The sequence below is a fragment of the Alexandromys fortis genome, unplaced genomic scaffold (genome assembly GCF_014885135.2).
Source record: "Alexandromys fortis isolate MF-2015 unplaced genomic scaffold, M_Fortis_MF-2015_v1.1 scaffold_152, whole genome shotgun sequence".
In the NCBI taxonomy this organism is placed as follows: domain Eukaryota; kingdom Metazoa; phylum Chordata; class Mammalia; order Rodentia; family Cricetidae; genus Alexandromys; species Alexandromys fortis.
Genome location: NW_026068045.1, coordinates 3,749,876 through 3,818,966, shown reverse-complemented (window position 1 = coordinate 3,818,966; position 69,091 = coordinate 3,749,876). Strand labels below are relative to the sequence as shown.

Genomic DNA, 69,091 nt, shown 5'->3' with positions numbered 1-69,091 from the left:
TCTCTCTCTCTCTCTCTCTCTCTCTCTCTCTCTCTCTCTCTCTCTCTCTCTCTCTCTCTTTCTCTCTCTCTCTCTCTTTATCGTGTGTGTACATATTCATAGTTGTACATGTGTGTACAGTGTCTATAAGTTGACATCAACTGTCCTCCTCACTATTTCTCTTCCTGACCATGAGTGTTGAGCACTGACTGAGCCCAGGAGCAACATTCTCGCTGTAACATTTTCTCTCTCTCCCCTCTCTCTCTCTCTCTCTCTCTCTCTCTCTCTCTCTCTCTCTCTCTCTCTCTCTCTTCTCTCACTCTTTCTTCTCTCTCTTTCTCTCTCTGATTATAGGCTGCAAACTAAGGGGGTTTTATTGGCATGTGTAATTATTATAGCTGTGTTAATTATATAATGGTGATTATGTAAGATACTGTATTTGTGTGCATGCGGGGCCAGAGGACAGCTTCAGGCTCTGTCCCTCCTCGAGCATGGTGCGCTTTTGTTTCTGTTCTTTTCCAGCACTCAGGCCTTGCTGGTTAGACTAGGCGGGCTGGCCATCAAACCCTGGGGGTTTGCCTCCATCCACCTCCCCAGCACTCGGGTTACAGGAGTACCGCCATGTGCTCTCACGAGATTACCAGCTTTTTACACAGGTGCTGAGACTCAGTGAGACTCAAACTCGGGTTCTTGGACTTGCACAGCACTTTACCACTAATGGTAAATCCCAAGATGTCAATTTCAACTTATTTTTTGTGCTTTTTTTCCCTTTTTGAATTATAAAAGTGACTCATCCTCATCACAGGAAAGGAAATGTGAGCGCCATTATGATTTATCCTTTCTTTGGTACTATTTCTTCCTTCCTTTTTTATTTTTTAGCAAACCATACATGCATATGCCCTTTTTTAAAGTTAAGTAATTTAGATGTTTATACTACAAAAGTCGCCCTGTCCTCACTGCAGTCCCTCTCCTGGTGATGGCCACTTTAGTGACTTCCCTTTCCCTTACTCTGCATATGCCGCCACTTTGGCAAGGAAGCTTATGCTTCTGTTTATTTAACTGACAATGAGGGCATTATCACTAACTCTCTGAAATGAAAGACCCTTCTCTCCTTGTCTCCCTCCTGAGTTTAGGGAATACAGTGCCGGCGGACGCAGTGTCAGCAGACACAGCATCAGAGGATACAGTGTTAGTGGACACAGCGTCAGTGGATACAGTGTTAATGGATACAGTGTTAGTGGACACAGTGTCAGTGGATACAGTGTCAGTGGACACAGTGTCAGTGGATACAGTGTTAGTGGATACAGTGTTAGTGGATACAGTGTTAGTGGACACAGTGTTAGTAGACACAGTGTTAGTGGATACAGTGTTAGTGGACACAATGTTAATGGATACAGTGCTATTCTTTCAGCTTCCTCTTAGCAACCTCTTTGACTATTTTTTAAGACAAATTTTTATTTTGTGTATAAGGGTGCTTTACCTGTATGTATGTATATGTACCATTTGCATGTGTGGTGCCTGCGGAGACCAGAAAAGGGAATCGGGTATCTTGGGAGCAGCGTTACGATGCTGGGACCAAATTCAGGTTCTCTGAAAGAGCAAGACAGTGCTCTCAACTGATGAGCCATCTTTCCATGCCCATCTTTGTGATTCAAGGGTCCTGTGTGTTTCAGACTGTCCCTGTGTGCTCCTGACTTCCTCCAGCTTCCATACACCTCTCTCCACTCACTTCCATCAGACCTCTGTCCTTACATCTTCAGGCAAATCAGCGCACACACTCGGACCCACCATTGCAGTTTCAGGCTTTGTTTTAGGTTTATTATATGCATATGAAACCCAAACCTCCATCTATGAGGCGGTGGAGCTACAAACTGTAGCATCATTACTACTTGCCACACAGCCAGAAATCACACAGGTGGCTCTTCACTCCTTGTCCAGGGACCTAGGATCTCAACCGCAGAGCTTTCACAGCTTAAGCAAAATGAATACTTTTTCCCTTCATTTTGCTATAAACTAATATCTATGCCCCCCACCTCCAAGTTCCTTATGTCAAAGCTTAGTCCCCAACATTACTGGGCAGTTAGGCTGTGCAGGTACAGACCCTATGACTGGATCCCGCTATGTAAGAACACATCCATAACGGCCTCTTCCAGACATGGACTCAACACAGCTGTGGTCGCCTGGTCAAGACCTGCACATGACTAGACTCTTCAGCATTTCACCATGGGTTAGAGAGTGATCCAACGATGCCCCTCCCTGAGGGATTTCTTGTCAGTTAACAGCTATTACAGTAGACGGTATCCATTTTCTTCATTGGTGTAGCCAAAAGGGTGTCTGTCCTCTAGCAAATACACTTGCTCTCTGGCAAGAACTCTAAGCTCAGTTAGTCACTAAATAAATAAATAAATAAATAAATATAAGAGGGGGACTTGCTGGAAGAGGGGTTCAGTAGGAGAGGAAGAGAGGTGAGAGAGAGGATTACATAAGTATGTCAAACTATCAAACAATGCTTAAAAGTTTTGAAGGCGGCCATCTAAGAACCAAGAAACATGCCCTCACCAAACACTGAATCTGCTGGTCCTTTGACCTTAAACTTCCCAGCTTCCAGCATGGGGTAGTCACCAAGTCTAAGGTACTTAGTTGTCACCGTCTGGTAAACTAAAACCATTAAGACACTGAATGTCATCTGTCCGAGAGCATGTTGCCAGTGTGCTTTTTTTCCTGGGCTGTGACTTCCCAGTTGCCGTCTCCTCTGGTTTCCAGTTGCCTTGTGGAGTTTCTCTTCTAAGCAAAAAAGCCTGTTGGGTTAACATCACTAGGTGATGAAAAGCTATATATATTCAATTTGCAATGCAAGGGTGCACATACCACTATGTAACCCAGCTTTCTGTGCAATGATCTCCACAAAAATCATTTCCTGAGCACACACCCCACCCTGCCCCGCCGCCCCTGCCTCTCTGAAGACACAGTATTCAGGCTCCTGAATGCTCCTTCCTTTTCTAAGGTCAGTGGTTATTCTGTGAGTTCTTTTCTTCCTCCTCTTTCACACTAGGAATAGTCCTCATACTGTGGTGAGTTTATCACCTTAGGAATAAAAGACCAGGTTCATCTGCAGCTCTGACTGGCCTGCTTCCGGTCACATGTCCACCTCTTTCAACAGTCACTGTTTCCAGGGTGACCTCATCCACAAGAACTAGATTAAAGGCTTAAAGCAAAGAACCCTCTGACACGTCGATTCTGAGGAGTTAGTCGGTGTTTGTGTGACTTAGTCAGAGGACTCCACTTCCTCCGAACATTTCAGAGGGTGTCACCTACGGGATGGTCACTGGCCAGCCTCCTTTTCCCTCATGTCCTCGACCTTGTCTCACTGGAATTCTCCCAGGGTTCCAAACCTGCCCGGTAACCACACCCTCTCATGCTAGTCTCCCAGGTCTTGTCCTTCACCCCTGTGAGCTAAGCCACACTGCAATCACGGCCCTGTAAGAGCCTCCTGCGGTTCAGAGCTTTGGAGGACTGCACACAAGAGGCTCATGGCACGAAGAGACAAGGCCATGCAGGTCCGTAGTCACACAGCCACACTGTGGTAAGTAGGTATGAGATTTTGAAGCACCGCTAGGAGCCCATGGAAACAAGAAAGACAGTTGCCCTGGAAATGAGGGGCACAACAGCAGAAAGGCAAGAGGGTGCAAGGACCAACTGGCCTCCCAACCCTCCTCTGGGCACTCGGGACTTACAGCCCCTTTGTAACTACCCCCAGTCCTGCTGGACTCACCAGCTTCACGCACCTGGCCTCCTCCACTAGCTCCGTGAACAGTCAGGCAAGGGAGGTAGGGGCTTTATTGCCAGAGAAGCCAGAGACATGAATCAGCTCCCCTGAGCCCAGGCCAGGCCCTATGACAGTGGGCCTGGGATGAAAGCTGGCCCTGAGGGAGGATGGGGGGGGGCGACAGACTTAACCTCAGAGTGTACAGAGGCTGGTCACCAGGACCCTCTCCAGGCCTGAGGCTGAGTGGAAGGCCCACACAGACAGAGGAAGAGCTGACATGCAGAGAACAGGCTGGGGCCCATATTCAGGGAAGCCTGGACAGGGCTCAGCTTCAGCTGACTTCTCCAGCAGCCAGTCCACCAGGAGCCTGACACCAGCTTCTCCTCACTCCAGGACCCACCTCCCAGCCACTCTCTTTCCTGCTGGCACATCTAGCCCTGGCCTTCAACGATGCTGACACTGTGACACAAAGTGTCCCCTGAGACATTATTTCAAATGGACTAGCCCTGTGTAGCAGTTTCTGCCACTGTCTGAGTTTTCCAGATGAGGCGACTCGCAAAGAAAACAAGAACATTTACCAAGAGCACAGAGCTAGCGAGACAGCGGGGGTTCAAGCCCAAGTCTCTGAGTCTGCCCCAGGGGGCAGGCATCCAGAGCTGAGCCCTAGCTGCCCCCTTGCCAGCCTTCTCTCCTCCTACTAACCTCATTTCTCACCCAGGAAGGCCCCTGGAGGAAACAACCCTGAGACCTCCCAATGGTAATTCCATCCGTTCACTCATTCTCCAGACCTCAATGCCACTGGAAGCTAAATATTTTCACTGCTTCCATTTCAGTGGAGGGTAAAGGAAATACATTTCTAAGCTTTCTAGAGGGGCTTTTGGTCCTCTATGAGGAATTTTCTAGGCAGGAGGTTAGCCCCAAAGCAAACAATAAACCTATCCTCCCCTCAAGAAAAAGACATTCTGGGATTGTTCAGATAGAGAGAGAGAGTTGTGTGTTTCGAGGACGGCATTCGTTTCCACCCCACCCCCACAGAGGAGGAGAGCAGGCACTATCCCGCAGACCAAGTGAGAGGCTCACAAGAGAACCTCTCAACTGACTTGAACTGGGACATGTAAGGGGAAAATACAGGAAATAGTTCCTGAGTAGTGTGTAAAACATCTCTGAAAATGAGAGGTTGCCTGCCCGAAGCCAATGAGGAGAAATGGCCGTACAGGAGTCAGCTGCACTGCCATGTGATGTCGGAAGCAATTTTTGAAACCCCAGGGTCAGATAAAGATTTCCTAAAGGGTGCCAGGCATTTGGGAGGCAGAGACAGGAGAATCTCTGTGAGTTCGAGGCCAGCCTGGTTACAAAGTGAGTTCCAGGACAGCCAGGACTGTTACACAGAGAAACTCTGTCTTGAAAAACAAAAACAAACAAGCAAACAAAAACTCCCTGAAAAATAGGGCCTACCTATAGGACAACTTAACCACAGCAGAGTCTGTGTGGAGATGTCTACTGGATTCTGGTGGGGACTGTCACAAGGGGTCAGTGAAAGAGGTGTCCTCTCCACTGAGAGGCCGTGAGTAAGAGAACTGGATAAGCCCTCAGCAGTCAGCCACCTTGAGGATTTTAAGGGTGACAGTCAGAAAACCTGGAATGGCTTGTGTCTCCACTCCCCTACCTAGAAGAGCAAGTGGACACATAGTGATGGGGGCAGAAGGCTGAGAGTGAAGAGGCTTCCCACGTGCCCCTCCCCATTGCAGGGCAGGCCGGGCTGGAGCAGCAGAAGCCCTGAGACTGGAGCTGGAATGAGGACCTTCAGACAGACTTCCCGCCACCTGGAGTCATGACCTCAGAGACGCTAAAACGACTATGGGGCCAGCCATTATTTCATCCAGGGTAAGGAATGATGGCTGGAAGGCTACTGTGTGAAGAGGTTTCCTCTGCGTTTGCTCCTCATTAGTCAGGGGTCGTGACTCACAGGCACCTGCTCTACCTGACTCGGGAACACAGCAATGAATACAGCATTCAGGACTGAGGCCCCAGGTATCCACGAGACGATGACTCACAGGCACCGCTGCCCCGTGACCCCAGTCTCAGAGACACACCCTGGTGGCTAGTTTCACAAGCTTCACCTTTTGGGCTCATCCTCCGGGATGTTCATGATCGTGTTTCTACCTAAAAGCCCCCTCCCATAGGCTCTCCTTCCTTGAGTCCTTTACCCCACATCCCTCCTCAGTGTGAACAAAGATTTACTGAGCACCCACTATATGTCAGGACTTACACTAAATGAAGAGGAGGGTGAGAAATATCTCAGTCAGAATCAAGGGAGAGGTATGGAGGAAGAAGGGGGGACAGTACTGCGAACCAGGGTCAGACTGTTGCAGAGGAATGTATCAGGACAGCAGGAGAGACAGCGGAGAGCCCAGGACCAGAGATGTACTCAGTAGACGACATGTAGCTGGGTATAGAAGATTGGGAGAGTTGAAACATGACAGAAAGGCTGCATGCCTGAACCATGGAGGCGGGAAGGATGCAGGATCAGAAGAGGGCAGTCCCTAAGGCGGCATGAGCCGGGCTCCGTTGCCAGCAGCAGTGCAGCGTAGGCTGGGTTCTAGGGAGTGAGGTCGGCCGATGCCTGGGCTCCAGTTTAGTGCTCTTGTGGCTCCGTTTTCTCCTAAAACACCTGTTGCTACATTACAACAAATTGCAACAAAATTTTCTACATGAAAGATACACATTCTCCCATTAATATGCCACCAGCCTCCTCTTTGTAAAGTATTTGCACTGGCTTTATTACGTCCAGGTGCAGTTTTTACTTGTTTTCAACAGTTAATCTCTCGGAGGACTGCAATGCCTCTGCCTGCACCATCAGGCAAAAGGCACCTTGCCCATCCATCCCACCATGATAACTGACAGGGAAGATTTGGGGTTTTTTTGTTGGGGGGGTTTCGGGGTTGGGAGTATGTTTGGGAGTTTTTGTTTGGTTTATGTGTGTGCCCAGGAATATTTCTGCCCAACTGTAAACTTTGGCACGGGGGTGGGGGAGGAACAAGCTGCAGCAAATGAACCAGAAGAGGCAGAGACACAGCTGCCCAGGGCTTGCTGTGCAGACTCAGCACCCGGCCCCTGACCAAAGCCCATACAGGGATTGCATTATAGGATGAGTTTGGTTTGCAAAAACAAAAGCACATTCACTAGCACAGAAAAGCTTAGCTCAGCTCTTGGCTGTGGGAGCCGACATTCTGCTGTACCCAGTGACTTAGCCCTAAGAGGAGCTCACTGGTCTGGCCTCTGCTCCAGACAGCTGTTGTCCAAAGCTAGCTGGCCACTGGGCTCCCCCAGCAATCCCTTAGCTACCTAACCTCCTCTGCAGGACCACAATGAAGGGAATGGAATGGCCAGCAGGAGGCGCCAAAGGATGGGTAATGAGACACCTTCAGCCCATCAGCTTCCCCTGTCTTGTAGAAAAGAGGAAGGCAGCCTCCTCGCCTGTGAGGACCCTGTGGTCCATCATTGCTGCCCTCAGGCTCTGAGCTCAGATGGGGGTGCAAAGCAGAAAGGGGCGTCTTTTACCCAGGAGAGAAGCCACCCCTATGTTACAGATCTACAAGATGGACTGGCTGCTCAGACCTTTGTAATTAAAGCCCTGGAACCCTGCAGATCTAGAGCCCAACTGTCCTGCCAGTTCCCTGGATAGGCATTCATTTCCACCCCTGTGTTTGGCTGAACTTCCTTATGACTGTCACATAAGCCCTTTGGAAACCTAGTGACAGACACTAGTTCCTACCAACCCAAAGCTAAGCGCACGATCAAATAGCATCTGAAAGTCACAAGAGATTTGTTGCCACTCATCTGATGTCCCCCACAGTCTCAGAGCAAACTTCCTGTCCTTCTGGCTCTTATAATCTTTCCACCCTCTCTTCCGAAATGATCCCTAAACCTTAGGAGTTGTGTTGTAGATGTGAATCTGTTCCGACTGGGAAACCCTTTTTTTAGATGGGTTTCTCAATGGCCTGGGGCTTGTTAAGTAGGCTCAGGTGACGGGACAGGGAGTACCAGGGAATCCCTATGGCTTGTCACCTCCCCAGTTCTGGGATTCTAAACACTCACCACCACACCCGGCTTTTTTAGCGGGTTTTGGGGATCCCACCTGAGTGGTCCCCTCGCTCCACCTTGGAGTAGTTTATACTTGCCAAATTTGTAAATCAACAAGTAGTCAAGATTCAAACAGTTAGACATGAGTGTCCCTAAACTAACTCTGTGGCTCTGGGTTGCAGAAATGGCTTGTCAAAACAAAATGACAAACCAGGACTCCGCACAAGCCACAGAAGTGAGAGAGCCAACGATGCCTCCCGGAAGGCCACTGCTGCAGTGAAGCTGCTCCCGTTAATACCTTCTCCACACGCCCTCGGCGATTCAGAGACGCGCGGCCGGACACAGGCCCAAGTGTCCAGAAGGAAGGGGCACTGGCAAACACTGCGGAGCAGCAACAGCTCTTTCTGGCGATAAAATGGCAATTATACTTTCTTAGGAAGACTTGATGAGGAAACAAGAGTGCTGTCTTCCCGGTCGGGAGGACAGGCTGCAGTACAAGGGCAGAGGGAGCACCTCTCACCTGAGCAAGAGAAAGTAGTACATGGACTTCTTGCTTAGTTGAAGACGGAGGATTATTTTTTGCCTTCTATGTGATGTTTTATAGTATCTTTCTAATTTTTTTTTCAAAATGTATTAAGTATGTTGTTCCAGTCACTTAATAGGTTCTGGAAACTTCTACATAAAATACAAATATTCATCCATATATTACTACCATTTGAAATATAAAAATACAAGTGTTGACCTTTTGCCCAATATAACAGTCACTAAGGATGAGGCCTTCCAGGCTCGATCAGGTTTTCCATTGCTTTCTGTGGTGGAGAAAAAGGAATCAGGTGTTGTCAGGAAAAAAACAGAAAAGGAGCACTATGCAGGAGCTCCTGGTACAGTGGGCTCACAGCCCCACCTCGGCAAGAGGAGGCTGGCTCCACTCGGTTGTTGATTTTTGCTCTTATTATTTACAGCAAAAAGAAATGACAGCTAGTGACAGACGGAGTGGTCTCCTGCTCTGTGGGCCCTGTGGCTGACTCTTTGAACTGTTTCTGAATGACATTCTTCTGGGGACAACTTCTATTTGTGTTTACTCCTCTGCTACTCCATCCATCAGCTTTCTGTGTTGGTGTTGTGTTAACAAGGAATTCCAGGGTCCTATAAGGAAATGACTTTCCTCACCCTGGCTCCTAGTTCCACTTCAACCCTTCTGGTCTCAGACTCAGGCTTGGCCACTTCAGCCTGACAGTCACCAGAACCCTGGTAGCTTCTCTGCCAGTCACCAACCTGTATCTTTCTCCTCCGGAGAAGCAATGGCTGCTTAGCTCCCAGCTGCCTATGCCCCCCACCCATCCCAAGCTTTGAGGGATCTAACTGTGGAATAACACTGCTATTGTCTTTTGATCTACTCTAAGCACTTCCTAATAAGTATTTACCGAACTAACTAGTAACATGTTTACCACGCTAATAATAGTTATCATCATTAACTCCAGTGCAATGCTAAGGCCTGCAAAGGCATTCTTTCCTTTCAGTCTCAAAACATCTCTAACAGGAAGCTCTGTGCATCTCGGTTTAAAGATGACCGAACTAGGCTTGAGGACTCAGCCTCCACGCTGCTATGCCCATAGCTTAGGCAAAGTGAGGGTTTGGTATGGTTTGGTTGAAATCTGGGGTTGTTTGGTTTCTGTGGACTTGGTGTCCAAACGCTTTCTTTTTCTTTGTTTGCACGTGTTGAGGTAGTTTTGGTTGGTTTGGTTTGGTTTGGTTGAGACAGGGTCTCACTGTAGCCCTGTCTTGCCTGGAACTCACTGTGTCCATCCTGGCCTAGAACCCCTGCTAATTCTCCTACCTTGACTTCTGAGTGCGGGATGGCAGGCATGAGCACCACTCCAGGCTCCTCTTCTCCACCCTGGCTCTCGGGGCAGACAGCACAGAGCTCAGACTGGTGGGTACTTTATTGTTATTTCCCTTTAAATGGGATAAAAGTTGGAAAAGATGTCCATGAAGGATTTAAATGGGAGAGTTTTAAACTCTCAGTAGCACTGGGGTGCTAACTCTGGGGACTGCTAAACCCCAAAGGCTGGAGGCCTTCGGGTGCCAACACGGGTGTCATGCAGAGCAGCATCGCAATAACAGAAGCAGCAGGCCTCAAAGAAGGCTGGCGTCGAAGGTCTCCGGAGCGACGGGTCTCCAAAGCCCGTCTGGAAGTTTGGAACTGCCGAGCTCAGACGCCGGGTCTCAGAGAGTAAAAGCCGCTGCAGAGGGAATTCCCCTCTGGAGCCCACCACGTGACAAGAGTCTTGGCTGAGACAAGCGCAAGGCCCTCACCTGTGGCTGCGCATCAGATTGTGGAATCCGGCAAGCTTCCTGCCCAGGGCAGAAGCCTTGGATCCAAGGACCTTCAACTCTCTGTCCCTGGTGATTCTGGAAGGCACTTTTCCTTCTCCGATGAGCAAGCCAGCTATGATCCAGACCCTGAAGTCTGCAGTGAAGATCTCAGAAGCAAGCAGGAACATCTGAAGTCTGGCCAGGGCCAGAGGGCAGGCTTTGAAGTCTCCCTTCCCTTCTTCCTTGGTGGGCTCCTGCAGCACCTGGATGCGAAGAATCAGAGATGTGCCAGGTGGCCAGCTAGGCCTCGCAAGCTGCATATGGGTGGGCGAATAAGTGAAAAAAGTAGCTCCAATCAGAGAAGAGATGCCAAACCTGGGAAGGGAGGGGAAGCAACCTGAGCAGCCAAGGGCTGCCCAAAGTTCACCAAGAGGTCCACAGGTCTTTGTCTCTGAAGAGGCTGGCAAACTGTATGAAAGGCTCTGTTTCTGGTTGCTATGGTGATCTTGGAAGACTGCCTGCAACCTCCAAGCTTCTGGGTTCACTAGGGGATTTCACTCAGCAGGTGTTTTTTGTTTCATGGGACTTTTGTTTCTTTTTGCAGCTTCTGTGACAATACTAACACAGCAGAGCTAGGGGCTCCTTTGCCCTCCCAGTTTCGAAAGCTCTAGGCGCGTGGTTGCGGCACCTACATAACACTTGCGCCAAGCCTGGCAAGGACCACTGTGCTAGGGGAAGATGCCCCAAGGACGTGAGCTAACCAACCATTTCCATGTTTTGGCGGTGTGAGCCGAGGACCCCAGGCCTGGTGAGCTGTGCTTCTCAGCTCTACCCACAGACCAGACAGCTGGATTTTCCTGAGTCACAGAGAAACAGGTCTTCCCTCCTCTGCTCAGAAAAAATGGCAGCTGGACATGGTATTTGGAGATGGAGCCAAATGCCCTGTTAGTGGAGGCAGAATCGTACAGCATTAATGAGGTTGATCCTGGTAAGAAACTCACAGGAAACCAAGGGCCACAGTGTTGCCCGTGTTGCTACCTCACAGTGATGTGAAAAGCTATGCAATTTGCTTTCTGCGAGCAAGAAGGAGCTCACCCACGCCTGCATACGTCCCTGAACGAAAGAATTAAAATGCATCGGCACAAAACCTCTGTGAACACTCACATTTTGTCCTGCTTCCGTGATGTGCAATTCTTTCATGTAGAAATAACCCGATGCTCATCAGCTGCTGTTCATATCTACACCCTGTGTATGTACATATGACGGAGTACTAGCGTGTGCTGAGCCTAATATGCTGTGTGCTGCTGCAGAGGAGCTGAACATGGTGAAGCATCGTGAGCACTTCCTGGGTGCTCTCATTTGTCCGCAATACCCAGAGCCCACAGATGCAGAGACGGAAGTGTGTTAGGGGCTTCCAGAGGCCAGAGGGAAGGCCTGCCAATGGGCATCAGGTTCCTAAAGGGATTAAAATGATCTGAAATCAAATCATGGTAAAGGTTATAGAATGCCAAGCTTATTAACTCCTCTGAATTGGAGCTGGAGAGGGGCTCAGCAGGTGAGAGCAGAGAACACAGATTTGTTCCCAGCCCCCACATAGTAGCGCACAGTTACACATACAAGCGAAACACCAAAACACTTTTTTAAAATAGACCCCTAAATTAAACATTTGGGGGGAGCCTAGATTTAGGGGTGCTTTTTGAGGCAGTATCTCATTACCTGTCCTTGGGTGGCCTGACACTCACCGTGTAGCCTAGGCTGGCCTCTACTGTGCCCTGCTCCTCCCACTTCCCCTCGCAAGTGCTAGGGTTACAGGTGTGAGCCTCACACTCAGCGCTGAGCTACTGAGCACTTTTAAAGGGGTGGTTTGGTGGCAGGTGAGTAAAACCCGAAAACGGATATTTTTACAAAAAGAAAAGAGGAAAACTCGGCTCATATTCTCTTAGAAAGAAAACGGAGAAGATACTCCATGGCCATTGTGTGCACACTGAAAGGGGCCCACTGAGGCGTTTTGGCTTTGTTAAAAGAAGGGGCCAGAGAGATGGTTCCATGGGTAAAGGTGCCTGCACTCAAATTTAATGATCTGAGTTCAACCCTGGAACCACATGGCAGAAGGCAACAACTCTCAAAAGTTTCTCTCTTTCTCCCCCCCCCTCTCTCCTCTCCCCCTCCCTCCCTGCCTCCTTCTTTCTGTATTCCTCTCTGTCTCTCCTCTGTCTCTATGCGTGTCTCACACACATACACACACTCACACATACACAAAAATAAATAAGTATGTGATAGAAAAAGAAGCTATAATAGTGGATTGTGACATCTTGGCTTACTAATTCTTTTCCCTGAAGGAAATAACCCACAGGGAAAAGTGCATGGAGCAGGTGGAAGTCAGAGTGGACCTTCCTCTAGACAGTTCAAGAGGAAATCAGTAACAGCCTTCATTCAGGAAAGGAGAATTGGGACCAGTGTGCCAACCATCCTCCACTCGGGGTGTAGGCAAAACATCATGGGAAAGCCCCATGAGCCTTCACTCTAACACACCAGAGACAGCAGCTGGGATGAATGTGAGCAGGTGGCACTGACGGGAAGCACCGTGTGAGACCCTCCCCATCCGGCAGAAGAGGGTCTTGCTCGTGTCTTCCTCTGGAAGAAGGATGGGAGCAAAGGCCCTCAGCTTCACCACTCCTCCTTCTTCTGAGCACAGAAATGAGTTGCCCAGGCTCTGAAAGGGCACAGCTAGGTGTGGGCACTAAGGAGAACTCCTTGGACATGTCCCTGCAATGGCCAGTGGCTCCCAGGTCCCTCCGTGCTCCCAGTTCACCCACCATACCTTCAAGAAGAGCTCCACAGCAAGTTTCTCACCCACCCCCTTGTTATGCCAAATCCGCAAAGTCCCCCCAAAAGCCAACAAGGAGACTGAGTCCCGTATGTAAGAGCAAAGAGCCTTTATTTTAATCAAGTTTGCAAAATCTGTCTCTCCGCATGTCCAACATATTGGAATAAATGGAGAGCCCCGAGCTCAGTTAGAATTGGGTTTTATAGTAGTAAAGGTTGGGGTGAGGGGTTTCTAAGATTTAAGACCCCTGATTAGCTGACATTTGTCTAGGGATGTCCTGGTGAATGTGCGCTGGCAGGTGATCCTATCTACAGCGGTTGGAATGTTATACATTTCCTTTGAATGGTCTGTTCTTGAGTGGTGGTTGGGTAATCTCTGCTTGTGATTCTTTCTGCAACCAGGTATTGCTTCGGGGTAAACTACTGAGACTCAGGTCTCTTATTAAATTTATTGATGACCGAGTTCTACTCTGGCAGGTGATAAGTAAAGCAAAGAACTTCCTTTGGGTGACCTGACCATTCTTAGTTTATCATGGCTGGCTCTCACATTTCCCCCTTCACAAGCATCGATGACAGGACCCAATCTTGGGTCCTGCTTGCCTCTGGTTTTAAGAAGGCATGGAGCTACTTAAATTAACAAATCCACTAATTGACAACTCTGGACCTAGTATATTTACAGGCACTATAGGTAGTTATCTTGTCCCCCGTGCCAGGGAGTTTCCCCTTTCAACCTATTTTGGGCAGAGGGCATGGGATGGTGTGTTCTACTTTCTGCAACTACTTTAAGCTGACATTGTTGTTATCTTGGGCCTACCCAAGCAGGTTGAAAGGCTAGCCACAGGGGGGAGCATTTAGGCAATGGGGTACTCATCAGACTCCATTGAAGGGACAGGGAGTGTTCACATCAGCTGGACTGGTCCACACCAGCTTTCAGGAAGTTCAGGGTTCGCCACCATCCAGAGCAGGTTGGAGTCAGCAACTGATGCTAAGATGCATCTGCCAGACAAGTGGAAGCCTATTGAGATAAGTTTAAACCAGGAACAGAAGTTAAAATTTATTTAAAGAAAAACTCATATTGTATAAAAAGAGCAGATAACAAGTATCTGTAAACAGAAGGAATAGACTCATACCTTTGGGTCCTAGCAAAAACTTCAGATTTTTTAGAAACATATTTTTCTGCTGTCCAGAAAACCATGTATGGTTTGGACAGAGATGCCTTTGGCCCAATGAGAAACACCTTTAAGTTCATATTTAAATGGCAACCAGAATAGGTCTAAAATGAGTTTGTGACCCACACAGTAAGTAGTCATTGCTCTATTAGCTTATTAGAACTACCATGGTGGTGGTGGTAGGGGGAGAAATTAGAAGCATTTTTTTTATATCTTACGTCATTTTTAAACCCTCAAAGCTTAAGAACTTTCATCTGGATAACTTTTGCTGCTAAACTGACATTATAACTGCCCTAGCCATTAATACTATCAGAGATCTCAGAAGAATAAATAAAGTGTATCTGAGTACAAACCAAATTGTTTCTGAATCTATTAAAAATGACAGGGACCAGAGTCCATATACAGTTAGTCATACCCAGNTGTAGACCAGGCTGGTCTCGAACTCACAGAGATCCGCCTGCCTCTGCCTCCCGAGTGCTGGGATTAAAGGCGTGCGCCACCACCGCCCGGCTATCTTACGTCATTTTTAAACCCTCAAAGCTTAAGAACTTTCATCTGGATAACTTTTACTGCTAAACTGACATTATAACTGCCCTAGCCATTAATACTATCAGAGATCGCAGAAGAATAAATAAAATGTATCTGAGTACAAACCAAATTGTTTCTGAATCTATTAAAAATGACAGGGACCAGAGTCCATATACAGTTAGTCATACCCAGGTCTCCATGGCACTGGAGGCAGAAATATCCAGAACAGCAGTCTTACTGTCTCAGCCAGGGCCACAAGGTGAACTTTTTCTTTTTCTGTGGAATTGGACATGGAAAAGACTGGCCATATTTTGTCTAGGCAAAAGTGGTGCAGTCAATGCTCCAGGGTCCTGCTGTTTGTCCACAGTCTGGACCAGACCCAGGCAGCTGGTGTTGCACTGGGGGTCATCTCGCCCAGTGGTCAGCGTCATCATAATCCAGGTGGAGACCTCATGGTGTCTCATGATCTTCTCTGGAGACCTTGGGTTACTGCTAAGATCTCGGAGTCTCTGTCTAATATAATAAGCTTTTTAGTCATTATTTTAAATGCCATATTCTGCAGATCTCTGAAGTATGAGGGCTGCCTAGGTATGTCTGATTAGACAAACTTTGTTTTTCTATCACTTGCTTTAAGTTTGACTTTGAAAACATATACAGGGAACTAAATAAGGTTTATTCCTGTAACTAATCATATTGGTACTTTAAGGATGATTGACTAACTTGTATTTTTTAAAAGTCTATAATAAGTTAGTAGCTTTCACAAGACTAGAACTCCACACTCTGTAATGACTTTGAATTAAAGCTAATAAAGAAACTGAATTAGTCATTCCGAGGGTAAACACAGAACAAGTTTGTATCTAGCTGTTAATGCTGTCTCCTGCAAAGGAAAGAACAGGTCCCAGGGTGAAATGGGAACAGGAGGGTGTCTAAGAACTAGCAATGCCCTAGGGTAAACTGAGACTCAGGTCTACCTTCCTGCTGATCTATAGAACCCATCCTGGCAGGTGTGTACCAAGTTGACCTGAGAACTCTGTCCTGGGCCCAACATTTCCTCCTCTTCACAAATACCGATGACGCCGGTACCTCCCCAAGGTCTACCTAGGAGCGGTGGGACCATCTGGCTTCTGGGGGGGGGGGGGTTGTAGATATCTATCAGACTGGCCTTGAACTCACAGTAAAATCCAGAATGGCCTCACAGTTGTAGGAGTCCTCCTGCCTCTACCTCTTGAATACTGAGACTACAAGCTTGTGCCACCACACCAGACTCTGCATGCTTCCTAAGGTAAGTATAAGTACTGTTTTGAGAAGCACCACGATTCATCTGTTAACTCTCTTGTTGCAGAGCCCTAGCCTGCTTCATGGTTTTCCACTGAAAGCAATTAATAATTTCACTGAAGTATTGATATATTTGCATCTTTAAGGAATGATGCTTTTATTTCGATGATATGGATCCCAGGAGTGAAGTTGCTGGGTGCTGGGCACATGTATATTTAATTAAAGTAGCTCTTGCTGTAGTCCTTTCCCGCACAGTAATAGCCGTTCAGGCCGCCATTAGCAGTCAATGAGAGCAGCCTTTCCTGGCACCTCTGGCTTCTCTACGCAGCAGCTTCCTCTTAAAAAGCTTGACACTCTAATGGAGTTTGAAAGTCCAGTTTCCAGGCGGAGGGTGAGGAAAAGCTTGGGAGGACTTTCAAAAGGTGGGACCTTGAAGGCGGTGACAACAAGGACGTCTGGAGCCTGAGGAGGGTAGGCTGAGGCAAGTTCTACCAGCTGCTGGTGAGACCCTCCATAACCTTAGTGGACTGCAGGGGAATGGGGGCAGGAAGAAGGCAGGAGCACCAGCAAAGAGCATTTGGAGGTTTCGCTGGACACAAGCCAAGAATGGCAGGGCTTGGGGGGCTTGGCTCCTGGGACAGTGGACCGCTAGCGGTGGCAGTGACCTTGGGATTATCCTAGAAACCCAGAGCAGGTTGTGCACCGGGACAAACTTGATGAGGGCCAAATAAATAAATAAATATTTTAAACCCCAAGGTTTTCACTTTAGGGTCCAGCTCAGTAGTGGAATGCTTGCCTAACACACACACACACACACACACACACACACACACACACACACGGGAAATAGAGAATCTAGTCATCGATGGGAATATCCTCTTAAAGGGAATATTGAGGCCCCGCCCCCTCCTCTTCTTTTTCACATCTAAATCATGAGGCAAGTGGTTTCCCCACATGCTCCCATTACAGTTCACCCTCTTCTCACAGGCCCAGAAGCAATAGGGCCAACCTACCGTGGATCTAAGTCTTCAAAACTGAGAACTAAAAGAAACCTCTCTTCTTAAGTTGACTGTCTCACTTCTTTTGTTATAGTAATGAAAAGCTAATACAAGTTCTTATAAATTAGATTGGATAACATATCATTCAAAGGTACTGAAGATATTCCTTTAAAATGGAGAGATAAGTCAGGCATGGTAGCACACACCTTTAATTCGAGCACTTGAAAGGCAGAGACAGACAGATCTCTTGAGTTTGAGGCCAGCCTGGTCTACAGAACTAGTTCCAAGATAGCCAGGGCTACACAGAGAAACACTCTCTCAAAAAAACAAACAAAAAAGAGAGATAAATCATGTCCATGTATTTGAAGAATCAATATTCTCCAAAATTTGCTCTACAGAATCAATGCAATGCCAATCAAAATTCTAACATCCCACACTGAAATATATATTTTTTCATATTTATTTACTTAGGGAGGGTGTTTGGGTTTTGTTTGGTTTGCTTTGGTTTGGTTTTGAGACAAGGTCTCCCTGCATAGCCTCAGATAGACTGGAACTCACAGAGATCTGCCTGCCTCTTCCTTCTGAGTACTAGATTAAGGGGCTGTGCCACCACACCTGGCTTACCCATTTTTGTATTATGTGTATTGGTGTTTTTCTGGCATGTGTGTGAGTGCACCACATGCATGCAGTGCTCACAGAGGCCAGAAGATGGCGTCATCTCCTCCTGGAATTGGAGCTTCAGGCCTTTGTGAGCCACCATGTAGTACTGGGCACAGAACCCAAGCTCACCGTAAGAATGGCAAGCACTCTTAACCATCTCTCCAGTCCCCTAAAGTGTATATCTTAAAGTAGAGGCCAATAATAGATAAAATATCCTGCAAAGGAAGAACAAGTGGGAGATTTGCTTTAGCAGATCTCAAAGATTACTGTAAGGTATGCCAGGATGTGTTGTGTTGGCATTGAAATAGATCAGTTGACAAAAAGGAAAAGAAAGTCAGAAAGAGCCATACTGTGACACTGTGAAATGTCTATATTTTCTTCCTCTCCTTCCAGGCACACGGCTTCTAGAACCCTCAGAATCTACAGAGTGATAAGGAAGTTTTTGTATATGTACAGGCTAGTTTTATGTCAACTTGACACAAGCTAGAGTCATCTGAGAGGAGGGAACCTCAACTGAGAAAATAACCCCCATAAGACTGAGCTATAGCCAGAAATTGGTGATGAAGGTCTTTAATACCAATACTCAGGAGGCAGAGGCAGGCAGATCTCTGTGAGTTCAAGGCCAGCCTGGTCTACTGAATGAGTTCCATGGTGGCCAGTGTGGTTGCACAGAGAAACCCTATCTCAAAAGAGGGGAATTTTCTAAATTAGTGACTGATGGGGGTAGGGCCCAGTCCTGGGCTGGTGGTCCTGGGTTCTATAAGAAAGCAGGCTGTGTAAGTCATGATGAGCAAGCCAGGAGGCAGCATCCTTCCATGGCCTCTGCATCAGCTCCTGCCTTCAGGTTCCTGCACTGTTTGCATTCTTGCCCTGGCTTCCTTCAGTAGCGGACTATAATGTGTAAGATAAGCCAAATAAACCTTCTCCTGCCCAACTTGCTTTTGGTCATGATGTTTCATCTGAGCAATAGTAACCCTCACTAGACCCAGATGTTAGATGATTGACACTTTCACCCCCACCTGCCACCTTCCAGGTCTGTAGGCAAACTTTGTCTGTGGCTAGGGATGTAATCATTCGTGCTTCCTAATGAAGCTCCCACAAATAAACTAAAAAGATCAGGCTCAAGCCAGGTATAGTGACATGTACCTGTAATCCCAACACTTAGAAGGGAAAGGGAGGGGCATCAAGGATTAAACCTCAACTACATAGCCAAGCTAAGGGCTCTGGGGCTACATGAGACTCTAAATAAAATAAAATAAATGAGAGGGCTCAGATGGCTGAATGTATAGAGAATCTGTGAGCGTGGGGCACCCAAGGAGGGCAGGAGTGTGCCTTCCTTCTCCTTACAGGCCTGGCATCCGCATCTTTTCCATCTGGCTGTTGCTCTGCTTCTTTTTTATATCCCTAGTGAACAGTACATAAATTCTGTCGCTCTGGCTCTTTGAGCCACTCGAACAAATTAACCAAACTCTGTATCTGCTACAGTCTTTCTCTCTTTTAGAGATTTAAGTTTATTTTTTAATCAGATGTGTTTATTTGTTGGAGGAAAAATATGTGCAATTGAGTGCATGTGCATGCAGTGGCCAGAAGGGGGCATCAGATCCCTGGGCCCTGGAGCTTGGGCTGGTGCGAGCTGCTCCCTGCCGGTGCTGGGAACCCAGTCCCAGGCCTCTGCTGTGCATCTCTCCGAGCCTGTTTCTCTTTTTTATTATATTACGTTTATTTATTTCTGTGTGCACATGCCTGTGTGCACTCTCCTTCCACCACGTAGATCCTAGGAATTTAATGCAGGTCAGCGGGCTAGACAGCAAATGCCTTTACCCACTGAGGCACCTCAGCCAAATAAATGTGTGTTTCTTAACCTGGGCGTTTTGTGTTGCAATATTTATATTTTAAGTGTCATCTATAAGATGTTTGCATATTAAATGTAGAACATTTAAAAGAAAGATATGAGAAAAAATAGTGAACTTGAATCTGGAAGCAGCAGAGAAAGGCGGGAATGAGCTGGCCTGTAGTCAGGAGAGCTCAGCCCCTCCCAGAACTCTTGTGGTCCTGCCGCTCTGTCCTTACATTCAAATAAGGTTAGTAACACACACTACACACAGTTCTGGAGATGGGACCACAGCCGGTAGAGTGACACCTTGTACAAACGCGAGCATTGTAGGACACCAACACTGTGGGAATTGCCGCGGCTTTCCTGCTGGTCTCAGCCATGCTTGGACCGATAATGCGGCCCAAGTCAGTCTCAGCCCAAACTCCAACCTGGGGGCAGCCCAGTTTGTGGAAACAGATGCTGCCGTTCCTGCTTCAAGGGCGTAGGGATGACTAGATTATGGCATTACTGCCACATCGGAAGGGGAAGGAAAGAACAGAGCCTTGGCCACTGGAAGGGGGTAGCAGGGCCACTCCCTCTGACCAACCTTCAGGAGTCTTGGGGCATCTGTGAGTCCCCCGCTCCAGCCCCTTCCTAGGAACCGAGACCATGTTCAAGGGCCAACTTGAAATCATCTGGACAAATAAAAGTAGTCGGTCTAGGCTGGGCAGTGTGGCGCGCGCCTTTAATCCCAGCACTCAGGAGGCAGAGGCAAGAGATACTCTATGAGTTCAAAGCCAGCCTGGTCTACAGATCTAGTTCTGGGACAGGCTCCGAAGCTACGGCAAAACCCTGTCTCGGGAAAAAAAAATAAAAAATTTAAAAAATTAAAAATTAAGAAAAAAACAAGAAAAAGAAAGTAGTCTACATCTGACCACACCCAATTCTACGCCCCGCCTGCCGCACTCACCAAAATTTCCCGCGTAAATACCTCTTCACTTCTCATTTTCAAACTATATTCCCAACACAGACAAAATTTTATTATTTGTTTTATTTCACTTTGTTTTGTTTTGTTTAAGCTCCTCCCCCTTTTTTCATTAATACTGGATCTCACTATGCAGCCCTGACTGGCCTGCTATTCGCTCTGTAGACCAGGCCAGCCCTGAACTCAACAGCAATTCATCTGTCTCTGGCTTTAAAGAGGTGCGCCACCACACCAGGGAGGCGAAGTCTTACTTAGCAGAAGGACTCTGCACCTTCTGTTTCTCTTCAGCTTTGACACGCACACACACACACACACACACACACACACACAGCCTGTTGGCCTCCTGAGGAACCAAGCATCTTCCACCACCAGCCTCTGAACCCCGAGACAACTCCTCCTCCAGGGGCCTCGCTGGCTGCTGGCTGTCTCAGACTTCTAACCTGGGAAGGAATCTGAAGAAACAGCCTCGGATTCCCGTTTTTACAGAAACTGTCTCTTCCTTGACTTGCTTGTAACAAATGTGCCTCGAATGAAATCGAATTGGTTGATAGAAGCTAAAGCATGCTCCCACCTTGGTGTTCCCTGAATAACTAATTCTGTCTCCCCTGGAACAGCCCAGTCTTGCTAAGCTTTGGCTCCCATCCCCAGCCTCATCTCCCTTGCTTCTTCCTCAGGAGCTCAAATACCAACTAGATTTTTCTCCCGCTCCCCACTAAACTCATTTTCCCCTTTTCTGGATGCCCCCTTCCCAGCCTCAACCCCGAATCGGTTTCCCTATCTGCAACCTGTTCTCTCTCCACAAGAGGGCGATCACTCCGCACCCCAAAGAGTCAACAACTGGGTGTGGGCGAAGACGTAAGGCGTACTTTTCCAGAGCCACCAAATAGAGCCAACAGTGTAGGGCGAGCTCTGCCCTGGGACCCTCAAACTGCCTAACAGTGCGGTGAGACCAAGAGGCTACTAGAGAAGGGAGGTTTTCAAGAAATGTCACTGAATGCAAGGAAAGTCCACTTAATGCCGTACGGTTGACTGGAGAAGGCTGGTGATAAGAAGAGAAACTGTCTATGGTCTCCACATGAAGTCAAGATCTTTTTCCCTCAAATTTTGGCCAAGGTGTTGGTTGCCCAACTTGGATTAAGCCTTGTGGGGAGGAATATCAGCAAATACTGTCTCTGTGACACCAGGACACATCACAGATTTCCCCTCCTATGATTTAAGTCTTAATGTACACAGTAGACAATAGCTCTGACAGGAATTGAGGGCTCAGCTGGGTTCCAGGGGAGTGGCCCCATGAGTCATTCTGCAGGGACAGGCTGGGTCAATATTGGCAGAAAGGCCTGAAGCTGCATCTGGCATGTCTAAGGACCCCAACTCTGCCCTGTTTGTGAGCACCCCGTGAGTCACACGTCCATGGAGCTGCCAGCTCCTCGGGTCACCACCCAACAAAAAGGGCCCTGTAAGTGAAAGTAGGGACAGACTCCTAAAGTGTGCCTCGCCTCCAACTGAAACACAGGCAGTCTGCAGAAAACTCAGTCATCCTGTGTCCTTGGTCACCCCTCACTCATAGACACCACACAAACGCACAGTGAAAAGGTGGATTGCCTAGCGTCAGGGCCCATCTAAGACTTCCCCACTCACCACACCCGACCAAAGCATGTCTTCCAGGACCCGACTGGGAGCATTGTTGTCCTGCTTCTAGTGGTCCCTAACTCCATGCCACACCCCAGATCCTCTCTTCTGGAAATGATTGAGCCTTTGTTTAAGGTGGCTTTGCCTAGAGGGGCCATCTTTTCAGTGCCCATAGAGGCTCCTAGTGAGCTAACAAGCCTTCTCCGGGTAGGTCATTAACTGTGACTAAGCTGGCCCATGGTGAGCCCCCATCAGCAAGCCAGGAAGCAGCTAGAAATCAGTGGGGAGCCAGAACACACGAGTAGACATAAGAAAAACAAATATTTATTGTACAATTACCCACCACTGAATTTGATTGAGATAGGCCTCCAGAGGGCATCTCTGCCTTCCCATTTTATTTGAGAGCTTCATTGTAAATCATAGCCAAGGCCCCCAGGAAGGTGACGTACTCCTGGAAGTTTACTTCCTGGTCCTTGTTGCGGTCCAGGTCATCCATCAGCCTTGCGATCTCAGCATCCTGCAGCTTCTAATACATTAGAAGGAGAAGTCCATGTTCAGTGGTGGGCCGCGCCCTAGGCTCCTTACCCTTCCCTGGAAGCCCTTGCTCAGGCAAGTGTTTCTGTTCTTAGTCACCAAACTTGTGTTTACCTCAACCTACTTCTCCTCAGCCCCTGCTCCTCCCTCAGGGGATAGAACAGCAGGCTGGGATCATGCAGGCTTCTCTCCTAGGGAAGTAAGACAGGAACTGTGTGCAAAGGCCACTAGCATGGACGGAGGTGAGAGGAGGGACCCGGGCAAGGGTTACTCACAGAGCCGATGGTGAGCTCCTTCTGGATGAGCTCCTTCAGCTCCTTCTTGCTCAAGGTTTGCTTGTCGCCTTCCTTGCCAGAGTACTTGTGGAAGATGGCCACGAGCAGGCCAATGGCCTGATCCAGGGGGCATGCCATAATTGACCACTGGGCTAGAAGCTGTTTGAAACAGGAGCTAGTCAGTACCGCTGCTAGCAAAGACTTCTCTCACCATCCTGTAAGCCCGGTGACTACCTAACTACCTGCCTGAACCAGCTAGCCTCAGGCCAACACAGGTGGCAGCCTAGCGCAACTGGGGCTTAGGGGTGCCAGGGTGGAACCGGCTTTGAGGTGTCTGAACACTGTCCTCCAGCGCTTCCAGGAGAGCTGGAGAATATGACCGAGCAGAGGAAGGGATGGAGGATGCCTCTGGGGCCACACACTGCGATGACAATGACACACCCAGGACAAACCCTCCCGCACCCCAGAAGAGCAGTGTCGGGGAGCCGCCCCAATGGGATGCCTTAGCCTCGGGGGTTTCCTGGCTTTTCCTGGTTTTCCCTGGCTCCCTCATACTCGACAGACTTAGATCCCAGTGCAGACCACCCGCGGAGCCCGTAGTGGCTGACTATGGCCGGAAGTGGCTTGACACCCAGCCCAGGAGCATGCCGACCCTAGAAGGACCTAGGGCTACCCCAGAGAGAGCTCACCGCACCGTAGACAGCGAAAAGCCAAAGGAGTGGCCGAGGGGGATGGACTGTGTCGCGGTCCGGCTGGCCTTATAGCGGCCAGCATCCGGGAGGCGCGCCCAAGGAGTGCCGACCCGCCCCGAGCCCCACCCTGCGCCTGAGGCCAGCAGAACACACCCCCAGTCCCCCTCAGTTTTCCACGCCTCTGCCCGGACTGGGAGCGGCCTGAGGGAGCCTAGTGACCCTGTTCCAAGAGACCAGCGCAAACCGGAGACTTCGAGTTTTTCCTAATTTCCATAGTTCAGTTTGCCCTTCTGGCACGTGACGTGTGACTCTGGCATGTATGCTGGGCTTTCTGCCAGCCAGAGCACAATGCGTCCCTAAAGTTAGCATCAGTGTGAGGGGGAGTGGGAACCTCACTGCGGCTGTCGCCCTCTAGTGACACGGTCAGCTCCAGGTGAAGGAGGGGGACGCAGCCAGTGGTCTGCTAGACTAAGACGTCTTTCTCAAAGTCATGCGGACAGCTAAGGTGGATACCCTAGACCAGTGGTTCTTAACCTTCCTAATGCTGCGACCCTTTAATGCAGTTCCTCATTTTATGGTGACCTCTCTCAATCATAAAATTATTTTCGCTGCTGCTTCATAACTGTAATTTTGCTACTGTTATGAATTGTAATGTAAATATTTGTGTTTTCTGATAGTCTAAGGGGATATAGTTCAATAGGTTGATCCCACGAGACAGAATTTTGAGCCAACTTGGGCTCAGAAAAAGGGGAGGAACACAGCAAAGGATTTCGGACACCATCCCCCACCACCAATTAATTTCTGTCTAACACTTCCTCTTGCTCACTGCCGGGAATGTCATCCTTAGAGCAGCTTAGGCATTGATGTGCACACAATGGAGCCAAGCCCAGCGAGCGTGCTTAGCTACTCATGTTAAGTGAAAAGTTTTTGAACCTTTTTTTTTCTGAAGACAAGTCTTGAAAAGAGGAAGTTGGGCGAGGGGGGGATTAGCCACCTGAAGTCACTCAGAGGGAAGGGTGCTAAGTCCCTGCCTCCTCTTTTACTAGGGCTGCCAGCGAGGCCTCCCCAAACGCAACCCGCTGGCTCATCACTGAGCTGCTCTAACAGCCGCCAACCGGCACTGACCATCGCTCTGGCCTCCTCGCTCCCTAAGTGCTTTTTCTCATCGCTTCCTCTGCATCTTTGCTGCCTGGGGAAGCACGCGATTGCCTGGGCCAGCTTTGTCGTTTGATACTGCAGAACAAGGCCAGGACAAGGACCGTCCGTGGAGTGGGGTGAAAGCCCACCAACACACACACACACACACACACACACACACACACACACACACACACACACGTAAATGCCACCTGTATGTGACCCGAGGCTGAATGGCTCAAAATTTCTGTTCTCCCCTGCCTCCGCCAATGGAAACAAATCACTTCAAGACCAACACATGGAAAGGGGGAAAGGCTTTATTTCTCTACTGGAAGAATCCATCTGTGAGGAAGGGAAGGGCCAGGGTATCAGAGGGGCAGTTAAAGAGGCTGCAGGGGCAGAGCAAGGGACTGCAGGTGAGGACAGGGAAGAGCCTGGTTACTTGTCCTCTAGGAAGAAGTCATTGTAGGCCATGCACAGCGTGGTGAGGAACACGGAGTACTCCTTGAAGTCGATCTCCTGGTCACTGTTCTTGTCCAGGCTCTTCATCAGGTTATCGATGCTGCTCTCCTTCATCTTCTGCAAGGGTCCAGGGGGCGGAGACTGCTCAGCGGCTCCACCCCACCCCACACCCTTACCACAGGACCTGACACCAATGGGGGCAGCGCCTGAGTGCTGATTCCAAAGGAGGCTGAATGGCTCCCTACCTAGCCTTTGCCCCTGGGACATGCTCCCGTCCACAGAAATTAGAATCATAATTCATACCAATACCTACTAAAAACAGCTTGAGTCCTGGCTCCCTACCCCTGAGCCTCATCCAAGTCCCAGGCTTAGCCTGCCCGTATTGTAAGGCCAAGCTGGGAAAGAACCCAGACATCACTAGATTCTTCTCTGTAGATCAGTACACTGGAGCTGAAAAGCCAGCACGTCCCCAGCCCCAGCCTGGCACCAGATGTCCTCTCAGTTTGGTCCCTGTACCTTGTATGCTCTAGTTTAAGGCAGAGCCTTAGGGTGGAGCAAGGAAATGGAAGTGGGCAGACCCTGCTCTCTCTCCTTTTGCTGCAGTTCCAGGTCTCCCTGGGATACCGGATGTTGATACCCAGGATGCTGGAAACTGCCTCTCTGTAACATGATCCTGGTCCCCAGAGTAGGCTCCTCCCCCGGGGCCCTGCCCCCCAGTAATTAGCACCTGATGGACCAGCGGCCCTTCCTTCTACCTTCATTCAATCCAGGATAGCTGAGCGGTTTCTGGTATTGAATATGTATATGCCAGGCCAGGCATGGTGGCACTCAGGCAGCAGAGGCAGGTGGATCTCTGAGAGATGGAGATGTGACCAGCCTGGTCACAAACAGCAGAATGAGTTCCAGGAGAGCAAAGGCTACACAGAGAAACCTTATCTCAAAAAGAAAAGAAAATGTATATGCCATGGTAATCTTCACATGCCTTGGGGAAGCCACAAACAGGCATAGGGGATGTGGCACCTGCTTCATTCCTGCCCAGGAACCTTTTCCATAGGGAACAATGGGATTGGTGCAGGGACCTGGCCTGGAACTTCAGCTCAGCCTCAATGGACAAGTTCTCAACATATTGAACCTCAGTTACTCTATCTCATAGACCTTCAGATTAGCCAGCCACCACTCCTATCATGTCCGTGGAATTGGAATCAACGCTCTCTCCTTCCTACCCCATGTTCGTAAATTAACCTGTTAGTTGACTTGACAATATCACTTAAGACCTTGGCTGTGTCAGGCAGATTCGAGATTCGAGAAGGATCCCTATCCTTGAATTGTGCACAGCCAAACCTGGCACCCCACATCTCTCAGAGCCTCAAGATCCCTAACACAGGCTATGGAAGCCATGGTCAAATCTCCTCTACCTGATCGCAAAGCCTCGTCCAGGCAGTTGTGTGCCCCAGGTTCACTCTTTTGCCTGTTTTCCATCAGAAAGGGTTAGAGCCTCGGTAGCAGAGATGCCCACCTCTTCCTCTGCCTCGGCCCTTACTTAGGCTGGAGTGCCCTGCAGTAGGTGGGCATCCCCTAGACGGGCGCTCAGAACTTGTAGTGGAGCTTATGAGAACAGCCACCTACCTCTGCGAGACTCAACTCTGTCTTGATCAGTTCCTTCAGTTCCTTCCTGCTCAGGGTCAGCTTGCTCCCCTCTCTCCCTGAATATTTATGGAAAGTGGTGACCATGGTGGTCAGGGCCTTCTCAAGAGGAGTCTCCATCACGATGTGCGCTCTGGAGTGGGAGAGGAGACAATCACGGCCCTGGAGAAGCTAGACTTGCTCCAGTTATATCCAAAAGCTCTCTTGCAAACCACCATTGACAGAAGCCCACAGTGAGACCAAACTCCTCCAACAAGAAGATCCCTGTATATACAGATAGCTTGTAATGAGAGCCATGACAGATACTGAGACAGCTGAAGCAGTGAGGGTGTCCAGCCCCCAAAGAGGCTTCCCTGATCAAGAGGTGCTGACCAGAGGGCATAGTCAGCTTTTTCAAAGAACTGCTACAGCGGATGAAGGAGTGAGGAATTTTCTTTTCCCCCTGCAATTTAGGCTCTGCCATTCCAGCCACCGTTCCCACCTAGTCACCCTCCCTTCTGAGCCTCTGAGTCACTAGAGATGAAGGGGTGTCTCACTGTGGTGGGGGGGGCAAAAAGAAGTCCAGGGGCCAGAGTGGATTGGGGCTGAAAGTGGGAGATAAGATCTCAGCAGGAAGCAGGAGAGAGGTGGCTGGACTTGCCCAGTGACCTGCAGCCTAGTGCCCAGAGAGCTTCCCCCACAGCCTGACAAGGGCAGGGTCGGGCATGAGATATGGCTCCAGAGGTTGGGTGTGGATGATGGCCTCGATTCTGCCAGCATAACCAAAAGAGCAGACAGCTAAAGCTTGTGGGACTTGGACTGAAAAACCACTTCCCCTTTAAGAGGAAACAGTGCTCATAGAACTGGGGCTTCTGTAGATCCTGCGGAGAACCCTGGGCTGACAAGGAGGGTGGGGAGAAATTGCTGACTCCTACCTCCAAACTCAAGAAATTCTTGAACTGGACTGAACCCATCATTCCTCTCTTGCCACCCAGACTCTCAGCTCCTCCCACCCCATGGAGGCTCAGTCAGACCACAGTTCAAGGCAAGGGAGGGACTCAGAGCATCTGTAGGAACATCTGGCTGAGTCTAGGAGCACAGGCGACTCCCCTACCCTGCCTTCCTCCCTCCTCAGTGTCTCACAAGGTATCTAAGATGACTACTCAAAAACTTTTGATCCTCCTGCCTCAGCTTTCTTGCTCCTCGGGTTGGGTTCTCAGTAAATCCTTACAGTCACAGTTCCAAGCACTCTGCCCTCCTCCCTGAGCATGCTCCCACTTGCAAGGCCAGGCCTTCCTTCTGGATGTTTCCATGTCTTGTCACACTCTCGCTTGCCCAGGCTGGCCCAGCAGAAATGAAGGAGGTCTTCCGGAGGAAGGACTCACCAAGGCAGAGAGAACCCCGAGAGTCTAGGCTGCAGCCACAGCCTCCCTACCAGGGCTCTCAGCTTTTATTCCCTCGTCCCCAGTGCCCAGGAGAAGCAGGAGGGCGGGGCCAATGAGAAGGGATCCGAGATGTGAGGAATTCAGAAAAGGTTGAAGGAAATCCTCTCTGGAAATTTTGATTTGCTGTTTACAAACAGAGCTGAAGGTGGCCCGTGAAGTTCACCATAACGTACACATTTTCCATACCAGAATCCATGTTTCCTACTAAACCTCACCATCTGGTGAAGCAATGGGCCTAAAAAGCTAAGCTAGGCTCTCCAGAAAAGCAACAGCAGGAAGTGTGGACCAAGTACAGGGTATACCTCCCCATATCCTAGGCTACTTTCTGCAGTGAGATCCTCCAGCTCCAATCTGTTCCAAGAGCAGAAAGGACCCATCTTGGGAGGGGCAAGTGAAGGAAGGTATTTCCTGCCAAGGACAGTCAGCTAAAACCACTAGCTAACATGAAGTAAGAATGGAAATAATCATTGGAGACTCCTGGATTGAAGGACTGAGAATCCAGGGTTGAAGAAAAGGTTCAAAGGAAGGCTCAGGGCTGGATTGAGACTGAGGGAGAGGCTCGGGGGTAAGACATAGTCATGCATGGCATAGGGTTTGAGGTGTGTTTCCTGTATTCTAATAACAGAATTTGGTTAGGGGCACAGCCCCTCAGCCGGCTGAAATCCCACTTTAGCCTGCCTACGTCCTCCCACTGCCCCCTTTGCCTCCCACCACAGCTACTACACTAGCAATACAGCTGGGACTTGTCTCCAGGCAACGGAGTTTCCAAAAGTAGAGAGTGATGCAGGAGGAAGCTCCGGGGAGCACAGTCCCATGGAAGATGGGCAGATTGACTGGGGGTGCGAAAAAGAGAAGACGGGCTTAGCCTGGACCGAGGTCTCTGTGGTGGAACTCCAAGGGAACATCTGAGTCACCTACCCAGTCCTCTGAGGCTGGAGAGAAAAGCACCGTGTCATGAGCAGGTAAGGCTGAGAAGCAAATCTGCCATCCTCTCCCTAAGTGTCACCATATCACCCAGGCCAGGGCTTTGCATTTAATCTCAGTCCCCAGTCTCTGCACTCTGAAGCCATTGGCCTAAGCCTACTCTAAAGGGAAGCAACATTTGCCTCATGTTCTATCCATGAGGGAGTGAGGAGACGGGGATTTCGGTTTTCTTTATCAGATAATATGGTGAAAATAACATCTCTAAAACTATGGCCACCTCCCCATCAACTCCTTCTCCCTTGCATTTCTCCAAGCAACATGATTCTTAATAGTAGTAGTTCTTGTCCCACAGTCCTTTGAGAGCAGAGGCAGTTTGTGAGAGAATGACTATTTCAATCAGCCATGGTGGCACACGTCAGAACTTGGGAAGCTGGCTAGGAGAGTTGGCTACAGGAGTGAGACCTCCTCTCAGAGAGAGAAGGGGGCTGTTATGCTACCACAAATGGCCCCTCTATACTGCCCTTCTTCATCCAGTCATCAACAGAGAAGGATCAACCCACTCTTTGAAACCAATGAGCTGGAGTGGGTAACAGGGCAGGACCTGGACTCTAGGTGTCAGGGAAGGGTGCCAGTCCACTTCCCCATCATTCTCTGGCCTCAGGACTCCCTCCTTGTGACTCAGGCCCCTTGTCTTCCCTCCAGCCTCCAACCAGTAGCAGATGTGACCTTCAATCCCGTCCCAACTTCAGTTTGAGCCCAGAGGCAGTTCTGGAGAGAGGAAGGAGGGTGGTCGGCTGGCTAACTTCCCACTTCTGGAGCCTTCCAAGCCAAGCCTCTGGTGGCTTCTGCCTTCAGGGTTCCCAGAGTTTGCTTTGTTGTAGGTATGTGCACACACGTGCGAGTGCACACACACACGCACACATAGACACACACACTTGCATGCACGAGAAGTCAGCCACTCTACCCCTCCTCCCCAACCTTTTCTAGTTTTATTCCTACCGAGCTCCAGCTCAACTCCCAGCAGTCCCCACCCCCACCCTGTGATATACCCTCCCTCAGCCCAAATCCCACCATCTCCAGTCTCTTCAGCAACTGCTCTTAGTTTCAATACTCTTTATTAAACTTGCTCAGCATTGTGCGCAGAAGAAGCCAGAGTAAGGCACTATGCTCAGAGCCACCAGGGAAGAGGCCCCCTGGCAGACCACACCCCCACACTCCATCTGAGGAGTCTTCACTTCTTCCGGGGCTGTTTATCTGGGCAGCCTTCAAAGAATTCATTGCACATCATGGCAATGCAGGAGAGGAAGATGCAGTACTCCTGAAAGTCTATCTCGTTATCCCTGTTGCTGTCCAGGTTGCTCATCAGCTTCTGGAATCCAGCTTCATCCGTCCTTTTCTGGAGGTAGAAGAGGCACAGTTAGAAGCCAACCCCAAGCTAGATCTCTGAGAAGCTCGGGAAAGCCTCCAGGCCCTCCTTGGCAGCTTTGGGGCTAAGCTATGTAGAGGAGGATGCTTCTTGGATAAGTGCTTGGAATCATGGGGAAAGGGTAGGACCACACCTTCCCCATGCCTGTTTTGACTATCTCATTAGCAACAGCTAATGTGAGGTGTTAGGAGGGGAGGACCTGCAGGTATTTGTGGCCTCCACAGTTGCTTCCTCACACACAGAAACTCAGTTTCTGTGGCCAACAGTCCTCATCTAGGCTGGGGCTTCAGACACTGACTGCCTTAGGTCTGGTTCTGGTTTTCCACTGCCTCTTCAATTGTGTTCGTCCTAAGCCTCCTCTCAGCTGAGGACTAGCGAGAGGGAGATGGTTCGCTGTGGTTCTACCCCAAGCACACAGAGCAAGCTCTCCGTCTCCCCACCCTAGAGATACGTGCCAGCTGTAGCTAGACTAGCGCCCACCAGAGCCCCATCCTCCTCCGGGGGCACAGGACCCACTCACCCCCAGGAAGCTGGGCAGCTCCCTGGTCAGAAGCTCCTTCAGTTCGGACTTGTTAAGCTTGAACTTATTCCCCTCTTTGCCCGAGTATTTGTGGAAGGTAGACACCATCATGTCCAAGGCCTCTTCCAAGGGGTATGCCATGATGCCAATTGAGACCTAGGGGCAGGAGACACACAGGTAGCCTTGGCCGACCCACACCAACAAGGTATCAAGAACTGGCTATGTGGCGCTGCATGGGGTGGCGCTGCATGGGGTGGCGCTGCATGGGGTGGCACTGCATGGGGTGGCGCTGCATGGGGTGGCGCTGCATGGGGTGGTGCTGCATGGCACCCAGGTTATAGACATGTTCTGCCCCCATTTTAAGTGCTCCATTCCGTCCTATCCTCTGAGAGTACTTCAGGGGACTGCCCTCACTCCCAGGGGACCCACTGATGGAGAGATAGCCGTGTATGCTCTGGGCCCCGAAACATGCAGAGACTACTGCACAAGCTCTCAAGATTTGTGCCATCAGCTTTTGGGGCCTCCCTCAGGCCTGGCCTCAACACAACAGTTTCCATCCCTCATTCAGCTCAACCACAAGCACCAGTCTCTGACCATTCTTCTCTCCCTCCAGCACTGGGCGCGGCTGCTGGCTGCCTGCCCAGGGACCTACAGCGGAAAAAACCAGCTGCCTAGTGACCAGCTTAGGGAGGAGTGAGCTGAAGTGGCAAAGGCAGGGGCACAGGGGGAAGGAGGGAAAGTGGGTTTTCTTGTCCTGGGGTGCTATAAAGATAAAAGCCTACAGGTGGGTGCTGGAGAGGTGGCTTAATGGGGAGAGGTGCTTGGCACCAAGTTTGATGAGCTGAGTTTTGTGCCCAGAGCCCACACAGCAGAAAGAGCAGACTGACTCCCACAGTTGCTCTCTGACTTCCACAAGTGCACCTTGGCATGAGCCCCCATCCCCAACCCTTGCACACACAAACACAAATAAATAACTGTAATTTAAATGTAAAGAAAAAAAAAGCCGACAGGTCCTTTACTTTGCTTCCTGCATCTGCTTCCTGCACACACTGACTTGAATGGCCCAGCAAACACCGGTCAAGGTACCTATCACATCTCCCAAACATGAACAGACACTGTAGAAACAACACAGGTAAGCCTCGGCAGCTCAGAAACTCCTGAGAGATCAAATGCCAGCTATGCACGCTGTCTCTCTCTCTCTCTCTCTCTCTCTCTCTCTCTCTCTCTCTCTCTCTCTCTTTATTTTGTTTTGTTTTCATTCTTTTTGTTTTGTTTTCATCACACACACACACACACACACACGAGCCTCCACATCAGAATCTCTCATCTGGATCTATTAAAAACATCTGTCTACCCAGAAGCCTCCCTTTCTCCTGTCCCAGCCCCTGCCTCTGCCACCCACTAACACTGCTATCAGACTAACACAACTCACCAGACCCGGAGAGAGGAAGTGATGAACAGAGAGGTTTGAGGAGAGCCCAAATGTCTGCCCTATTTATACACGGCCAGGCAGGCCCTGCCCATGCAGGGGATGGGGGGAGCACGGATACCGTGCTTCTGCTGTTGGTTGATGCAGTAAATGTCACAGCCCCCTCCACAACCCAGCCTGGGAGCCAAGTTTCCTGCTCCCCAGCAGGCACAGGCAAGCAGTGAGAGAGCCCCCATGGCACAATAGATCGGAATGGTGTTGATCCCACCCAGTAACCTCAGCTCAGCCAAAGTTTTAGGAAACTTTGAGACAGGGCAACCTAGGCATGGGACGTGGGCCACAGGAAAGGATATGGAGAAGTAATGTGAAGAGGTGGGAAACTGCCCTGGAAATGTGTGGCCCCTTAGGTAGGAGGTGACCCCAGCCAGTCAGCCCTTCTCTCCAGCCTGAACATCTCTGTCACGGTCAGTAAGACCCAGGGTGAAGACTGGCAAGTCAGGAGGGGCCTAGGGACCACCCCAGGTCTGAAGTGGGAAAGATGCCTAGTAGGTCGTGATGGAGTTAGTAGTGAGCTTCACGAGTGGGTAGAAGGTCCAGTGTGAGTGTCAGGGGTGATGGGAGCATTCAGGGTTGAACTCTCAACTTGGTGAAGAGAGTTAGAGAAAACTTAGATAAAATGGGGAGTCAGGATTAATCTCCAAGGATGGGTACAAACATGGGGATTGAGTGAGGGTCAGAACAGGGATTTGGGGCTTAGGGACTGTGGTTTTAGAGATGAGAACTGACTCAAAGTATCCCCTCCCCCTCCAATAAATACAAAGCCTCCCTCCCTGGCTGGGAGGTCCTAATCCTATTACTGCTGCTCCCTGGTCTCCAATCCCCACACCCACAGCCACAGCCACAGCCACACCCTCCTCCCAGAGAGCCTCCTGCCCTCCTAAAAAGCCCAAGGCAAGGCTTCCACCTCAAGATGGGGGACAGAGAGATGGAGACAATGACACCCCCCCAGTCTCAGCTGATGGGAGCTTGTAACGGCCACACCCGGCCACACCCTCCTATTGAACACAGAGACTTGTGCATTCCTGTGGTGTCTGACACTGCCTTTGAGGCCCCTGCCTTCAGCCTCCTTCCTCCAGTGATAAGGAACATAGAGGAATAAAGATTCCCAAGGACCCTGGTCCCAAAGTCCAAGGTGTCCCATCAGAAGAACCAAACCAAGCCAAGCTGATATTTCTTTATTAGGAGCTGAGCAGGCCCCGGCCACAGCAGTCCCAATTGTGCGCACATGACTGAGCCTCCAAAGTGTGAGCACAGATGTTGTCCTTCCGTGAAGGGAAGCACAGGCTGGCTACCCTCGCTACCTGAGTAGCCAGGGTTAGCACATCAGGGACAGCAATGGAGCAGACCCTGTCCTTCCAGGATCAGCGGCTACTGGGGGCAGGGGGGCTCAGGGGGGCAGTCCTTGAAGTACTCGTGGCAGTAGAGACAGAGGCTGGCAAGCGAGCGCACGTACTCGCTGAAGTCCACCTCACAGTCCTTGTTGGTATCCAGAAGGGTCATGAACTTATTGTAGTCACACTCCCGGAACTCACTCTGTGCAAGACGAGAAGGGGTGATCAGGAAGTGAGGAGCATAAGCCAGGTCTACACCACTCCCCTCCAAAGGATGGGCCTCCCCTACTCCAACCCACACCCTCCTGGGGCCCAGCCTCGCCCTGCTTCTCAGCTCCCTTGCTCCTAGCCACGGAGAGCGTTATCCCAACACAGGAAGAGTGACTGTCACCCTACTTTACATCTTATTTTGCTAAGGCTCATGCAGCCATGTCGGCTCACTTCCCTATGTCCCCTCCCAACAGTCCGGTCTCTCCCTCTTGCTGCCCTATGTTGGTGTTTGACCCCAGGCCGGCCTTTGCAGAGTCCCAATGGTACTTCCCACTAGGGGGAAGAGGTTTGAGGGTGCTCACCGGGGTCCAAGTGGGCAGCTCCTTCTGCAGTAGCTCCTTGAGCTCCGACTGGCAGATCTTGTGCTTGTCCCCGCAGCGCCCAGCATACTCCTGGAAGGTGCACACAATAGCCGCCACTGCCTGCTCCAGGGGCCGGGTCATCCTCACTGTCACAAAAAAAGGGTGTGGTTCACAAGGAGAGCCAGGCCAGGCTTCTTCCTCAGTGTTTCCTGAGAGCTAATTCCAGACCTGTCAGTCTCCAGCATGCTGAAGTTCCCCTTCCTCTAAGCAGCCCTCCTTGACAACTACTTACACACACACACACACACACACATACATGCACATGTGCACACGTGCAAACACATGCATGTACACACGCATACGCACATGTGCACACACACATACACACTCTCACACATGCACACAACGCACATACATACACACACGTGTGTGCACATACGCACATGCACACACACCACACATACACACACGCGCGCACACACATGCACACACACATGCACATGCACACACACCAACATACACACACACATACACGCACACACACACGCCAATTCACCTCCCCATTATGCCTGTTGTGGTTTTTCTGGACAAAGTTTCATTTCCCCAACATTACCATATGTTCCTCAGGAGCAGAATATCCCACCCCATCACCTGCACCCCTCACTGTGGGTCTCCCTAAGGACACTGATTCCCTCCAGTCCTTTCTCACCCCAACTTCTGGAAACTGTCTCCCATTGGACACCATTCCACGTGATGCAGCCCCTGGTCCTAGAAGTCTCTGCCCCTTGGGGACCTGGAGTTCCGTCCTGTAAGAGTTTGCTCAGGAAGCCCTGTCCAGTGCTTCTTTGCCCTGGTGAGGCTAGTGCCAGCAGGGATGTGATCGTAAGGGGATCCCCTACCACCTCGCTATGCCTCCTTCCCTGACCCAAAGAAGCTGCAGCTGGGAACTCTCATCCTCTGCTCACTCTGCAGGCCTGGGTGAACTGTTTCTCTCTGGGCCTCGATTGTCTTTTCCTGTAAAGTAGGTGAATTCAGCCTTAGAGGCCTAGTCAGAAACGTGGACCGGGGGTCTCTGCCAAGTCCATTGGCTCATAGGTCTACTCGGCTATGATATGCCCTATCGTCTAGCCGTCCTCCCTTCCCGTGGAAGGGGTGGGGTCTTAAGACAGAAGGCTTTGAGAAGAGCCCTCCCCCACCCACCCCACTTCTGTTGTCACCCTCCACTGCCCATCCAGCCTAGGCAAACCCTGGGCAGGCAGGAAAGCCATAGAGCTGTTTCCATGTGAGCCCATGACTCATTCTTGACTCCCCCAGGGGACTGGAGTCCTGCAACACAGGGCAGCCAGAGCCACGACTTCTTGGGGAGTTCCCTCTGCGGGGAGCAAATTGTCCCCAAGGAGGTAGAGGGGTGGGAGCTGAAGTGGCAAGCATTGCTAGGGTCTACTTCTTTGTGACAGCCCAGGACTGAAACAAGGAACCACCTTCCCAAGAGAGGAAGGGGCCATGGTCACAGGAGCTCAGCACCTCAGAGCCCTTCTGAGCTCCCCCAGTCTGCCTGGCGCCACCTCAGTTGCTATTTCAGAAGCTTAGGGCTTGAAGACTCACAGCAATCCTCTCCTCACCAGCAGCGCTGGCCTGTCCCAACTCATCCCCAAGAATGAAGCAAAGCCGCAAGGAGCTCACTAAGGGCTGCTCCAGAACCGTAGATGCCCACTGTCCCCATATCAGCACGAAACCATGGCTGGGCACAATCCCCAGGCCCGGCCAAACTTCCTACGGGCCCCTTAGTGTTCAAGGGAACCTCTGAGTCCACCATATCCGACTTCCCTCATTTCGACACCTGCTAACGCAACTTTCTGCTCCCATTCCCAGGCCCTGTATCCAGGAACAGAGCAGCTGTTGAGGGGTTCCTGAGAGACCCCAACACCCAGCCCAAGGCAGTCCTGAGCAGCCACACTCACCTCTGCTGCTGGCGTTTCAGCTATTGGAGCCTAACAACTGGGTGTCCCTATTTGTAGCCTGTAGAGATGAAGGGAGCAATTATAGGGACCCAAGTAGGTCAACCCTGAAGCTGCCCCCAGGGTCTCCTGCCCTCTTCCCTCAGCAGCCTCTATTACAGGCCCACCGCCCACCTAGCAACGCACACATCAAAGGCCCAGTCCGAGTCTCAGACACCACTCCCAGCTCATCCCCCCCCCGCCCTTCCCCAAAGCTGAGAACTGGCAGCAGCTTCCTGGTGGCATCTTCCAGCCACACACATCCCTCTCCTGAGCTCTTGATCATCAAGAGACCCAGAATACAAAATGGGAACACACCTGATTCTCTTAGGCCAGACATCCAGAGCCCCTGTACAGGGAGACCTTGAGAACACCTGGCTCAGGCCCCTACTTCCAGGTGAGGCATCTAAGGACATGGGGCACCCTCTGGCCCAGCCTCCAGATCACTGAATGTTCAGTGGCCTTTGGCTGTGAATTGCTTGTTCCACTGGAGGAAACTGTTGTGAGGTTGTTTTGAGACCCAGGAGGAAGGGTATTCCTCCTAGGGAGCCTCAGCTGGCAGGGCTTGGACTTTCTTGTCTCTCAACTCCTAGTGATGTAGACGAATGTGGGCCACAGAATCATATGGGAGCTGGCGCGTCCCCAGCTCCTGAGGAAGCTGCTTCCCTAGTCTGTGCTCTGCGCAGCACCGGGGCAGTTTTCCCAGCAGTTCTGGGGGTAGAGCATTCATTTGTCCTTTGGCTGAAGAGTGTTGCCCCTTGGACGGATGGTGGTTGCACACACCTTTAATCCCAGCACTTGGGAGGCAGAGGCAGGCGGATCTCTGTGAGTTCGAGACCAGCCTGACCCACAGCGCGAGTTTCAGGACAGGCTCCCAGACTATAGAGAAACCCTGTCTTGAATCCCCCCAAAAAAGAGTATTGCCCCTTGGGGTTCAGCATCACCTCTCTACTTGTGTCCCCTCCATTGTGAGCCCTGGGCTTCACTTGTGTCATCCTGACCCCCCAGATCATCTTGGCTAGAGCCCTCGGGGTTCCGTGCTCAACTTCGCAGATTTTGATGTCACTTAAGATTTTTTTTAAGGAGGCTTTGGTTTGTTCATTTGTTTTCTTGATTTTTTTTAAGCTTTATTTTTATTTTTACTTCTGTGTCTGTGCATGAGTGTTGTGCACATGAGGTGCAGGTGCCCACCTTGTCACAGGCAATGAGTCCCCATGAAGATGGGGTCACAGGTCACATGAGCCACCTCATGTGGGTGCTGGGGACAAGCTCTAGTCCTCCACAAAAGCAGTACACACCCTTAGTAGCTCAGCCTTCTCTCCAGCCATCACTTAGAATTCTGATGGAGTTCCTTTCTTTCTTCTTTTTTTAATTTTGAAACTTTTTTAATTAATTAATTTTATGCACATTGGTGTTTAGCTTCATGTGTGTCTGTGTGGGGGTGATGAGTCCTCTGAAACTGGAGGTACAGACAGTTGTGAGCTGCCATGTGGGTGCTGGGAATCAAACTCAGAACCTCTGGAGGAGCAGCCAGGGCTCTTCTAAGCCATCTCTTCAGCCTGAAATTGTTTTTACTTTTTTAAGATACCTTTATTTTTATTTTATGTGTGAGTGTCCATATCTCTATATAACACGTGCCTTCTCCCAAGGAGATCAGAAGACGGTGGTGGGTGGGTGCTGGAGACCAAAGCTGAGTCCTCAGCCAAACAACAAGTACTCTTAACATTTGAGCTATCTCTCCAGACACAATAGGGGCTTTTTGTTTTGTTTTGTTTTATGAGACAGAGTCTTTTTACATATCCCCGGCTATCCTAGAGCTCCTATGTAGAATAGGCTGGCTCAAACTCACAGAGACCTGCCTGTCTCTGCCTCCTGAGTCCTGGGATAAAGGCGTGCAGCGCCATGTCTGGTCTAGGTTTTTTCTTAATGCCCTCAGTCCTTCCATGTTTGAAAAAGATCATTTTAACTCTGTCCAGCATTTCCTGCCATTCTTAGCTGACACAGGCGGAGACCGCCATTTCCCAGACACGGAAATCCTCTCCTGTTGCTTCTCTGTTCTCTCCCTAGCCCTAAGCTTCCCTGTTTCACAGAGAGAAAATCCAACAACACCCAGAAGAGTATGGGAAGGAGAAGAGGAGCCTGGCTTCCCAGCCGGTGACAAAGCCCTCATGCCGGTACGGCCAGTCTGAAAGCCCTTGACCTCATCCTAGGCCCAGCACCCATCTTTGCTGGGCCACCATCTCCTCCTGGAGGTTGCCCGCCATGCAGGTGAGGGGTGTAAGCAACTGTGCAGAAGGAAGAACTGTGATTAATCATGTTTTATTGGCAAGAAGTTATGAGGAGTTTAGGGAAGAGGACAGGGATGGTCACACCACAGCAGAAGGAGGGGACAGAGTGGACCAGCTATTAATTTGCTTCTAGGTCAATGACTTATTCCCACCTGCAACCAGCAGCGTGTCACCTCTCCTCTTGGGATCTGGTTTTCTTCCCTGATAGAAATAAAAAGTTAACCATCTCATAGGGTTGTTGTGGGTTTGAGCCAGCACAGCAAGGCTCACGGAATAAACATTACTAAAATATCATAAGGGCTTGGTAAATATTAACGCGGAGAGGCAGTGACTGGTCCAGGGTCATATTACTAGTGGGTAGCAGGTTCACTGTGCATACAAGTAATTAGAGCGCTGATCGAGGCATCCAGGATATAACATAAACAAAAAGGCACAGTTCCTCTCAAGGGAGATGACAACCTAGTGCGAGAAACAGACAATAACAAATCAATGTTTAATAAGATGGAAGAGTCCCGCAGCCTAGCTTCTGAGTCCCCTTTCTTATCCAACAGCCCTTCATGTTTCTGGGCATAGTCCTAGGAAGACTGCATCTGTGTTCACGGGAGGGGGCGGGAGCGCTGGGAGAAGCCAAGAGACTTGTTTTGGTGGAGATGTGGGGTTGGCGGACGAACATGGAAAGAACACTTAATTGGGCCTTCACTCAAACCCCGCCCTTCCACTCAAAACCCCACCCCTCCTCATCAGCTGACTTCAACATGTTTGCCCTTCACCTTGTTAGAGATTTAGGTTTTTTTTTTTTTTTTTTTTTCTCCAAAGAGGGTTTAGGAAGGTTCTTACCCTGAGAATCCAAAGTGTTGGCTTAGATGGTGGAACATGTCTTTCATCCAGTGCTTGAACGGCAGAGGCAAACCGATGTCAGTGAGCCCAAGCCCAGCCTAGTCTACACAGCAAGTTTCAGGCCAGTCACAGCCACACAGTGAGACCTTGTTTAAAAAAAAAAAAAAGGAAGGAGAGGAGGGGGAAAGGGAGGAAGGGAAGGAGGGGAGGGGAAGGAGGGAGGAAAAAAGGACATTTTGAAACACATTGTGTTACTAGCTGTTACTGAGGCAATGCGAAAGCTCTGGCCCCCCAAGTCTAACTCAACAGAAACACCCTGAGTTCCCTTGATGGAGGGAGTAGGGACCAGTCTTTCCCCACCAGACCATCTTACTCAGCTTCTGCCTCCACAAAGAAGGAAGTCAGGACTCAAAATTCTCCTCCCTTGGTTCCCAAAACCCCTTCCTAAAGTGCATGGAATCTTCCTGCCCTACTGGAAGTTTTCCAGCATCTACCCGGAACCCCTTTTCTGCAGTGACCCCCAGTGCTCAGCAGTGGACCCCAGTTCCAGGGCCTGGACTAGAACCGCCCTCCTTTTTTCCCACTCTCTCCTGTCCACACGCTCCATCCCCTCCCTCGGGCTGAACCTTGTACCAGGACTCCTCACCTTACATAGCTCCCCCAGGACAGGTGAGCTGACCTCCGAGAAATGCGAGAAATTCGCTGCTGCTGGAGACTGAGAAGCATTGCCTCAAAGGCTCAGCAAGATGGTGCGTGAAGGGTGACAGCAGATGCTAGCCTATCTGGCAGAGCTTCTTACAAGCTGAAGCCCTGACTCTCCCTGGCTCCCCTTCTGTCTCCTTGCTATCACCGCCATCACCTAAGATCCCTGGAAAACAACCACCCCTCTAAAGGGCAGTGTCTGGTCCTGCACCTCAGGGAAAAAATAGAGGCTCCCAAGAATCTGGAAATTCAATTTACTTCTGGCAAAGGAATCTGAGCCCTAGGGCCAGAATGATCACCCAAATCCAATAGCCCTGTGAGGTTAAATGAACTTGACCAAAACAATCAACCTCCTCTTTGATCTTCTGAGCCAAGTAGGAAGAACATATGGGAGGGGGTATCCAGTTACTGGGACCAGCACTGGGGCCAGGGAGAAAGCTGGAGCCAGAGTCAAAGCTATGGAATTGGAGCTGGGGAATGGGAAGAGAATCTAAACTGGGACCAAGAAGAACCTGCAGAGGTCAGATCTGCTTCTTGCTTTGACTACCAAACCAATAGCTGGTTGTGTCCACTGCACAGATGAGAACAGTGAGCTGGTAGAGAGATCAGGTGACCCATATGGGAGCTGTGGAGTGGGGTACCAGTTCACTGCATTGACCCAGAACCCATAACTGAGTGCTATGTGGGGGCTGAGAACCAACCCCGGTTCCCCGGTACAAACAGTAGATGCTCTTAAGTGTGGAGCCATCTCTGCTTGTTCTTAGTTGACTCAGAAAATCAGTAGCGTTGGCGGTGATGAGCTGAGCAAGTCTCCTAGCTCAACTGACATCTCTGATGTTTGATTTAAAATGAGAAAAGCCACCTAGGTGCTGGACAGTGGTGGCACACGCCTTTAATCCCAGCACTCAGGAGGCAGAGGCAGGCGGATCTTTGTGAGTTCGAGACCAACCTGACCTATAGAGCGAGTTCCAGGACAGCCAGGGATACACAGAGAAACCCTGTCTCAAAAACAAAACAGATCACCTAAGGTATTTTTCAAGCACTGGCTTGAAAGCCACTTTACCACATCCACTGCTCTCTTGCCCACAGGAACATCCAATTGATAACTAAAACAAGATGAAGCCAAACTTGGCACTGCGTGTCTATACTCCTAGAAGGCTGAGGCAGGATGATGGCTGAAAGTCTGAGCCCAGCCTAGGTTTCACAGCAACACCTTGTCGCAAATAACTAAATAAGGGTGAAAACTCTAGGAACTTCCGCCGTCTGTGCCTGTCTCCTTTGCTACCTTAACCTCCGGGTCAGATCCTGCTGAACTCTGCACGTAGACGTATTAGTTATTTAAAGATTGTTTGTCTGGACTCCCAGGACAAGAGCAACTTACCCCAGCCCCTCTCCTCCCCAGTCAAGGTTAAAGACACCGAGGTAAGAGTATCTAAGACGTTTTCAAGATCACAGCCACGTCACTGCATGACCGACCGCGCATGTATCAACCTCGTTTCTCCATGTCCTATTCCAGATCACGGGAAAGGCACAGGGAAGTCTCGATCCATCCCTAGTCTAAGAGCCTCGTCTTCTCTTCCTTGTTTAAGGTAGAAAGACTACTGGGTTAAGGGGATGCCTATGTTACCGTATTCCCGTTTTCCTGGGTTTCTGGATTAGATCTTTTTACTTGTTCCCTGGGCTCCATTCTGAGTGGCTGAGCGAGCAATCATCTTGGGTTTAGTAACTAACTCACGCTGGCCTCAGTCTCCCTTTCCACAGAACACTAGAGAGCTCTCCAAGCCACACCATAAAATGGTGGTCTGACCGGAGGTGTGGTTGCTACAATTCTCATCCCAGAAGCAATTCCAGGAGGAATGGGGAGATCCGGTCACAGGTCCTTGACAAGCGAGTGGTGTCCAGGGGCTGGAGAGATGGCTCAGTGATTAAGAGCACTGACTGCTCTTCCAGAGGACCCGGGTTCAATTCCCAGCACCCACATGGCAGCTCACAACTGTCTGAAGATCCAATTGCAGGGGATCTGACACTTCACATCCATGCACATAAAATAAAGTTAATAAACCATAAAAAAAAATTTTAATTATTTAAAAAAAAAGTGATGTCCAGACCCTCCTCCGCCTCAGCACAAAGAAGGGGGAAGCTTGTTCGTTTGCATTCAGCCTTTTGATGTCGGTTATTCTGTCCAATACCAAATGGAGTGGTTAGCCTCTCCGAGTGGGGGAAACCTCAGAGGCAGCAAGATAAGTCTGGTCTTGCTAGCCCAACTGACTGTCCAAATCCAAAACTGAGAAGCCCACTTCTATGTAGCACCAAAAGAAATCAGAGTTCACAGAGCCAACCCCCTGCAAGGAGGCCCCATCTCCCTGCGACTTGGGCCGATGTGCCAGGTACAACTGAACCATATTCAGCCAGGTCCCCTCCAGGTCACACAAAGTCCAAAGCTCTGGAGATGGCTTCAGAAAGAGGAGAGAGGCCCAGTCTGCCGGCCCAGGGTCCCAGAGGGATGAGGAGTTCTCTAACAGACATGGGTCAAGTCCAGACACTAGCCCTTAACATCCCTGGTCTCTGTTTCCTCATTAGCGAGGTGCGGGCACAGGCAGGATTAAACAGCTGGAGCATGAGTGGACCAAGCACAAATGGCCGGAGCTGCCCCCTCCGCTTTCCCATCTGTAAAACGGTTTAATAATAGCCCCTTTTGGGTTACCATGAGGCCGAAATGACAGTGTGCCTTTAAGGAGCTTTGAGAATTGCCCTTGGACGTTAATTACTGGCATCATGACTCCCTGACCCATACTTACCAGATTCCTATCCAACAGGGTGTCAGGAAAGTGGGCTTCTGTCTTTTTATTGCCATGGAAAGTGACCATTTCTTCCAGGGGACCTGCCTGGCCTTGCCTCCCAGCCCTAGGTGTGTGGGGAGGGCAGAGCGCTGAGAGCGAGTGGCTGTCACGTGGCCTCTCACCGGCTCCTTCCTCCTCTTCAGAACTCTGTCTCATCTACTCTGCAAGTGGCCCACACACATCAGAGTTTCCCGGGGAAGAAAGATCCAACTTATGGTCTCCCCACCTAGCTTGGGCTTCTCAGAGCATAGTCCCTAGCTCCGACCCATTCTGACATCTTAGCCTGAGCATTGCAAGAGGCTCCACTGGAAGTTGAAAGGTTCCTGAGATGTATTTCAGAATCCCCAGGGCATCGTTTCTGCTGCGTTTCATTCAACACACAAATCATTAAGATTGACTCAGCTTCAGGAGGACCACGCATGAAGGAGCTGCCGTCTGATCTCCACACGTATGCCCTAGCATAGCCTCACTCTCGCACACACACACACACGTGTGCACACAGAGAAATATGCACAATGTCAAATTCTTTACTAATCTGTAGTTTACTCAGCAGTAAATTGCAGAAAACTTGTCTGACTTCAATCACTTTATATAACAAGTCTTCTGTAGGTAGTTTTGGGTTGGGTTGAGGGCCCAGGGAATGTCCTTTCCTTGTGTTTTTTCTTTAAACCCACAGCACACCATCCCCTACACTATGTTTGTGATTCCTGGTCACAACATGGCTGCTATGCCTCCAGGGCTCAGTGTCCATACTCTAGGTGGATGACAGAGTGAGTGAAGATGAGACCGGAAAAGCTTTGTCCTCCAGAACCTCTGCCTTGTTAACACAGCAGTCATGACCCTGCGGACAGGGCTTTGCCTACATCTTTTGGGGCTCAGCAAAGTAATATGGCTACTCCTAGCTGTGTATGCTGACACCTTGGCTTTTTTTTTTTAATGAAAAGAGGAGATGGATAATAATTATAACAACACAAAAGCGATGCTCTCCTGGCTGCTTGTTTTTTCCCCAGGAAGCTCTGATGTGTGGGGGCCTCCTGCAGAGAAGATCAGACAGAGTTCTGAAGAGGAGGAAGGAGCAGGTGAGAGGACCACGTGACAGCTCTGTCCTCTCTGCTCACCTAGGGCCGGGACAGGCCCCATCTGGAACAAATGGTCTCTTTTCATGGTAATAAAAAGAGAGAAGCCCACTTTCTTGACAACCTGCTGGAGTGTCAAGAGAGGGATCCAGTAAGCTGATTGTCTCTGTTAGGTTTTCTGTTGCTGCGACAAACACCATGACGGACTGCACGTGAGGAAGAGTTTGTTGTGCTTACACTTGTGCTCTGTGGTCCAGCACTGAAGTCAGGACAGGAACTCAAACAGGGCTGGATCCTGGAGGCGGGAACAGATGCAGAGGCCATGCTTATTGCCTCCCTCCACACGCCTCCCTCCCCACGACTTGCTCAGCCTGCTTTCTTATAGAACCCTAGACTACTAGCCCAGGAGTGGCCCTGCCCGCAATGGGTTTGGCCCTCCCCATCAATCACTAAGAAAATAGGCTTGCCCACAGCCGGATCATTTTCTCAGTCAAGGTTCCCTCCTCTCAGATGACTACGGTTTGTGTCAAATTGGCATAAATCTAGCAGCACACTGATGGTTCTGTGTGAGCTTCAGCCACACAACTAGCACCAAGTGCAAAGCACGCTGAGCAAGCCCCTTGAGGGATGGTAGCCTGCAACTGCCTGAGACCCCCACAAAACCATTTCCAGCCTACCCATAGAACCATGAGAGATATAAATGTATGTTTTCGCCTAGCATGTCTTAGAGTGGTTCATTCTACAGCAACAGGTAGCTAGGAGGACATCTGAGTCACTGAACCAAACTTGAACTGACCATCAAGATGTCTAATGCTCAGATGCCAGTTTAGTTAAGTCATCACAGATCGGGCCTTGCGTAACCTCCGAATGCTTGTATGACTGGTACAAAATCCAGTAGCTATCAAAACCTTTCAAGAACAGTAAATTAAAAGATAAAATTGGACGGAGGTAAGGAAGAGCCTTACCTCCTGGGGCCTGGTGTTTATAGGCTGGAAAGCTGGTGAACCATGTGCTCAACTATCACCTGATTGCCATGGGATATATAGCAGCTTAGGTTACATTTTTAGGGGAAATGGCAAAACATAAGAATTCTTGCCTTGAGCAGGCTCCTAAGAGGCTTTAGCAGAGTTCAACAGGGAGAGAGTGAACTCAGAACTGAGCTAGCCAACTTGAAAGTGGGTAGGATAATGAAGCTTTCTGAAAACGAGAACCCGGCCCCAGGCCTGGGATCTGACAAGGAGCCCTTAATGAAACTTGGGGCTGGCTAGGCCAGCGCTGCTCCCTGAGCTGCTCTTGGAACCACTCACCCTTCAGTCTCAAATGTTAAGGGCTGTTCTATGTTCTGAGATTTTATCCTCCCTTCTCTGTTGAAACTGGGGAGGGAGGTGAAATGATTGTAGTTGTAGGCGGTATTCGTCTTTTTGTGGTTTGGGGAGGTTTTGTGTGTTTTGTTTTGTTTTGTTGTTTTGAGGCAGGGCCTTACTATGTAGACCAGGTTGGCCTCAAACTCTGGAGACCTGCCCCTGCCCTCTGCCCCTGCCCATGTCCCTGCCTCTGCCCCCTGCCCCTGCCTCTGTTCCCTCCCCCCCCCCCCCCCCCTGCCTCTGTCCCCCCCCCCCCCCCGCCCTGCCTCTGCCCATACCCCTGCCCTGACTCTGCCCCCTGGCCCTGCCTCCTGAGTGCTGGGATTAAAGGTTATACTACCATGCCCAACCTGCCTTTTAAAATATTTTTCTTAGCAAAATGTTATCAGCATACCCCAGTTCCCCAAATCTCATTTTGTGAACTCCCAAAGAGTAGACCCTTCGACCTCAGGAGAATCGGGGAGCAGAAGGTGTCGGAAACCAGAGCACTTTCTGTCTCCAGCCCTTTAACTGATCCATCCAGGACACAGAGCATCACTGAGTCATCACGATGTTGTCCATAAATGAACAAACAAAAGTTTATTTAGTACAAAATTTAAAAAAAAAATAGAGAGAAAGCCCTATGGGCTCAGGAGACACACAGCAGGGTATGGAGCGCTCTGCTTTCAGGGCCGGGCTGGGGACCCCTGGAAAAAGTCGTTGCACATGATGGTGACCAGTGCCAGAAATACGGCGTACTCCTGGAAGTCCACCTGCTGGTCGCTGTCCTCATCAAGGTCGCCCATCAGCTTCTTTAGTCCCTCCTCATCCACCTTCTCCTGAAAGTGGCAGGGAGTGGAGTTATTACCCAATTCCTGCCCGACCTACAGCCAAAACCTCCCCTTTACATTAGTATCCACCGTCCCCTCCCCAGTGGGCAGCCAGGTGCACGGTGGCAGGAGACCCCGTGAGGTACCAAGAAGGCCCAGTGAGGAAGGACAGATAGACTATGATGTAAGAGTCTCCACATTGCCAAGTGGTGGTGGCAATGCCTTTAATCCCAGCACTCAGGAAGCAGAGGCAGGTGGATCTCTGTTAGTTCGAGGCCAGCCTGGTCTACAAGAGCTAGTTCCAGGACAGGCTCCAAAGCTACAGAGAGACCCTGTCTCGATCCAGCATGCTTGCTGGAGTGGGGGATGCTGGGTGCTTGGTGTTCCTCAGACTAGGTATGAACTCTAATCTCTGCTAGATCCCAGGTTCATCTTGACGATGAGAAAAATCAAAGCTTACTGCCCCCTACATCAGCTGGCTCAATTCAGAAAAGACGAACTTTTTAATACCAGCCAAAACAATGGGAGAGAATTAACCCTAAATGGAGAAAAAAACAAAAAGTAAGCCCTGCCTCATATTAAGGCCTGAGACCTGAGTCTCTAGGATTACCCGTTAGTTTGTTCAAGACAAGAAGCAAACCGAGACCTAGCTGCACCTCGCTGCCAAATGCCCCAGGGTGCATGCCTTAGCTGGAATCCATTCTTTTTCCCGTCCCTGAGTTTGGGACTATTCCACTAGCAAATAACAAGATTCTACCAATGGACTCTGAAGGCCCCACAGCAGCGTGCTCAGGAATACTGAAGGGGCTAGCCATTGATAAGTCCATTCACACACAGACCTAACTGCCACCCCAGGGACCGGGGAGTGGAAGCTGATGGGGAGATCCTCAGCCCCACCCTGGAACGAACACCAGGATTTACCCTGTGTGTCCACCTACCGCTCCTCGCCTCCCCTTGGTTCCCCTCCTGGCCTGCCTCACTTACCCCCACAAAGCTCGGCAGTTCCTTATGCAAAAGCTCCTTCATCTCCCCCTTGCTGAGTTTGAACCTGTCACCCTCTTGACCAGAGTACTTGTGGAAGGTGGAGACCATCACAGCCAGAGCCTCTTCCAGTGGACTGGACATCTTGAATCTGGAGACACAAAAGAACACCATCGAGGATCTTGGGGCCTCAAGTCCAGTCTACAAGGTCTGCTTCTGCTCCACCAAGCTTACCCTCTCGGAATGGCAAGGCAATGCCTGCATCCTGCTCTGGAAGTGTGCTCCCTGAGGAGCAGGGTTCACACAGCCACTTCACACTGCACTCAGATGTTAAACCTCTCCTGTGGTCTGGAGCCACCTAAAGCAGGACCTCGTATTCTAGGGACACACCTCTTCGGGGAGGCCTCCCTACGTGTCTACGGGAGGCAGAGAGGGGGATGGGAGGAGGCTGCAGGGTGTCTAGAAGCTCAATTTGACTCCTGTCTGTGCCAGGAATGTAGAGCATAAATGTGTCCATGGGCCCCCGGGATTGCTTGGCAGCAGCCATGGGAACAGTCCAAGAGTATGAGGCCCCATGCAGGGGTCAAAGCTTTCACAGATCCTAGTCTCCTGAAGACCGAGTCTCTGCCATCCTTCCGACAGGGACTCTCCTAATGTGACAGGCTGCGAGCTGTGCCGCACATGCTGGTTCTTTGCAGACAGGGAGCAGGATGGAGACAACTGAACACTCTTCCCATCAAGAAGGATTCTGTTGGGGTTAGAACTAAAAAATATTAAATGCCCAGTGTCTTGGGATCGGGCTAGAAGCTGAAGAGATGAGGTCAAAGTTCAGAGGTCACTTTTTCCAAATTCCTCTAAGAATATTGGGTGGGTTCCAGGGTAAGCCCGAGGAGCCAGTGCTGGAGGCAGGGAAAGTTCCCTGCTTCCGCAAGCCCCACCCTCACCCGCTTAGAACAGCACAGTAAGCAGCCTTAGGCAAGACTCTGCCGCTACACTGGCACTGGACCCAGGCGGGGCTAAGCACCGAGACCCTGTCTCTGGCTTCTTATTCCTAATAGATCCCAGTATTGACTGTTTTTGCGACATCTCACTGTGCAGCCCAGTCAGACTGACCTCATGACTTTCCTACCTCAGTCTCCTAAGTGGGGGACTTCAGATACGCTTCATGGCAGTTACATCCGCTTCTCCCCCACATATCCATGGCCTACTCCTAGGCCTAAACCCCAAAAATGAGGCCCTAGACAGGCATATCTAAACTAAGAAACAGAGACCTCAGACCCAGAGATGAGAGAACAGGCCACAGAGTAATCTAAACCCTCGAAGGGGATTCTGGGGAAGGTCCTTCCATCCAAAACTTCACAGAGGGTCTCTTGAAATGGGAAGTCCCACTAGGAAGTCAGAGAAAACTACAAGAACAAGGATTGAGATAGTGGAACAAAGATTGAAACCCAGGTCCTGTGCAGAACAGAGGTACTCACCAGACCAGATGGTGAAGAGACCCAGGAGGGAATACAGCGGCCAAGACACTCAGGGTAGGGATTTATATGCGAATCCTACTGGCCTCCAATTTGTCATTTTTGGGAAACAGAACCTGTCCCAACCTGATCTTGATAAAATCTGGCCTCCTGCCACCCCACACACTTCCTCTTGGCCCATCCCTCTCAGAAAACACTGGCTTCAGCACCAGCTGGAAGAGCCTCCAGTTCCAGCTAAGGGCACCTTGAGCTCATCTGGGCCTCAACATAGAAACAAAGGCATTGTGGGAATGGGGAGCCTGGTCAGGGAAGAGGGGAGGCAGCTTCTGTCCTGGGGCCTAGAGACTCATTCCAAGCCTGGTTCTCATATTATGCCTGTGAGTCACAGTTTCCTCCTGTGTCAGAAGATGCGGGGGACACAGGGTAGGTGGGAACTTCACAGCCTGTATTCATGGATATGTGTGGTGTGTGGTATATGTGTGTGTGTGGTGTGTGTGTGTGTGTGTGTGTGTGTGTGTGTGTGTGTGTAAGAGAGATAGAAAGAGACAGAGAGAAGCTGTCCAGGCACCCTAGAAAGCTGGGGTTCAGAAGAGCAGTGGGAGACATCTAGAGGATATCAGGAGGTCTAAGAAATCTTTTGTTGTTGCTTGTTTTGTTTTGTTTTAAAAGCCTGACACCAGAATCCCTCTTAATGAGATAGGGAGGTGGCTGGGTTTGTTTAAACTACTTCAAAATGAGCAAGGTCAATGGTTCTGTACCAGACCCAGATGCAGTGAGCAGCAGTCTGTGTGAGACGCAAAAGAGGAAAAAAGGGAGACATGAACCTCCTCTTCTTTCTTCTACAGATAGGTGAATGGGTGGGAATGACTCCTCTAGCCAGGGCTGAAAACAGGGGCCTGGACCCAGCCATGGCCCTCACCACCCCACAATGTGTCTTCTCCATGGAGAAGGACACTGTGTCCTTCAACTGGGCCCAAGGGAGAGGTCTTCAGGAAAGAGCTGACCTCAAGACTGCCCCCCTTCTGTTCTTTATCCCATCCTCCCCACTTGGGCACCGCCCTTCCTGTGGGCCCAGCTCTCTTCCCCTACAGACATCAGGCACCCTCTCTCTGCTCCCCCTGTGCTGGGTGACTCACATGGTTCCAGGCTCAGATGCCCAGGTGGTGACTCAGAGGCACACCCTGCTCCCCAAGGCCAGAGAAGCAGCCGGAAACCCCAACCCACAAGTGCCAGCGTGGAGCCCCTCACCAGGCAGCACCAAGGGAGATGAGGATGGTGACCCCACGGAAACCTGTGAGTGAGCAGAATCAGACCCCCAGGTCTCTGCTTTGGGGGCGCTGTGGCAACCAGCTGCAGAGCACAGATAAAGTGGGTCTTGGCTCCTCCAGTGTCCTCTTCTCTGTCTTTGCAAGGCACCCAGAGTCCCCCCTCCTCTCCAAGGCACATGAGTGTCCCCCTCCTCTCCAAGGCACCTGAGTGTCCCCCTCCTCCACCCCTCATGATGCTGCCCTTCCCTTCACAAACTACTTAAGTAGAGGTAAAAACTCTCCACCCCGGGGAGGAGCCCACAGGGAACAAAGTCCTGCCACTCACAGTGACTTCACTTTATTCACATTAAATCCCTCTCCACTCAGAAACTACATGGCGTCTCTTCCGTAAAGTGCCCAGTGGAGCACCCTGCGTGCTAAGTGCGCAGGGAAACACCCTTCGGGCTAACACCCACTGCTTTCCAGCCTCCCTGCCAGTCATGGCTCTCTGAACAAGTGTACAAACACGTGCTGAAGCCAAGGCCCTGCTCAGAATTTGCCCACACCACACCCCCACGTGTGTCTCCTTCTCCTGAGATCCCATCTACCCTTTGAAGGCCACTTGAAAGGGCTCCTCTAACCCAGCTAGACTCCATTTCTACCTGTCCTGGCACATACACCACACTCCCGGTGCCCTCCCTCTGCCTGAGCGTCTCCTTATTTACACAGATCCACTGTGCACTGGCGTTCTCTCACCCTGGTCTTGTGGTGAGCTCACTGATGAATACTGGGTCCTATTCATTTCTGCATGAGCACAGAATCTCGCCCACGCCAGGTGCCTCCCAGCGTTTATGGCTGCTGACTGGCAACAGAGGTCACTGGGGCTGGTGGGTAGGTAGGAGTCAGGGGACTCTCTTTGCTCCCTGCCTGAAAGCACGCCAGTAAATAATAACATCTCCTCTGAGTCCCAGGAGCAGCAATGAGACAGAGTTGGAAAACAGAGCCTCAGAGAGCTACAAATCCCTGAGGAGTGACCACAGGAAACATCCTGCCACTGGGACCCAGAAAAGGACCCAAGTCCCCAGAGGACAGGGATGGAGGCTGACAAAGAGGACAGAGAAACAGTCAGGTGGAAGAGTCAGGAAAAAAAGATTGGAGGAATGGATCAATGAGAACATAATAGTGACAGAGGAACCAGGGAGACAGGGACAAGATGCGAGAGGGGGCTGGACAGAGGCAGCAGGACTTGGACACCTGTTCACATCTCAGACATGCAGGCCACATCTGTGCCCCATCCAATATCTATGCTCCTGAAACTTCCCAAAGCAGACTGACTTGCCTCTGACTTTCTGTGTGACCTTGAGCATCTGCATTTAGAACATCAGGACAGATAACACCAGGTGGATGAGCCCATCCCACCCCAGCTCTCCCCCCCACACACACACTCCGCCCCAATCTGTTCTGACATTCTCCAGCTGAGAATCCAGGGCAGAAGGAGGCGGTGGAGCATCCCAGGCACTGACTGCCCACATCCTGGCCCAGCTGGACCCTCACATTCCATCCACCCCCTCCCAAGCTCTGAGTGCCAGCCCTGGCCGGCTCCGGTTTTGCCTGTCCCTTTTCTGCCTTCTAGTGGTGGAGATTTATCATTGCAGTGCAGCTCGCGGCTCTCCCTCAGGTCCACCAGCAAGCTGTTCCCAAGCCCCGAGCGTGATTCACCAAGGAGGCGGCAGCGGTGATTCATCTCCAAGGAGCCTTCCCACGCCCACACCTGCTTCACATAGAAGGGGTTTCCTGGACAGCCCCTGCTGAGAAGCCTAGGTGGAAGCCCGAAACCGGGAACCTGTTTCAAATGCCTGGGGTAGGATTAGGGGCTGCCAGAGGTGTCAGAAATGAGAACCTGAGCATTGCCCAAGTCACTGCTTTTGGGGGGCAGCTCAGTGAAAAGAGAAATGACCTCACTATCAGCTTCCCAGGTATGTCTGGGTGCTGCCCTGACTCACTCTGCAATGTTGGGTAAGTGGTACCACACCTCAGAGTCTAAACCTCTTTGCCACGAGGATCACTTTTAGTATCCCCTGCACCCTAAAATAAACTTTGAAGTTCTTTTTATCAAACTGCGTGAAGTCATTCACGATCTGTTCTATAAATCTTAGCCGTTGCTCTCCCCTAGCAGCACGGTCATTATCATTACAGGAGAAGCCACGCCTCACATTCTTTTTTTTAATATTTATTTATTTACTATGCATACAATATTTTGTCTGTGTGTATGCCTGCAGGCCAGAAGAAGGCACCAGACCCCATTACAGATGGTTGTGAGCTACCACGTGATTGCTGGGAATTGAACTTAGGACCTTTGGAAGAGCAGGCAATACTCTTAACCTCTGAGCCATCTTTCCAGCCCCCACGCGTCTCACATTGCGGTTCCTAAGAAGTGTGTGCATTCCTGTGGCTGCAGAGGACCTACTGTGTGCCAAGTTCTTCCATAAATTATCCCACCTAGTTCATAAGACAATCCCAGGAAGGTGGACCATCTCACCCTACTTTATAGAAGTGAAAATTGGGACTCCAGGACATGTTCCCACCCAACAAATAAGGGAGGAAAGAAAACTCAAAGACGGGTGATTTTGCAGTGTTAACCGTCTGCGTGCCCCAGCCACCAGTGTTGCCAAGAGGCCTTATGAATAGTTGCTGCTCCTGTCCAGCAAATTAGCCTCAAGTGTCTGCCACACTCGGGTCCAGGAGCCTGTCTTCTCAGTATCTCCACTTCTGGCACCTTTTCCTGTTGACTTCAAATATACTGTGGCCCGAATTTGAAATAAACTAAAAAGCAACCTTTGTGAGCACCCCCACCTTCCAGTAAAGACTGGGTCTTATTTCTGCGCGCAAAGGATCTCACCCACATCAGGTGCTGCTGCGTGACACCGGGGTGGGGGCGGGGATACTAGGGACGGGAGCCCTCCCTCTCCTCACTGCCTGAAAGCCCACCAGTCATTACACCAGCAAATAACGTCTCCTCTGTGTCCCAGGAGCAGCGGTGAGACAGGGTTGGAAAACAGAGCCTCGGAGAGCCACAAATCCCCAAGGAATGACCACAGGAAACATCCTGCCATGGGGACCAGAGAAGGGGAGCTGTGCAGAATCTCCGGGGGGAAGAATGGAGCCTGGAGGCAGACAGATGGAAGAACCAGGCTTCCCGAGGGCCACAAAGAGCACTACCATCCACCCAGTGGCCCAAACCAGACGCTTGGCTTCCTCCCAGCCTCCGCTTCCCCTGGCTGCAAACCAGACGTCTGGTCAGCCTGCTTATTTCTAAGCATGCCTGGTCCCTGGCCACACTGCTTTAGGCCTCATTCTAATCATCTGGTCCTGCTGTTGATGCTCTCCGGCCCCTGCTCCTGGGCCTCACTCCAACCCTCCTCAGCTCTGCCTCCAGGGTGACTCTTGAAAAGTTCAAATCTCTCCAGATTCGGCGAATTCTCACCGCTTTTAGGATACCAAGGCGTGGCATGCTATTCTTGGCACGCTAACTTTGCTGTGGTATATCATACTTTCTCGTGCCCCCAAACCTGCGCCCATGCCCTGTACTCTCGTGGAAAGCCTTCAATGGAGCCACCCACCAGCCTCTGATTTCTTTTCTCTTTTTTGGGGGGAGAGAGGGATTTTATTTATTATTCTATGTGGATGAGTGTTTATCTGTATGTATGTTTGTGTGCTACATTCATATGGTGCCCAAGAAAACCAGAAAATGGTGTCAGATCCCCAGGGACTGGGGTTACAGACTCTTGTGAGCCTTTGAACCTGTGTCCTCTGGAAGAGCAGCCATGTGCTCTCAACCACAAAGCCATCCCTCCAGCCCCATCACAAGCCTCTTAATCACCCTTCCAGCTCAGCTCAAAGGTTATTTCCTCCAGGTACGTCTCCATATCTACTTCCCGGGTCTCCTGCGTGCTCCAGCATGCTTGAGAAGTGTTTTATGGATGGTGGATGGAGGCTCAAGCACTGTCCCTCACTGCTAGATTCTTCTCCCCTTCCTGTATTATCCCACCTCCAGATACACACAACCCCTGAACCTTCCGAAATCTGCCTCATTTGCATTCTATGGAATCAGCTCTCTCCAGTGCTAGCAGAAGCTCGTCTTGGTCTTGCTAGCGATGGAGAGGGAGCGGCTTAAAGCCCCCTTCTTGGAAGATGACTCACTCCACTGCCCTCTCCACCTGCATGAGAAGACTCTGTTCTCCCCTCACCACTGATGCTGCTCCCTCCCATCCAAGCTTCTGTGTTCCCTTCCTCCACTAAGGGCCCACCACCCCCATGGGTCCTGCTGGGCAGCGTCTGTCCATGGTGAGGTGTAGAGAAGGACCATGCTGGGTGACTTTCCTGGGGAGACAAATATCTGTAGTGAATTGATGAGTTTGTTGGGGTTCCAGGCTGGAGCTTGGATGACTCAAAGACAGTTGCATTACCAAACCCCCACCCCCACCCCCACTCCAACCCTGCACCCCAGGCACCAATAACAATTAGTTACCTTGCACTGCCTGCAGGCAGCTCAGCAAACCAACAAGTCTCCTCTCCCCAGAAGTCCTCTCTGCTTCTATATTTTTGGGGAGACACCTCTGAATCCTGTTTTAGGAGCTTCCTGAGATAGGGAAGTTTTGTTTACTGCCTGCGCTTTAGAGGGATGTTTAAATTTTGAAGAAATGGCTACACACCTGTCCATGGTATATATAATGATCTTGGGGTTGGAAAGATGATGGTTCAGCAGTTGAGAGCACTGGGTGTTCTTCCAGAGACACCAGGGTTCTAGAACCCACGCGACAGCTTTTATTCCATTTCCAGGGGTTCCGGTGCCCTCTTCTGGCCTCTTTGAGCACTGCATGCTCACATAGCAGAGACATATATACAGGCAAAACACCCATAAACCTAAAGTAACACAAAGATCTTATTGGCCTAGTTACTTTTCCCATCACCAGGATGAAAACTCCTAAAGGAAAAAACTCAAGAGAGGAAGGGTGTGTTTGACTCACTACTCGAAATAGCACAGCTCATCCTGAGGAAAGCTCGGACGAGTGAGCAGCTCCATGTGGGGGTAGAAGGACCCTTGGGCACGTCATGTCATCAGCCAGAAAGCAAAGAAGTCAACCAGACTCTGGGCAAGGCTGCAACTCCTTAAGGCCTACCTCCCAGTGACCCACTTCCTCTAGCTAAGTCCCACCTTCTAAAGATTTCTTACTTTCCTGAAACAGCACTACCTGCTGTGGACCAAGTTTGTAAACACATGAGCCTGTGGGGTGCAGTGCCCATCCAAACAATAACATCCTGTGCCTAGCTGGGTGGTCGTCCCATAACACAGGATGCATTCACGTATTCAGGACAACTTTAAAAAAAAAAAAAAAAAAAAAAAAACGGAGTTGCTGGGGGATGGCTTAGTCCAGAAAGTAACTGTTGCTCAAACAATATGAACCTGACTTTGAGTGGTGAGAAGTCATATAAATAGTTGGGCATGGCAACACATACGTGTAACCCTGGTGCTGCGGGGCGGGAGACAGGAGGATTGTCACGACTTGTTGGTCAGTGTAGCCAATTGATGAGCTCTGGGTTCAGAGGAGACCCTGCCTCTGGCAGTAAGTTAGACAGGGATTAAAGAAAACATTCCTAGTTAACCTCTGGCTTCATATGGAAGCACACACACACACAAATGTATTAAATATATACACGTATTATATATTATATAAGTTTAGATAATATATTAAATATATGCTATATATATGCATCACAAGAAATAAAAAGTAAATAAAGACCAAAAAGTCCCTGTGCTCTTAGAGTTCCAACTCTGTTCAGAAATCCAAAGTCTCTTCTGAGACTCAAAACAAACCCTTAACTAAGAGCCCATGGAAAACCAAATATCAACTTTCCCCCTCCTCCCCTCCTCCCATTTCCCTCCCACTACATACTTCCAGTGTACAGTGATACAAACATATCTATTCTAAAACAAAGGAATGGAAAATATCAAAAGAATAGCAGACTAAAGAAAGACCAGAATTCAAACAGACCCCAAAGTTTATCTGCAAAACCCCTATCTGCCCTTTCTGCAGCTTCATCTTGACTCACGGTCCTGTGCACGTCAAATGTTCACCTTCCCCATTTTTCCTGTCCACTATCTGATAGCTCAGAATTCTGACTGCAGACCTAGCTAAAGGCAGTGATCAATAACCCCGTGACAACCAGAATGCTGTGCAACAGCTCCACGCCCAGCATCTGGGCCGAGACAGCATCTCCCAGGCTCCATCACGTCTGTACAGTCCTGTCCCTCCAGCCCTGCATCCTGCAGCACGTGTGCTCTCTCTTGGCCTGGGCCTTTTCAGTGCCTGCTTAAAAGTCCAAATTTCTGCCATCTTCTGCATCCTGGGATTCCCTTGAAACTTCATGCACAGCGCCCTCACGCAAGGACTCCCTGCCGAGAATGTAGCATTGCTACAGATTGCCAGACCTCAGCAACTTTGGGTAACCTTGGTGTAAACTTCCATCAGCCCATGAGTCTGGAGTTTTGTTTGCCTGCCAAACCAGTACTACATGGAAAATAACACCAAGTTCTTACTGCCAACTTGAAATGTAGCCTGACCCACTTGGACTGTGGCAGCAGTATCCAAGGGCCTATGTGACTTCATCAGGGGAAGTTTCCCTGGGCAGCCATTTTCAAGCAAGAAACCCCCAGGTGGAGACACTCTTCAAATGAGGGCTTTCAGCTAGGTTTCAGCTTTATGCCCTGAGGCCTTCAGTGGGTAAGATCTCGCCTTTACTGCGCCAATCCCACCGTCCCAAAGCAAGCTGCACAGTCAGTCCTTAGTTGCGCTCCTGTCTGTGCGGCTGTAGCTGCTTTCTCTGCAGAACCCTTATCTGCCCTTCCTGCAGCTTCACCTTGACTCATGGCCCTGTGCACAGCAAACTGTTCATCTTCCCCATTTTTTCTCTCCACTATCTAATAGCTCAGAATTCTCACCAGAACCCTAGCTAAATCACGTGGCAACCTGAAACTCTGTGCTGTCTGGCAATGTTCTCGACAGAACAAATCAGTTCATTGCTTCTGAACGCAACAGCACTCAAATTGTTAGGACACAACACACAACCAGTTTCTTTATCTGAATGTAACATAAATGGCGTCTAGCCCGTGTCTGCTGCAGTCCAGCTTTATTTTTAGGTGTATTTGGTTTTGTTTGTTTTTCCTTGCTTTTCATTGTTCTCTTTTGTCTCTTTTTTGACATTTCATTGTGTAGTTCAAGCTGGCCAACTTGCTATGTAGCCAAGGATGTCCTTGAACTCCCAATCCTGGTGCCTCCACCTTCCAAGAACTTGGATCACAGGCGTGCACTGCTACTTCCAGCCAGTTCTTCCCCTCTGCATCCTCAGGAATCCAAACCGTGTCCGTCTTTCTAGCAATAGTATGGTCTCCTGAACACTTATCAGAATGGCCCAGGAAGCTCTGACTACAGTGTTAGGGCCTGTCTGGCCCACAATTCTAAATTCCTCCACACATTCCTCCCAAAGACTACAAAAAAAAATAGGATCAGTTTTTTTGGTTTTGTTTTGCTTTGTTTTGCTTCTGTTTTTCGAGATAGGGTTTCTCTGTGTAACAGCAATGGCTGTTCTGGAACTCACTCTGTAGACCATGCTCTGGCCTCAAACTCAGAGGTCCACCTGCCTCTGCCTCCCAAGTGCCATGGTCAGTTTTATGACAGCAACAGCTTTCTGCATTAGTTAGCTCTTCATCACTCTAACCGGCCCTTGACAGCTTCTAGAAGAAAGGATTTATCTGAGTTCATGACTTGTGTGGTGATAATCCATCGCAGAGGAGGGTGTGACTGTGAGTTGCCTCATAGCTGTAGGAGATGAGGCAGATGCCTGCTCCAGGGTGCCATCCAGGAAGCAGAGCATGCATGATGTGCCTGAGGAGGCTATGAGGCCTACTCCCGTACCTCACGTCTGTACTAGGCCCCAAGTCCAAGGGTCTCTCAATCTCTCGAGATGAGCGACCACCTGGGAACCAACTCTTCAGACATATGAACCTGCAAGAGAGAGTTAACTCAAACCACAGCATGGCCTCCGCTCCAGACTACACCATCTAGTCCAGGGCTGTGTGGGAGCCCTGCCTGAGTCCTCCTCAGAGCTTCAAAGGGAAGAAGGTGGGAATAACTAGCACCCTCCAAACCTCAGACTCTTCCCCTCTCAGCCTCTCTGCGGCCATTGACAACCTTCGCTAGAGTCATTTTTCAGGGGGTGTGGTCAGGAAATACAAACTCTCTTGTTTCCCCAGCCTCTATCCACCAAAACCACCACTGCATCCCAGTGAAAGCCAGTTAGAAGGAACACAATGAAATGGACTGTGCAGACGTCCCTAGAGTACGGTTCCATCAGAGGGGCCCTAGAAATTCCGGGCCCTTTCCCTGCCCTTAACCCTATTCGTCTCTTCATCGGCTACCTTTTCAATAAACAAGATAAAAGATAATTAAAGGAAATAGCCTTGAAAATATAAAAGAAGAATAAGGTAGCTGTGGTTCGGTGGTAGAGCATTCTCCTGGACAGAGCAAGGACCTGGGGTCCGTTTCCAAAAAGGGAGAAAGAGATTGTGAAGTAGGCTCCAATAACCAACACCTTCCTGATAGGCAATAAACAAATTCTAAATACTTAATGGATAGCCTTTTTGAAGAAGCTCAGAAGGCTGGCGTCAAGTGCTTGCCTTAACCTGGACAGCAGAAACGGCAGATTCAGGATATACAATTATGGGAAAGTGGGGCTAGTGAGAAAGCTTAGCGGGCGAAGGTGCTTGCTGCCAACCCGAGCCCCACACGGTGGGGAGAGAAGGGGTTCCCACAGCTGTCCTCTGACGGCCATGTGGGTGTCCACACATAGATAGGGAAATAGGAACAATCTAAAGGAAGAGACACTGCCTTAGCCACAGGTTAATAAGCAACAAACAGTAAGGGGGCAGGGAAGCTCCAGGGCTTTCCTAGGACAGTCACAGGCTGGGAATGATAGGTATTAGATATTGCTACACATAACGCCATTATTTAAGAAAATAAGTACTAATGATAGAAATTTAGTAAATACCTTATTTTTTCTATAAAATAAATGTTCAGTTTGCTCAGAAAATGGTAGACATACATAATGTTTGTAATGTTTAAATTCAATAAATTTTATATTTATCAAATAAAAAAAGAAAACTGTTTCTGAAGTTGAAGAAACATTGTTGTCCTTCGACACAATTTGGTTAACTATTTTTTTGTTCTATTCTGGATTTTTGTTCTCTCTCTTCCTTATTAACAGGGCCTCACTATGCAACTTAGGGTACCCTCCACCGCAAGTTCCTTCTGTCTGAGACTCCCAAGTGATGGGGTTGCCAGCAGCTGTCACTACACAACTTAAAAACCATCATTTGTGTTCAGATCTAGTCCATCAGCGGTGAAGGCCATCTACAAGTGCGATATTCCTCAGAGTACTGGACTTCCATATTCCACTGCCACTGCCATCTGTGTCAGAGGCGCCATCTGAAAACACAACACATCTAAACAAAAACAGAAACTCCCTTTTCCTTGGCAACAGCTCTGCTTCTCCTTAAATTGCTAAGGAACACAGCCTACAAGGAAATGAGCTTAGAGGATGCTGTGACATTTGAGGGACTCCAACTCCTGCTGAAACCATCCAAAGAACTTTCTGAGCATTGTTTTCTTATTTTTTTTTTTACAGGCTAACTGGAAAATTTGCATAGGAATGGTGATCTGAGTATACAAACCAGATTGTGGAGGGACATCAGGGTCACCGGGCGTTTGTTTAAAATACTAATCCATCTCTCGCAATGAAACTTTTTTTTAATTTTTTTTAATTTATTTATTATGTATACAACATTCTGTCTGTATGCCTGTTGGCCAGAAAAGGGCACTAGACCTCATTACAGATGGTTGTGAGCCACCATGTGGTTGCTGGGAATTGAACTCAGGACCTTTGGAAGAGCAGGCAATGCTCTTAACCTCTGAGCCATCTCTCCAGCCCCTCACAATAAGATTTTTAAGTCGATTTCCTAATACTAGTTGGGAAAGGAATGTATTCAATGTACTTTTTCTAAAAAGCTCTCCAGAAAGAAAAGTAGGCTTATTTTCTAATATTAATGAATCAATATATATTAAATACCTGCCTCTATTAGAATCTTCAAATAATACAAAATAGCAAACGCTTTTATAACATAAAACATTTTCCAAACATCATCCTCTCTTCCTCCCCACGGCCCAATGCTAGAGATAGAAGCCAAGATTTGCACATTCTAGGCAAGCACCCTACCACTGATCCACAATTTACTTACAAATATGAATGACTAGCATGGAATAATCTTTTTGTACACTGTGAAGATGTGTCTCTGCCAAGGCACCTTCTGATTGGTGTAATAAAGAGCTGAGCAGCCAATAACTAGGCAGAAGAAGCTAGGTGGGAATTCCAGGGAGAGAGAAGAACTCTGGGAGCAAGAGAGGTGAGGCTAGCCAGTGAGCTGGACATACAGTACTGCGTGAAGGTAAAGAGCCAAGCAACAGAATGCAGATTAATATAAATGGGTTAATTTAAGGTTGTTCGTTAGGAACAAGCCTAAGCTAAGGTCAAGCTTTAATAATTAATAACAAGTCTCCATGTCATTATTTGGGCACATAATAGCTCTACCATGAAGCTTTTTGTTTAAGAATTTAATTGGTCGCTTAGTATATTAGCTGCATTAATCTCCCTACTCACATTTATGCAGTTCTAGTACTATGCATTTTATAAATTCTTTCCCCAAAGAATTCCAGTTCACCTCCTTTTTGTTTTATTTTCTTTTAGAACCTATTAATTCTTGTGATTATGCATCCACTTGCCACCACTCACGGTCCATAGCTGTGCTCCTACCTCAGAGTGTTCTCATTTTTCAGTTTGCAATGGCAAGATAGACTCCAATATTAATCTGGATGGAGCCACTAAAAAATACTTCCTTTCAGCTCGGATCAGGGCGCTACACCACGAGCTAGAGAACATTCTTTCGGTGGTTTCCCATGTCATAGATCAGTCAACCCGGGCACACATGAGAGGATGGTTTATTACATCCCGTGTCACAAGGAGAACATTTTCTACTTCAAACTCAAACCAGTTAGACTTCTGATTCCGGCTGTTGTTTTAACTCCCTGCCTGTGAGGAGGTCCCTATCGCCACCATCGCCCCTCCACACCACAGCTCTCAGGGCTGGAGGCAGGCTTCCACCTCCCACTGGTCCTTACTCAGGTGCAGAGGCCCCACAGTTCCAGAGTTCTGACCCCTGGGGCCTGAAGAGCTCAGGACATCTGCGCCCTGGACGTCAACTCCTCGTGGTCTCCCCTAGCCAGAGGCCATCAACTCCTCGTGGCCTCCCCTAGCCAGAGGCTGGCTGCTGTCCTAGCAAACACACAAGCCTCAGTGTCAGGCAGCATTGAGGCTGAAGCCGGGCTCCCGTTGCCAGAATAGAGGGCCAACCACAGTGTAACTCGTGACAGTGTTGCTTGGTGACACCGATGCTGAGCAGAATCCACGTAAATGAGTGTGATTAGCATTCCTCTCCGAAGTGTCCACCGCAAGGGCTGCATCCCGGTGTGTTCGATGAACTCAGGGAAGTTCCTCATTCCAGAAGGAGACAAGAGCCAGTTTCGGCAGCAGAGACAGGTTACACAAGGCAGGGCATTACTCACGAGGAAGTGGTTTCAGAGATCAGTTATGGTAAAAGAGTTAAGACTTTGGGATCTGGACTTGAATCTCAACCCAATGATTAGCATTAATTCTATTAATTATGACCTTTCAGAGGCTGAAGAGATCGCTCAAAGGTTGAGAGTTTGGGCTGCTCTTGCACAAGAGGACGAACGTTCAGGTCCCAGCACCAACACCAGGTGGCTGACAACTGCTTAGCACTCCAGTTCCAGGGCACCCGAAGTCTCCTCTGCTCACACACGTGTGCACACTCAAACATACAGAGATAAAAACATTTATTATATTTTTACTTTATCTTATTATTCTCATTCTTGTTCATTTGTTTATTCAGACAAAGTCTCACCGCGTCATGTCTCCTTGCCTGGCCAGCTATTCACTCTGCAGATCATCCAGGCTTTAAACTTAGAGATCCGTCTGCCTCCGCCTCATAAGTGCTGACTAACAGTGTGCACCACCACACTCAGCCATGGTGGTTTTAATCTTTCGGGAGCTGCAGAAATGACCAGTTAAGAGTCTGTACCTGTAGAGGACCAGAATTGAATTCCCAGGCCCCGTGTTAGGCATCCATGGGGATTCCAAACTTCCCTCTTCTGACCACCACACATGCACATACACCTGCATACCGTTCTCTCTCTCTCTCACACACACACACACACACACACACACACACACACACACACCTGCCCATCAAACACAAACCCTAAGTTTAATCTTCAGTGTTATGATGGGAAATGTCCCCATTGACCCCCATCTGGTGGCCCATAGTTGGGAAACTATAGAACTTTTAGAATGTGGGACCCACCTAGAGGAAGTAGAACAGGTCTTGAGGGTTAGAGCCAGGCCCAACACCCATTCACCCCTCTGCTTCCGGGTTTGCTGACCGAGCGTACATGATCTGCCCTGCTCTCTCCCTCTATCCCAGGATGATTGGCCGGGAAACCAATCATTCAACCGCAAATCCATGGAATCCTTCCTCCTGTGAGTTATGGCTTTCAGGCTTTTTGTCACTGTTATTACATTCAGTGCTTCAGCTAAGAGACAAGCTTACCTCAAACTCACAGGATCGCGAAAGGTGTGTAGACAAAGCTCCTTTGGTAACCTGCTTGCCTAGCATTCAAGAACTCCTGGGTTTAACCTCCAGCACCCCATAAACTGGTGTAGTGGTATACTTCTCACCCAGGGGAAGTGGAGGCAGGAGGATCGAGACTTTAAAATAATCCTCAGCTACATAGTAAGTTCGAGTCAGTCTGGGATACGTAAGCCCATATCTCAAAATAAATGAATAAACCTGTTCTCACAGAGTGTTGGAGTAATTCGCAGGATCAGTGATCCAGACTCAGATCCCACAAGGAATTAAACATCATCCATCTATCCTCTGGCCTCATGTTCTTCCAGCCTTGTAAATGCAGGAGAAAGCCCTGATTGGCCCTGCTTGGTTCAGCCATTCTGCCATTGCCCAGTTCCTGTAGCCAGAGAGACAAAGGGCTATGATTAACCAGGGTAAGGCCAGATTCTGGGTCCCTTACTAAAGTGTCACAGTAGCCACACTGTGTGCTCTTGCACAGTAGGTCCCTGCAATCACCACTCTACTCCTCTATGCAGAGTCCTACCCCATCCCACAGATCAAATGAGCAGACCTGTGATCCTCACACGAACTCAGTGCATGTTAGTAGAAGCATCTCTGTGATACACGTGGAACATACACACGAACTCAAACGTGTTTTTAAAAAGCAGTTTTGTGATACACATGGGATATACACATGAACTCAATGCATGTTATTAGAAGCAGTACTGTGATATACATGGGATATACCCAAGAACTCACGCATGGTATTAGAAGCAGCCATAGAAAGAAGAAACCAGGGCTTCAGAGATGGCTCCGTGGTTAAGAACACTGGCTGTTCTTGCAAAGGACCTGGGTTCAATTTCCAGCACCCACGTGGTGGCTCACAACTGACTATCTCTATTTCTAAGGGCTGCACTGCCCTTCACTGACCTCCATGGGCACCAGGCACATGGGTACATACAGGCAAAGGAAAGCACTAGTGCCCATAAAAATTTAATAAATAAATAAATAAAATATTCCCTACCGGGAGAGACATACACCTTTGTCAGGCTTACTTACATGGCCGGAGCCTATTGGTGTAGACCTGCAATCCCAGGACTTGAGCTAGGAGGACCAGAAAGTCGCTTCAAGGCTAGCCTCGACTACATAGCAAGTTCAAAACTAGCCTGGGTGATATGAGAATGAGAATCTGTCTCAGAAAGAAAAGGGGGAGGGGAGGGAGAGAGAAATCGTATTCACATCCAGTTATTTCCCACCACCTCCAGATTCACAGAGGGACTTTCCTTCTGGGAAGACACAAAGCTAATTCCTGGAATACGGGAATAGGGAATTGACTTCCTGTCACAGAACCAGTCTCTTGGGACAGGACCATCCCTGAATGAAGTGATGAAGGGCAGGCAACCTGAACCTGCCCAACTTTAAAACACATAAGCATTTCCTAGTCAAGGAAAGAAGGCAAGCAGCAGGCAGGCGAGAAGAAATTCAAAGTTCTGAGTACTGCTCACATGTTATCTAATTCCTAGACTTTCAAACCGTGAGTTACAACCCTATGTGGGTCACAACTGGTGTGCGTGTGTGTGTGCATGTGTGCTTGTGTGTGTGTGTGTGTGTGTGTGTGTGTGTGTTTACAGGGAGTTGTCACGAAAACTTTCGCAACAGTAAAAGACTTCAGAGCAAGCAAACAATGATTGATTCCAAAGCTAACACACACGAACCAGAGTTTGGGGTCACACAGCTTCACTGCAGCCTTAGGGGTTATGAGCACAGACAAACAAACAAGCCCTTTGCACTATGGGACCCATCGTCCCTCACAGCACGAGGAAGGCTGTAGGAGAAGGTTGTGTGCAAGGGCCCTCAGAAACCTGGATTCCCTGACACTGGAGTCACAGGTGGTGCTGGGAACCAGCCCTCAGTCCTCCGGAAGGGCAGGCAATGCTCTTTTAACTACTAAACCATCTCTCCAGCCTGGAAAACAACGCTTGTCATCGTTCTTCAGCAAATTAGTAACAAATTAGTGTATTTTGGGGAATGTGTTATGTTTAGATGTTTAATTTTAAGAATTGCTGCTTGAGATTGTGTGTGGTGGTGGCACACTCCTTTAATCCTAGCCCTCAGAAGGCAGAGGCAGACTAATCTCTGAGTTCAAGGCCAGCCTGGTCTACATATTGAGTTTCAGGACAGTCAGGACTATATAAGTCTCAAACAAAAATTAAAAAATAAAAAATCAATTTTAAAAATGGTGGTTTGAGGACCCTGGGTGCCGTTTAGTTGATAGAGTCCACCTGCTTCCCATGCGCAGTCTTGGTTTTAGATCCTGGCACTGCATAAGCCTGGTGTGGTGGAGCAAGCAAGAGGCTCAGCTCAAGGCCACACTGTAAATTCAAGGCCAGTCCAACATACGTGAGAGCCTGTCTCAAAAAAGTAGGGGTGGGGGCAGGGAAAGGTAGAGGAGATGGCTCACCAGGTAAAGGCTCTTGCTGCTGTATATTTAAAAAAAGGTTTTATGGAAACTATGGGAGTTGGTAACACATACCTGTAAGGCAGGTGGATTTCTGTGACTTCAAGGTCAGCCTGGTCTGTACAGGGAGTTCCAGGTTAGCCGGAGCTACATACTCAGTGAGGGGGGGAGGGTGAAGCCTATGGAAACCACTACTTTGTAAGCTACTTTTTTTTTAAATTTTGAACACAGGTTTTAAGTTTGAATACAGGTACCCTCCATGAGTGTACAGTGTATTCCTAGAAGACATAAGTTACTAACTGAAAATCTCAGTGTCAAGTATAAACTATGCCCCTATGGTTACTGGTCTGGGAAGCTCCAGAGCCCCCTAAAAGAATACAGGGTATCACCATCACTCTTGTTTGCCTACCTCGGCTGGGTGGTAAGATGCTATTGCTGAAGACACCACACACACTTCTGTTCAAACCTTGATGGAGGAAGGTCATTGGCTAATAAAGAAACTGGCTTGGCCCATTTTATTGGTTAGAACATAGGTGGGTGGAGTAAACAGAAAAGAATGCTGGGAGGAAGAGGAAGTGAGGTCAGAAGTAATGCAGCTCCTCTCAGAGCCAGATGCCTCAGACAGAGAGGCATGCTCCGCTCTCCTGGGCAGATGCACGCAATGAAGCTCCTCCGACCCAGGATGGACGTAGGCTAGAATCTTCCCGGTAAGCGCACCTTGGGGTGCTTACACAGATGATTAGAAATGGGCTAAATTAATATGTGAGAATTAGCCTAGAAGAGGCTAGATAGAAATGGGCCAAGCAGTGCTTAAATGAATACAGTTTGTGTGTTGTTATTTCGGGGCATAAGCTAGCAGGCGGCCGGGGTGCTGGGGACGCAGCCCCACCGCTACCTATTTCAACAAAATCTGGAGAAATCAAGATGGAACTGATCTAGATGCTTCTTCCCTCCTAGCTTTTGGAATGACAGAAGGTGCCATACAGGTCACTGGAGAAGAAATGATACCAATGATGCTGCCCACCAGGGGATCATGTGTGCTAGGATATTAACTGCCTAGCAAGATAACATAGTGGCATGACAGTTATTGGAGTAACCAGTCACTTGCTGGGTGGGCTGGAGGCTGGTCCACAGCAGGAAATGTATGTCTGGTACTATATACCTAGTCGAAAACCTCTGTCTAGGAAACTTATAGGCCCTGGGGTGGGGGTGGGGGAAAACGACTATGTTTTCCTGCTAAACTGACATGTCAAGCTGCCTTCAAAATACTTACATTCACAACCATGGATTAGTGCTGCTCTCAGCCTTGCTCAGAGACACTTCATTTTCCAGGGGGCAGCACACTCATAACTGGTGAAACAGCTGACAATAAAAGGCTTTTCAGTGCCCCTCCCTAAAGGGGACATTTACATCAAATCACAACCCTTCCCCTCCCTTCACCAAGGCTCTGAGAGCACAAAGGAAGGGGATGTGGGCTGTAAGGGCAGGAAGACCGGCAGAGATGCTGTGCAGAGATGCTGTGTAGAGAGGCTGTGCAGAGAGGCTGTGCAGAGAGGCTGTGCAGTGATGCTGTGCAGAGAGGCTGTGCAGTGATGCTGTGCAGAGAGGCTGTGCAGTGATGCTGTGCAGAGATGCTGTGCAGTGATACTGTGCAGAGAGGCTGTGCAGTGATGCTGTGCAGAGATACTGTGCAGAGATGTTGTATCTTCTGCACATGACAAGTCTCTGCACTCCTGAACTCACGATAGCTGTGATTATCTGCAGGAGATCCAGCCAGTCAGCATTCCACACAGATGCAAGAGGAACTCACCCAGCAGACAATCTTGGGCAATTGATGACCGCTGCAAGAGGAAGAGCTTTTTCTCTTCAGGACAGGTGGCTTCTGGTAGACTGCCCATGCTACCATAGATCACCACCCCTCACCCATGAGCACACAAGCTGCACTCATTGGCTCATTGGATTCAGTGGGGAAGAAGGAGGAGGAGGAGGAGGAGGAGGAGGAGGAGCAGGGGAGGGGGAGGAGATGGGAAGGGAAAATATGGGAGGGTCTGAAGGGAATGGTGTTAAGTTGGGAGCATAGACCCCAGCCCCTCGCATTTATCCTAGCCCCCAGGCCTGAGTTTTGTGTTGGTCTGGACTCCAAATCCCAGCATGCCAAGTCCTGACCCCTCCCCTGTAGAGGGGGGGTCAGGACCACTCCCACAGGGTATTTAAGTGAACTCCCAAAAGAGGAACACGTGGTCTCTTTTCCTTCCTCCTGGTGGTCGCATTTGTGGCCTCCCAGTTCCCCCTAAGGACCACCTGAGAGTGCAAGAATCTCATTAAACTTGGATATTTCTTAATTTGAATTGTTTTGATTAGGCTTGTTGGTATTTTGTGTCAGCAGAGAGATTGAGTTAGGAAAAATTCCTAACAAATGGGATAGGTGATTTGAGTTGGATATGGTCAAAATATACTATATGAATATATATGATCAAATAAAATGAAGATTTAATAAAATATTTAAAAATTAAATATTGCCTTTGCATTGCTGATTTGCTCTTGAAAATATCAAATATTCAGCCAAGATTGCCTGGGCATAATGATACATACCATTAATCCCAGCACTTGGAATGCAGAGACAAATGAATCTCTATTATGTGTTGCAGTAGGTCCTTCTGCTCCTTCAGCCAATAGCCGCTGAGATACCAGCCCATTGGGGCATGGTCTCTCTCCCTTTAAAAAAGCGGCCACTTCCCTCCGCTTGCTCTCTGGCTTCCAGCTCCGCTTCTGGCAACTAGGCTCCCTTCCTGATTGCGCAGAGGGCTGTTGTCTGGGATGGTGATCTGTAAGTTTTTCCCCCTTAAATAAATAACCATTCTATTAATCATAATTCCAAACTGGTGTGGGATTGTTTGTGATTTACGTCTTCAAGTTTGAGGCCAGTCTTATCTACAAGTAGTTTGTTCCATGACAACCAGGAATATACAGTGAGACCCTGTCTCAAAAAAAAAGTATCAGATAATATTTAATTCTTTATGTAAGATTAAACAAGCATGTTGCCCTTGGTTACCCCCAAGAGGTAGAAGATAAATGCCTATTGCTGAAGACACCAAACATTTCAGAAACAGGTTCCAGAGACCCCTGAGCTGGAACTGACCTAAATGCCACCTCCAAGAAGACAAACTTTGATGGCACTAGAAGGCACCATACAAGCTTCCAAAGGAGGGAGGCAACCAGCAGTCCTACCCAGTTATGTCACCTATGATCCACATCAACAACTGGCATGCTGTGATAACTCCATGGGCATAGTAGTGGCACACACACCTTCATGGTAACCAACAACTCTCTAATTGGACTTAAGATCTGCTCAACAAGAGGGCGACCATGGCTGGTCCTGGAAACCAAGCTACTCATTGATAATGAAGCTGTGGTTATCAGAGGAGAATCTATAAACACTAATTTACTAACCCAGCATCATCTCTAATAACCATTTATAAACATCTGTCCAGACAGCCACAGATCACTGTGGTCTTCACCCTTCATCAAGGAAACTTCTCTTTTCAACAGAGACCACTACAGAAAACAACAACCAATTAAAATGAAGAACCGTGGGGCTGGAGAGATGGCTCAGAGGTTAAGAGCACTGGCTGCTCTTCCAGAGGTCCTGAGTTCAGTTCCCAGCAACCACATGGTGGCTCACAACCATCTGTACTGAGATCTGGCGCCCTCTTCTGGTGTGTGAATATATATGGAGGCAGAATGTT

At 49.4% G+C, this 69,091-nt stretch overlaps 5 protein-coding genes across 7 annotated transcripts; all 5 read right to left on the bottom strand.

Annotated features, from left to right (window-relative positions):
* Positions 1–22,329: 22,329 nt before the first annotated feature.
* On the bottom strand, positions 22,330–23,672 carry S100a6 (S100 calcium binding protein A6). 2 transcript variants are annotated; one of them, XM_050118677.1, is made up of 3 exons: positions 23,531–23,672; positions 22,837–22,995; positions 22,330–22,553 (listed from the first exon to the last, which is right to left on the bottom strand). In XM_050118677.1, exons 2-3 carry the CDS (start codon positions 22,972–22,974, stop codon positions 22,422–22,424), a joined length of 270 nt encoding a protein of 89 aa, XP_049974634.1. In that variant the 5' UTR covers positions 22,975–22,995; positions 23,531–23,672; the 3' UTR covers positions 22,330–22,421. The 2 variants fall into 2 exon arrangements, with proteins under 2 accessions (XP_049974634.1, XP_049974633.1); XM_050118676.1 differs by having other exon boundaries at positions 23,526–23,651.
* A 1,314-nt stretch (positions 23,673–24,986) lies between these two features.
* On the bottom strand, positions 24,987–26,899 carry S100a5 (S100 calcium binding protein A5). Its single transcript, XM_050118675.1, has 2 exons — positions 26,754–26,899; positions 24,987–25,244 (listed from the first exon to the last, which is right to left on the bottom strand). Exons 1-2 carry the CDS (start codon positions 26,889–26,891, stop codon positions 25,104–25,106), a joined length of 279 nt encoding a protein of 92 aa, XP_049974632.1. The 5' UTR covers positions 26,892–26,899; the 3' UTR covers positions 24,987–25,103.
* A 3,318-nt stretch (positions 26,900–30,217) lies between these two features.
* Positions 30,218–32,664, bottom strand: S100a4 (S100 calcium binding protein A4). Its single transcript, XM_050166496.1, has 3 exons — positions 32,498–32,664; positions 31,066–31,221; positions 30,218–30,515 (listed from the first exon to the last, which is right to left on the bottom strand). Exons 2-3 carry the CDS (start codon positions 31,204–31,206, stop codon positions 30,351–30,353), a joined length of 306 nt encoding a protein of 101 aa, XP_050022453.1. The 5' UTR covers positions 31,207–31,221; positions 32,498–32,664; the 3' UTR covers positions 30,218–30,350.
* A 1,138-nt stretch (positions 32,665–33,802) lies between these two features.
* On the bottom strand, positions 33,803–34,598 carry S100a3 (S100 calcium binding protein A3). The gene is made up of 2 exons (XM_050166497.1): positions 34,458–34,598; positions 33,803–34,087 (listed from the first exon to the last, which is right to left on the bottom strand). Exons 1-2 carry the CDS (start codon positions 34,596–34,598, stop codon positions 33,923–33,925), a joined length of 306 nt encoding a protein of 101 aa, XP_050022454.1. The 3' UTR covers positions 33,803–33,922.
* An 11,516-nt stretch (positions 34,599–46,114) lies between these two features.
* On the bottom strand, positions 46,115–49,269 carry S100a2 (S100 calcium binding protein A2). Of its 2 annotated transcripts, none has more exons than XM_050118670.1 (3): positions 48,830–49,269; positions 47,355–47,502; positions 46,115–46,379 (listed from the first exon to the last, which is right to left on the bottom strand). In XM_050118670.1, the coding sequence occupies exons 2-3, from the start codon at positions 47,493–47,495 to the stop codon at positions 46,227–46,229; spliced, it is 294 nt and encodes a 97-aa protein (XP_049974627.1). In that variant the 5' UTR covers positions 47,496–47,502; positions 48,830–49,269; the 3' UTR covers positions 46,115–46,226. The 2 variants fall into 2 exon arrangements, with proteins under 2 accessions (XP_049974627.1, XP_049974628.1); XM_050118671.1 differs by lacking the exon at positions 48,830–49,269 and adding an exon at positions 47,586–48,813.
* Positions 49,270–69,091: the final 19,822 nt, after the last annotated feature.

What these genes read in the sequence shown, in the direction of transcription:
- S100a6 (XM_050118677.1), bottom strand. Translation starts at nt 22,974, where the DNA reads ATGGCATGCCCCCTGGATCAGGCCATTGGCCTGCTCGTGGCCATCTTC. An exon ending in AGGAGCTCACCATCGGCTCT is followed by an intron (nt 22,554 to 22,836) that starts GTGAGTAACCCT and finishes CTAATGTATTAG; the next exon opens with AAGCTGCAGGATGCTGAGAT.
- S100a5 (XM_050118675.1), bottom strand. Translation starts at nt 26,891, where the DNA reads ATGGAGACTCCTCTTGAGAAGGCCCTGACCACCATGGTCACCACTTTC. An exon ending in CAGAGTTGAGTCTCGCAGAG is followed by an intron (nt 25,245 to 26,753) that starts GTAGGTGGCTGT and finishes GGACCCTTGCAG; the next exon opens with AAGATGAAGGAGAGCAGCAT.
- S100a4 (XM_050166496.1), bottom strand. Translation starts at nt 31,206, where the DNA reads ATGGCATACCCCTTGGAAGAGGCCTTGGACATGATGGTGTCTACCTTC. An exon ending in AGCTGCCCAGCTTCCTGGGG is followed by an intron (nt 30,516 to 31,065) that starts GTGAGTGGGTCC and finishes TTCTACCTCCAG; the next exon opens with AAAAGGACGGATGAAGCTGG.
- S100a3 (XM_050166497.1), bottom strand. Translation starts at nt 34,598, where the DNA reads ATGACCCGGCCCCTGGAGCAGGCAGTGGCGGCTATTGTGTGCACCTTC. An exon ending in AGCTGCCCACTTGGACCCCG is followed by an intron (nt 34,088 to 34,457) that starts GTGAGCACCCTC and finishes CGTCTTGCACAG; the next exon opens with AGTGAGTTCCGGGAGTGTGA.
- S100a2 (XM_050118670.1), bottom strand. Translation starts at nt 47,495, where the DNA reads ATGTCCAGTCCACTGGAAGAGGCTCTGGCTGTGATGGTCTCCACCTTC. An exon ending in AACTGCCGAGCTTTGTGGGG is followed by an intron (nt 46,380 to 47,354) that starts GTAAGTGAGGCA and finishes TGCCACTTTCAG; the next exon opens with GAGAAGGTGGATGAGGAGGG.